This window comes from Microtus oregoni, unplaced genomic scaffold (assembly GCF_018167655.1).
Source record: "Microtus oregoni isolate MIOR12 unplaced genomic scaffold, Mior012 000011F_ref0000422, whole genome shotgun sequence".
Lineage (NCBI taxonomy): Eukaryota > Metazoa > Chordata > Mammalia > Rodentia > Cricetidae > Microtus > Microtus oregoni.
Window position 1 is genome coordinate 43,844,413 of NW_024543070.1, and position 66,843 is coordinate 43,911,255.

At 44.0% G+C, this 66,843-nt stretch overlaps 2 protein-coding genes, 1 long non-coding RNA gene and 1 other non-coding gene across 5 annotated transcripts; 3 read left to right on the forward strand and 1 right to left on the reverse strand.

Moving 5' to 3' along the window:
* Positions 1–17,795: 17,795 nt before the first annotated feature.
* On the reverse strand, positions 17,796–22,860 carry LOC121453610. 2 transcript variants are annotated; one of them, XR_005975033.1, is made up of 4 exons: positions 22,588–22,860; positions 18,973–19,292; positions 18,208–18,571; positions 17,796–17,997 (listed from the first exon to the last, which is right to left on the reverse strand). It is a non-coding gene; the product is annotated as an uncharacterized LOC121453610 (long non-coding RNA). The 2 variants fall into 2 exon arrangements; XR_005975032.1 differs by lacking the exon at positions 18,208–18,571.
* Positions 22,861–40,824: 17,964 nt separating this feature from the next.
* Positions 40,825–42,855, forward strand: LOC121453204 (protein SPT2 homolog). Its single transcript, XM_041659729.1, has one exon. The coding sequence runs from the start codon at positions 40,825–40,827 to the stop codon at positions 42,853–42,855; it is 2,031 nt and encodes a 676-aa protein (XP_041515663.1).
* A 1,315-nt stretch (positions 42,856–44,170) lies between these two features.
* On the forward strand, positions 44,171–60,568 carry LOC121453359 (peroxiredoxin-like 2C). Its single transcript, XM_041660084.1, has 6 exons — positions 44,171–44,379; positions 44,538–44,606; positions 47,880–47,933; positions 48,087–48,192; positions 55,436–55,567; positions 59,536–60,568. Exons 1-6 carry the CDS (start codon positions 44,188–44,190, stop codon positions 59,661–59,663), a joined length of 681 nt encoding a protein of 226 aa, XP_041516018.1. The 5' UTR covers positions 44,171–44,187; the 3' UTR covers positions 59,664–60,568.
* A 1,247-nt stretch (positions 60,569–61,815) lies between these two features.
* LOC121453728 lies at positions 61,816–61,922 on the forward strand. The gene has a single exon (XR_005975049.1). It is a non-coding gene; the product is annotated as a U6 spliceosomal RNA (small nuclear RNA).
* The last annotated feature ends 4,921 nt before the right edge of the window (positions 61,923–66,843 follow it).

Genomic DNA, 66,843 nt, shown 5'->3' on the forward strand with positions numbered 1-66,843 from the left:
ACCACATGGTGGCTCACAATCATCTGTAATGAGATCTGGTGCTCTCTTCTGGCCTGTAGGCATACACGTAGAAAGAATATTGTATACATAATAAGTAAATAAACCTTTAAAAAAAAAGAAAAAAATCAAGTCAGAAGCACAAACCTACAGTAGAGTTTTCTAGCATCTAAGTATCATAATGTGTATTTAACTCTTGACTTTTGGGGGCACTCACCACCCAGTTCCCCCCCAAAAAAAATCATACACGGAGGCTTATTCATTATGAATGCCTAGCCTTCGCTTGGCTTGTTTCTTGCCAGCTTATCTTAAATTAACCCATTTACCTTTTATCTCTGGTCCTTTATCTGTGTATCTTTACTTCTTCCTCCGTGGGTATCTAGGTGACTGGCCCCTGACATCCTCCTCTGCTCCTAGTTCTCTCTTCTCCCAGATTTCTCCTATTTATACTCTCTGCCTGCCAGCCCCGCCTGTCCTTGCTGCTACTGCCTTGGTATTGGCCATTCAACTCTTTATTAGGATCATCAGGTGTTTTAGACAGGCAAAGAATCACAGCTTCACAGTTAATCAAATGCAGCATAACAAAAGTCACATACCTTAAAATAATATTCCCCAACAGTTAAATTGCAATGGAAATCTAGAAAGGTGGAAAATGATTGCATGTCAAGATAACCAGGTCAGGTCACAGGGAAAGTTATGACACAGGCCTGTAATCCCAGCACTTGGGAGGCAGAGACAGGCGGATTTCTGTGAGTTCGAGGCCAGCCTAGTCTACCAAGGGAGTTCCAGGACAGGCTCCAAAGCTACAGAGAAACCCTGTCTCGAAAAACCAAAAAAAAAAAAAGCTTTAAAATATAGGAAGTAGGGTCAGTTCTGATAATGCCTTAATTTAAAAATGGAGAATAAGGAACATTTATATATTTCAATGTTTACTTCTTAGTTATTTTTATTGCCATGATAAAACATAAATAAGGCAAGTTATAAAAGCAGTTAATTAGAGGCTTGCTTATAATTTCAGGTTAGTCCAGGACCACCATGGCAGGAAGCATGGCAGCAGGCAGGCAGGTATGGCACAGGAGCACTAGATAAAAGCTTATGTGTTGAGCTAACTAGGAGGAATAAAGAGCTAACTGGATGGGCATAGGCTTCAGAAGCCCCTCAGTCCCCTTGACACACCTCCAACAAGGCCACACCTCCTAATCCTTCCCAAACTTTCCCCAATTGCAGACCAAGCAAGCATTCAAATGTAAGAGATAGAGAGTCAAACTACAACATGCATGCTCCACCTCCAGTAAATAAATATAATAAAGGATTACTTTTATTTTTATTTATTTATTTTATTCGAGACAGGGTTTCTCTGTGTAGCTTTGGAGCCTGTCCTGGAACTTGCTCTTGTAGACCAGGCTGGCCTTGAACTCAGAGATCTGTGTGGCCACCGGGGAAGGCCAGCAGGCACCTATAATCAGAAACCCTCTCCTGTGATGTCACCTTCCTCCCACCCATTTGTTTTTCTTCTGCTCCTTCCAAGTTTCTGAGCAGTCAAACCCTCAGCCACAGACCATGAAATCAGTATATAGATTTGTCTAGTCATTTCCTTCTGAGCAAAATGAATTATCAGGGCTCCCCTCACCCTGTCCTGTGGGAACATTCCAGACAAGCAATGTAGGACCGCCACTGTCACTCTGGTGCTGTACGCATAGTGCTACAAACCCACTGGATCCAAGTTTTCTCTTAATTATCGAGAGCTTTCCATGATACCCTGCTTGTAGCTAAAGTGACAGGACCAAGGGCCATCAGCCTTTAAAACATATTCCTGCATTACTTATCGGTATTTCATCAAGCTCAACCATATGTTTCACTTCCATCGATCAAATTTTAGGTCATGGTGGATCACACAATACTGAATTTATGGCAAACAACTTGCTTCACAGGGTAACTAGATGTCATATGAACTGACCTGGAGAGATAGCATGGTGGGTAAAACCACTTGCCATGGAAGGGCAAGAAGTTGAGTCCAGATTCCCTAAAGCATATACAAAACCAGGTAAAGTAGCACGTGCCTCTAATTCCAGAGCCTCTACAGTCAGATAGACCAGAATCCCCAGTAGCTCCCAGGTATCATAGGTATGCACCCACACACACCCCGCTTTTAATGAGATACTAGAGACCAACCTAGGGACTTCGTGTGTGCTAGGCAAGTCCTCTCTACCAACTGAGCTATGATTCCAGTTCAGAGGAGTATTTTTACAATTTTTTTTAATCCATAATTTCTGGTTGAAGTGCTCTTTTGATGGTCACCTAAAAACCCTCATCAAATAATTATAATATCTTATCTGTCTTGGCATTGCTGTCTACTGGCATTTCTTCTTATTCTTGTGATGTTGCTGATTCTTAGTGTAGCACATGACTTTGCTGTATCCTACAGACAGAGGCTGTGGATCCTAACTACCTTTAACAGCTACAGCTCAAAGGTCAGGCGTGTGTGTTTGTTCAGCTTCCTGGTTAAGCTTCTCCAAACCATCCAGACGTACAAAAAAACAAAAATGGGGCTCTGACTCACATTGCATAGCTGCAGAGGGTGGGGTGAAAGTTCAAACCCTCCCTCCCCCACAGTCACCTTCCCGGTAAACTGGGGCAGTGACTCAGGCAGTGGCCTTATTGACTCTGAACTAGATTGTGTGATCAGAATATAAGCTCCATTCTACCTCCTTGTGATGCCAAAGAAAATTGGTCAGCTTTGTTAAGAATTTCTCCTAACACGAGCTCCCAATCAAGTCAAATCACAACAAGTCAAATTAAAAATATCCAGGTTTAATGGGATTCCTGTGCTCTCTCGGGTGTCCCAGAGGGGGAATGGGGGGAGGGGGAACCACGCATTTCTCTTCTGGGAGCTCACTTAAACACCCTGTGAGAGTGGTACTGCTCCTTCCCAGGGAGGGGTCAGGACCTGGCATGCTGGGATTTAGAATCCAGACCGATACAACTCCCAGACACCCAGACACGGGGGCTGGGGGCTGGGGGCTATGCTCCCAATTTAGCAAGCTTCCCAGATGGTCTTGACAGCCGGAGTTGGAGGAGAGAAGCCTAATTTGAAGCTAGCTTTGCCTTATACTGCCTATCAGTATAAATTAATGTTGGGTGGGGACAGAGGCTCGGCTGCCTACTAACACTGCCCTGGTGGAGAATCCAAGTCCTGCCTGCTTCAGGTAGGGAACAGAACCTCAGCTCCTTCAACACTACCTTGCAAATTCAGATTCTGTGTTCACTTCTTCCAAAGTGGAAAGAAGATTAGCGCCACTCGGCTTTGCTAACACCGTTTGACTAGAGAATGGGGGTTGGGTGGTTTGCTTGCTTCTGCCAGGGAAAGGCTTCTGTAGTGCCCTGTCTGTCTCACGTCAAAGGCATGCAGAAACCTGGGCAGTTCAGTCCCTGCTCTCACCTCCATTTTCGTCGATTCAGGAAGTCTTTGGACGGTCCTTCCATGTAGGCTTCATTGTCCTACGTTTATGGTTTAAACATAGAGTCTTTTATTTGTACGAAGCACTGAGGAACGGGGCTACTCTGTCTTTGAAGATCCAGAAGTCTTACTAGCTTTTGTCATTAGAGTTGGATAATAACAATGCCACATTATGAATAGTGGTGAGTGACTGTGTCCAGCTTCCCATGGCCTAAGGCTGTTTCCATTGGGTAAATAGAGTAAAATAGAAATTAAGTCATTTCTATTTTAAAAATTCAAGATCCGTTAACCTTTCTTACAATTTTAGTATTCTTTTCTCCACAGAGACCCATTGAAGGCAAATTGACTGGGGCTGGGATGTAGCTCAGCTGGTAAAATATCTCATCAAGGAATGAGGATGAATTTGATCCCCCAGCACCCACGTTAAAAACAATAAAAACACCCAGGTATAAAGACAGCCAGTGCCTATAATCCCAGAGCCTGGAGGTATGGAGATCAGCAGATCCTTAAAGCCCACTGGCCAACCAGTCTTGTCTTTTAGAAAGTTCTAGGTTCGAGACCCTGTGTCAAAAAATAAGGTGAAGGCTGGCAAGGTATCTCAACAGGCAAAGGCATCTGCTGCCAGATCCAAAGAGCCCTCTTCCATGTTTTGTTCCCTAACCTGCAGATGTGTGAGCCATGACATGCATTCATGCACACAAGTGTGTGTGCACACACACATACACACAAAGATAAAAATCAAAATGTACTGTATATTATTATACCCACAAGACACATTACAACCTGGTATAGTTTATTTCACCAATGCAAAATTGGTTCAATATTTGAAAGTCAACTAATGTTATCTGAAAATTTGATAAAGCAAAAACACATGATTGTGACAGCTGGTGTAGGGAAAACACAAGACTGCATCCGATATCCATTCAGTAATTACTGTCAACAAACTGTAAACAGCAGGACCCCTCCAGCCCGATAAGGAGAAGCTACAAATAAAGCCGAAGGTCTTGGTGCTTTTTCTTTACTATCAAAACTAAGGCAAATGTGTCAGTTCTCCTTTGGATTCATAAAATATTGCAGCCTAAGAGACCAGCTCCCAGGACTGTACCAGGGCTGCAGGAAGGATGCCTTCAGTGTAGCAGGACGTAAAAACTTTTCTATGTATCTGAGGGAAAAGGACTTACACACGCAATCTGCCGGTCATGTGCTTTATTCTTTCCAGCTCTAATTCCCCCTCGATTCTGTTTACACAGCTTATATATGCTTCAACAACAAACTTTAGGCAATAAAAAAAGGTTACAAAAGCTGTTTCTCAGGGTCATAATGCATTCCTTGAGTAAACAATAAGGAACACCTGCAAAATAAACCGATCAGCTTTCTCATTAGCAGGCAGGTGTAAAGGGGAGTTCAGCTATAATCTTAACTCTTTTTTTTACACAAAGTCAATACCGAGTAAAACAGGTGTGGTAGTACAATCGTGTAATTCAAGCACTCAGGTGGCAGAGGCAGGAGGATCATAGATTCAAAGTCATCCTCCACTATGGAGTTCAGGGTTAGCCTGGGATGATCTGTTTGTTTTGTTTGTTTTGGGGGGATGGTGTTTTGAAACAGGGTTTCTCTGTGTAGCTTCGGAGAGCCTCTCAAGGCACTCACTTTGTAGACCAGGCTGACCTTGAACTCACAGAGGTCCACCTGCCTCTGCCTCTCAAGTGCTGCCTGGGATGATCTGTACAAGCCTTTCTCAAAAATAAATTAATTAATGGGTTCTATAATGCTATTCCTGTGTTAAATGTAACAGTTAATAAAATAAACCAAGGACTCAAAGGTACCAGTGAGTTGAATACACAAGTAGTTCATCCACGTGGAATTTACCCATATGCTTCCACGACATAACCATCAGCAGACTTCCCAGATCCACGGAGAGCCACTTTACAGCGGGGAGAAAAAGCATCCGACTAGTTAATAGATAGATTTGAAATGTGTGGAGTGTCACCTAAAAGTGAGCGATTACTGTATCACAACCTGTTCAGGGAAAGAAGACTCTGGGAGACTATGATAATATATATAATATAATTCTCTAGGCAGAAGGAGGCACATTTGGTTGTTTTCTTCATCTGAATATAAACATAACTGATAATCCAGGTCTAGGAGAATATAATGGGAAAGTTTGCAAGGAGCTATTGGTATAACTATGCTGGCCTGCCCCGTCACTTGGGTGCAGTGTCCTTTAAAGGACAGGCTCTGCCCACTCCCAGTCTCCCCCTTCCTGCCAAGGCAAGCCCGATCTCTTGGATCTCCTGCCTCCTCTCTTCATTTCTCTCTCTCTCTGTCGTTCTTCTTCTGAAGAGGCAGCCTCTGCACCCCCTTTCCCCTCTATCTCTTTCTCTATCTCTCTCTTTCTCTCTCTCTCTCTTTCTCTCTCGCCTTCGTGACCTCCCTCTATATAAACTCTAGGACTAAGATCTCTCCACATGGTGTATCTGTCTCCCACCCACCGTGGCCTCTCCCACTCACAGTGGGACCTGCTAGGGTCACCCCACACCATAAATCATAACAGCTAATATGAATTCTAGAGACGATGGCATATAGCTCAGTTGGCTGGATGTCTGCCCTAGCATACATGAAGGCCTGGGTTCGAGCTTCAACACCCCACAAAGCAAGTGTACAGTACACGCCTGTCATCCCAGCTTCAGAGTACAGCAGAATAGGAGAGTATAATAAGTGCTCACAAGGGACAGGGTATCACTGGTAACCCAAACACAAAGTTTGTTCTAATTTATCCCTTCGACAGTCTTATGCTGACCCATGAGCCTGCCGTCACAAGGTTCTTCTTGAGCACATGACTCTGGGGTTGTCTTTGAAACGCCTTAGATGTGGGACTCAAGGGAGATGCTGAGACAGACAGTCTTTTAGGAGTAGGAAGTTTGTTAGAAGACTCATTAATGCCATGAACCGAGAAAAGAAAATATCAGCATAGTGAGACTCAGAGTTCAGCTCCAGCGCCAGAAAGAGACAGCAAGTCAGCAGCTCTAGGGAGAATTCAGGCCCAGAAAGCAAAGCGGGAGTTGCCTCTTGAAAGGCTGTCTCTGATACCCCAGCAGGCAACGAGGAAAGGGTGTATTAAGTTTCTCTTCTCTTGCTGTGATAAAATATCATGTATATCATAAAATACCAAAAACAACTTAAGGAAGAAAGAGTCTATTATGAGTTACAGTTCCAGACGGCTCATGTCCATTGTGGCAGGGAAGGCATATCATAGTGGCAGGAGCATGAAGCTGGCTGATCACATTTTTACCCAAACACAAGAAGCAGTGAGAGCAGGAAGTGGGGTGAGACTACAGACGCTCAAATCTCAACCCTACTGGTGTACTTCCTACAGTAAGACTATTCTCCTGGAGGTTCCATAACCTCCTCCAAACAGCCACCAACTGGGGACCAAGTGTTTAAGTATGTGATCGTAGAGGGGCGTTTCTCATCAAAACCACCACAGGTCCATCAGTAGCCCCCTTTTCTGTGTCTGGTGTGTCCTGCATGTTTGCACACTCACTTGGAAAAGTAAGAAATCTGGGTGCCTGGGTGCTAGAGAGTCAAGGCAGACTCTGAGACTGGTGCTTGCTGGGATCCGTGAGACCAGGAGGAGGGGGAAAGGCTGCTGCCATGGTTGTTGACTGAGCAGCAGTCTGGTCTGAATTCAGCACATTCTGGTAATTTTCTATTTCTCTTTGAAGAATGCCTGGTAGTGACAAAAGCTCCCTCTGCCAGTAGGGCCGGGAGCCTCTCTGAGACAACCGTGTTCAAGCTCTTTGTCAAAGTCTCTTTCATCACAAGCCCTTAAGTATCCCATTGTTTCTCAACAATGGACCATACCAGAGTGGGCCATTTTATCTCTTTCTTCCTTGTTAGTATGACATCAGTGTTGGAATGATATCTCATCACACAAAAGGTTGGGTGTGTAGACAAATGTGGTGGCCAGAGGAAAGCCTTGAGTGTCAAAGGGTCATCACCAAGTCTGTCAAGATGACTAGCCAGAGAGCCCCAGGGACCACCACCCTAGCACTGGGATTAAAATCAAAGACAAGGTCTCCTGGAGCTCAGGGCATTGTGGAGGATGCCCCCAACTCTGATCCTACCTTCCTAGTGGGGGTTAGCACTGGTAGCACAGCAGCAGGGAGCAGGGTTCACGCAGGGCTGTGAATGGTAACCAGGGCTTCCTGCATGATAGACATGGTAGACACTCTGCCAACTGAGCTTCATCTCTAGTCCGTTTTTAGATAGGTTTCTCTAGGTTTCTCTGTGTAACAGCCCTGCCTGTCCTGGAACTAGCTCTTGTAGACCAGGCTGGCCTGGAACTCACAAAGCTCCGCCTGCCTCTGCCTCCCAAGTGCTGGGATTAAAGACACGCGCCACTACCGCCCAATTTAGCCATAACTTTTTAACTCTACCCCTTCCCCCTCTTCCATACGAGTTAGGATCCAAAATGTAAATTTATTCTTTCATGAAAGAAATGACTAGTGTTAATATCAGCTAATGGGTTTTCCGTACCCAATAATAGATTTCTCTGCCAATGCAGCAAGCCAAATCAAGCCTAATTGAAAAAGTATAGCAAGCCGGGCGATGGTGGCACACGCCTTTAATCCCAGCACTCTGGAGGCAGAAGCAGGCGGATCTCTGTGAGTTCGAGACCAGCCTGGTCTACAGAGCTAGTTCCAGGACAGCCACAGAGAAACCCTGTCTCGAAAAACCAAAAAAAAAAAAAAGAAAAAGTATAGCAAGAGGTTTGTTTGAATAAAGCAACTCCTGGACAGGTCCGCCAGTCCCAGAGATGGAGGCCAGAGAAGCTTCGCACCCGAACTAAAGCAGGGAAATACAGCTTGTAGGCGAGGGGTGTGTCATAAGCTGGGTTTATGGGGTCTGGGCTACTGCAACTTTAGGGGAAGGGCAGCCTTAGCCACCGAGAATGCGGAACTGGGCTTTTAGGTTCCAGAGTTTGGAGAGAAAGACAGAAATGGGACTTTCCGGCTCATGCAGGGGTGGGACGAGCTGAAGGTTCCAACAGAACATTAGCCAAACACATGTTTCACATATCTGATTATGCCCATGTGCCCCTAATTTAAGAAAACAAAAAATAAAAAACACAAGGATGCTTCCTTAAGGTCTAAGGTTTAAATGTGGCAGCTCTGACAGATGCATTCTCTATTATTTATTTATTTATTTATTTATTATGTATACAGCGTTCTGTCTGCATTTTTGCCTGCAATCCAGAAGAGGGCACCAGACCTCATTATAGATTGTGAGCCACCATGTGGTTGCTGGGAATTGAACTCAGGACCTCTGGAAGAACAGTCAGTGTTCTTAGTCCTCTGAGCCATCTTCCCACCTCTTTTTTTTTTTTAAGATTTTTCTTTTTTTAATATTTATTTATTATGCATACAATATTCTGTCTGTATGCCTGAAGGCCAGAAGAGGGTGCCAGACCTCTTTACAGATGGTTGTGAGCCACCATGTGGTTGCTGGGAATTGAACTCAGGACCTTTGGAAGAGCAGGCAATGCTCTTAACCACTGAGCCATCTCTCCAGCCCTCCAATTTTTTTTTTTTTTTTTTTTTTTGGATTTTTTCGAGACAGGGTTTCTCCGTAGCTTTTTGGTTCCTGTCCTGGAACTAGCTCTTGTAGACCAGGCTGGCCTCGAGCTCACAGAGATCCTCCTGCCTCTGCCTCCCAAGTGCTGGGATTAAAGGCGTGCACCACCACCGCCCGGCCCGCATTCTCTACTTAGTAACTATCACTATTGTATTTTTCCATTTTATTTAATTTTAATAGTTTTTTTAATGGAGGTAGAGGGTGTTCCTGAAATAAATTCTGTTAGTCCCAGATTTTATAGTGCTGTTGTACTTCATGTGTAAAGAACTTTAACTTTCCCGTGAGATATTTATTTTGGTTTCCCTTTGAGTTTAAAGGGCATCTTAATGGAGACAGAATCCTTACCACATTTTGCCTTTAAATTGCAAAAATTTCAGGGACACAAAAGGTAAAAACTGACAAAGTGGATAATCATCTGTAGCTATACCCTTGGTTTAAGAAAATGTACTCTTTGTACTCTTTTTTATGAGTTTCTTTGAATATTTTTTGTGAAAATAAGTTGTAAAGTGAATTAGCAAAGAATTCTAAAGTCAAGTACTTTGCCATGTATTCCTTTGTAAGGATTAATATTGTTCAATATTATTCCATTTAAAATAAGTGTAATATTTGTTAAAATTGCTTTATTTTATTTTATGAGGCAGAGTCTCACTCTGTAGCCCGGGCTAGTCTGGAACTCGCTGTGTAAGCGGATTGGACTAGACTTTGTGGCAACCCTCTTGTTTCAGTCTTCCAGAAGAACGTTGGAATTAAAATGTATATGCCATCACCGCTAGCTGATTCTGTAAATTTCTCATTCCTAGCCCACATTCAAATTTCTCAAATTGTCCCCAATGTCTTTGATAGCTGTTTTCAATCGGGATTTTGTGATGGACCACGCGTTGTATTGGGCTGCAGAATTGAAGTTTAGTACACAAATAAAGTCTGGGGTGGGCGGTACACACTTGGAGAACCCTCCAACCAGAGGTGAAGGATTAAAGTCTGCAATGTCACCTCCTCAAGGCTAGGAGATTTGTGGGAAGTGTAGTCTGGAATGAGCCTAGTTTAACTCCACCCCGAACTCCCAAAGCTGCCTTGCTGGACTAGGTTTCCAGGCTTCCATCAACTCAGTCCAAAGCTGTAACAGGTTGTGAGCTACACAGAGGATACACAGATGGAGTGGGATGGAGTCCGGGGACAGTTTCCTTGAAACCTGGCAAAAAAAAAAAAAAAAAAAAAAAAGTCCAGATGTCCTACAGCGTAGGAGAGGGAAGCTTGGGGGTCCAAGATCCAGCCCCCTCGTGTGGGAGCGCTGGGGTGCTGGTGGGTGTGAGTGCTCCTGGCCGTCGCTGCAGCCAGGAGTGCAGGACCCAAAGCCTGCCCGACTTCGTGCTAGGGCTTGCGGGCGCGGGTCGGCTGGGAGACCCCGAGCTCCAGAACCACAAAATCCCAGCAAATTCCATCTCATTGCCCAGCTGGACATGAGGATTTTAATCATTATTGGTCACATGGTCTTGTTTCGAAACAGATCACCTGCATAGAGAGACAAACAACCTTGTGCAGGTTCCTAAGTCCTGATTGACAGCTTCTGTTCTGTTTAGAAAAGACGTTGTTTGCATTGGGAGTCTTACATAAACTTCATAGCACGATGAGGTCAGCATAGCTGTGCTCATTAAGGATAACAAGCTAGGCTCAGGTGGGTGGAAGGATGTGTGTGCAGCCTACAAGCTAATGTTGAGGAAGCGCTGATTCAAGAGTAGGCATGACTGACTTCCTGTCTCTGGCACGAATTCTGTACCTGCCCCAAGTCAGCATCTGGGCCTTCACAGTAACCTGTCAGCATGTAGGTCCGTGGTGGAAAATGAACCTCATATCTGATGTTAGATTCTAAGAATTCTGGTGTGTCCTGTCGGGTTCTTAGCTGAGGCAGGTTCCTTCTTTGCAAGGCTGCGTTTTCAGTCTGATACAGAAAATTACAGAGGGTCAGGTTTGTGTTATAAAATTGGTTTTCTAGTCCCAGGTTTTAGCTTCTGGTAACCATAGTTGTTTGAGAGTAGTGAGCTGTGAACTAGGAAGCGGGGAACCACAGGGATTGAACTTTACTCCAGAAGAAAGAGCCGTCTTCTGACCTCCCTGACAAACAGGAGCAAGTGGCAGTTGCCAGAGTTAGGGGTCTTGCTATGCATTCCAGGCTGGCCTCAAGCTTGTAATCCTACTACCTCAACCTCCAAGTGCTTAGATTACAGGTATGTGCCATCACACCTGGCTTCCATGGTCATTACTTCTGATTCATTTCCAACGTTGCTGAAACTGGATCTTTGTCCAGAGCAACATCATTTGTGAATGCCCCAGAAATCAAGGGCTCGTTCCACCAAGTCTGCCACAGGCATGATGTTCATATTTTAGTTCATTGTTTCTGATGAGAGGTGATCATGACATGGCTAAGCCACAATTTATTCATATATGTGAGTGATTTCCACATAAACATTGAATGTCTCCGTTCTCTAAGGTTTACAACAAGAATTAAGCAGAAATTCTGGGTCAGTGCACAACACTGTAAGAACCTGTCAGGGGCCACTGTCAGGGCAGGTGAGATGGCGCTGCTGGAAAAGGGCTTTACCACCCAAGCCTGGAAAGAAGAACCCACATGCTGGAACAAGAGACCTACCTCTGAAAGTTGTTCTCTGATCTCTTCACCCCGCCACACACAATAATAATAAAAATGCCAGGTGTGGTGTGGTACTGCAGGACTTTAATTCCAACACACAGGAGGCAGAACTAGGCAGATCTCTGTGAGCTCAAGCCTGGCCTGTTCTAAATATTGAGTTCCAGGAAAGCCAGAGCTACAGAATAGAGACCCTGCTTTTAAAAATTATTATTATTTAATACTTCAATAAGTTATTTATTAAATTTAATAATAAAATAGAAACCAGTCTGGATGGTTTTTTAAATATATTACAAAGTAGCATTCTATCAGCACTGAAGATTCTAGGGATGCTAAGACTCTGCATGTTTATTGCTGTATGTCTGTCTGTCTGTCTGTTTTAAGACAGGTTTCACATTTTTTTTTTTTTTGGTTTTTTTTCGAGACAAGGTTTCTCTGTGGTTTTGGAGCCTGTCCTGGAACTAGCTCTTGTAGACCAGGCTGGTCTCGAACTCACAGAGATCCGCCAGCCTCTACCTCCCGAGTGCTGGGATTACAGGCGTGCGCCACCACCGCCCGGCAGGTTTCACATTTATCATAGCCAGAACCCGGAAACAACTGAAATGCCCCTCGCTCGAAGAATGGATAAGGAAAATGTGGTACATTTACACAATGGAGTACTACACAGCAGAAAAAAATAACGACAGCTTGAATTTTGCAGGAAAATGGATGGAGCTAGAAAACATTATTTTGAGTGAGGTAACCCAGACACAGAAAGACAATTATCACATGTACTCACTCATAGATGGTTTTTAAACATAAAGCAAAGAAAGCCATCCTACAAACCACAGTCCCAGAAAACCTAGACAATAATGCGGACACTAAGAGAGACTTACATAGATCTAATCTACATGGGAAGTAGAAAGTAGAAAAAGACAAGATCTCCTGAGTAAATTGGGAGCATAGAGACCTTGGGGGAGAATTGAAGGGGGAAGGGGAGAGATGGAGAGGGGAGCAGAGAAAAATGTAGAGCTCAATAAATATCAATAATATATATGTATACATATATATATATATATATGAGACATTAGTTACAAAAGAGTAAACCTAAAAAAAAAAAAGAAGAAGAAGAAGACAGGTTTTACATAATCCAAACTGGTACTGAACTCTTGATCTTCCTGTCTCTATCTCTCAAGAGGTGCAATTATAGGCATGTGCTGGAATACCCAGCCAAACTCTGCATCTTTTTTGTTAACTTAATTTTATTTATTTTTATTTATCATTATTACGATTATTGTGTGTGTGCACACTTGTAGAGCTCAGGAAACAACTCTTAGGAGTTTGTTCTCCCCACCATGGGCTCCAGGGGTTGAACTCAGGTTGTACAGCAAGCACCTCTTGCTGATCCAAGCCCCACATCTTTACTAGCATTCAACAGCATCCTTGTTACTTCCTTTTACATTTGCTCCATTACATTAGGTTTGTAACAGTTTTTCAATTTGGTTTAAATTTGCCTTCTCCTAATGTTTAATAATGAGCTTTTGACCCGCCCAGCAGGTCCTAAGTTATTCCAGGGTCTGAAGAGGCACTATCTGAAAGACATGGGCGGGGAGAGAAACGGACGCCAAGCAGTATTCCTTGTCAAGGGATCCCGTTTATTGAAGCAAGTTTTATGTCTTATATACTCCTCAGTGAGGAGCTCGGGAAGGGGGAACTGAGGAAGGGGGAAAAGAGGGAAGGAAAGGAGGGGCTCGGTAGCTAGGCAGCAAAGTGGGGCAGTTGCAAGGTCAGTGGCTAGAGCACCTGCTGTTAGTGATAAGCAGCAAACAAAGAAGACACTCTGAGGTGCCTTCTGGAAGCTTGAATCTCCAAGGTCAGTGTAAAACGTCTCAGTTAACTTTAAGTTTTTCTGTCTGAAGATTTCCACCTCAAGGCCCTGTGAGACTTGAGAAAGGAGAAGCCTGAAATGGCTCCTGACAAGCTTTTTTTTTTTTTTTTTTTTTTTTGCTTGGGAGAAGTGCCCATTCAACTCTTTTCCCCCATATTTATTACTGAGGTAAAGAGTACTGTATTCTATAAAATATTCACTTGGGATTTGTGACTGTTTTCTCACATCGTTTTTGAAGGGACTCCAGCCAGCTCGAGCACACAGGACTCTGGCAGGCCTTGCCCTTCTGCCCCATTCCCTCTGTCTTGCTAAAAACAAAAAACTGTTAGATTGCATTCCTAAAGCTAGCTGCCAGGATCTATTCCCTTATTTGTCCACTTCCTCCTCCTCAGGCTGACTACCAAGGTCCAGATATCAAAGTATTAAAGTCTGGCAATAAAAAGTCCCTTTTGATTTACCTAATTAACATTCCTAGTCAAAATATACCACTGCATCTTATTATAGCCCTTTCTAACACAGACTTTTTTCTTTTAAAAATTACACCTACAGGGCTGGAGAGATGGCTCAGAGGTTAAGAGCACCGGCTGCTCTTCCAGAGGTCCTGAGTTCAATTCTCAGCAACCACATGGTGGCTCACAACCATCTGTAATGAGATCTGGCACTGTATCCTGGAAAGTGTATATATAATAAATTAATTTAAAAAAATTACACCTGCAAGGTTATTTGCTGTTGTTTTCTTCCTCAGTCAGAAAGCAGACACTTTAACTTTTCTCCCTGACCCCCACCCTCAATAAAGGCTCTCTCTGTGAAAACAGGAGTTTGGATGTGGTTTGTGCCTAATCTGGGGTCCAGGAGGGAGCCTCCAATGTGTGATGATGGAGGGTCTCCTTTATTTTTCTTCATAGACTTCCTTTCTTTCTTAGATAGGACCTCACTATGTTCCCCATATCAAACTTTCTGTCTTCCCACTTCAGTCCCCTGAGTCCAAAGCATTATCGTATCCAGCTTTTTCTAGGTTTGTTTGTTTGTGTTTGTCTTGAGACAGCCCTGGCTGGCCTGGAACTCACTAAGTAGACCAGTTTGGCTTTGAACACATAGAAATATGCCTGCCTCTGCCTCCAAGGTACTGGGATTAAAGGCGTGTACCACCAAGCTGGATACCTTTTCTAATCTTAATAGTAATTTCCTCAGAGCAAGAGGCTTTGTGTGAATTAATTTTTCTTAAATTTTTTCTCTTATGAATATGTTAGTCTGCTCAGGTCACCATAAAAACATACCACAGACAGATGAGTTAAACAGCAGAAATTTAAGTTCTTAGTGTTGGTGGCTGGAAATCCGGAATTAAGTTTTGCAAGATTGGTTTCTGGAGCCTCTCCTGGCTTTCAGACAGCTGTGGGCTCCCTGTGTCCTCACATGACCCTTCCTTTGTACTCATGGGGAGGGAGGAGGGGAAGACAGAGGGAAAGAGACACTAGTCCCTTCAGCTACTCTGTGGCTTCATTAGCCTTAATTACTCACAAACCGATCTATAGATGGAGTCACACAAGGGATTAGGGTTTCAAAATATAAGTTTATGAACACCTATGATAACAACCCATTCAAAAATAGGCAAGAGTTTTGTCATTTCTGCAAAGACACACAAATGATTAATCAGCTCATTAGAAATGCCCAGAGCTGCTGGCCCTTAAAGGACTATAACCCAAGTCACATTGAGGTGTCACCTCGTATCCAATAGGATTGCTTGTATGAGGAAGCAAAACAGAAACTGAAGCACTGTGGGAATGAGAAGAAATGGAAACCTCTCTGCACTGTTGGTACAGAACAGCAGCTGCTGTCAGAGGCAGGAGGCCACGCCTGTGTTAAGGAAACATTCAGATACAGTAAAGAGCAGCTCCGCTCCGAAGTACAGATGGCCTCCATCTCAGAGGTTCAAATTACATTTTTAAATCTTTTATAATGCTTTGAAGCGAAGCACATTCAATAGGAACTTCACTTTGTATGCAGTGGTGGTAGTGTGTGTATATGTACGTGGTAGTGTGTGTATATGTACATGTTTGTGTGGTATGTGTATATGTACGTGGTAGTGTGTGTATATGTACGTGGTAGTATGTGTATATGTACATGTTTGTGTGGGTGTGTGCACATGGTAGCCAGAGTTGGCATCAGGCACTTACCTTTTTTTTTTACACACAAATGCTGGGGATCCAAAGTTAGTTCTTCATACTTGCGTGGTGTGCCAACTTCTCAGTCCCAGAAACTATACTTTGACTTTGAAATTTGGTTCTTGTCCTGGGCTAAATGTATGTGGGATAATACTCTCTTGTTTTATGGGAAGAAGGCAGAAAGCTGTGTTCCCTATTAAGCCACAGAAATATGAAGATAAACACCTCTATACTGAAACCCAGTGGTGGTGGCATACATCTTTAATCCCAGCACTCTGGAGGCAGAGGTAAGGGATCTCTGTGAGTTTGAGGCCAGTCCGGTCTACAGAGTGACTTCCAGGATAACTAGAGCTACACAGAGAAACCCTGTCTTGAAAACCAAACAAAAAATCACTATACTACAGGGGAGAGTATCTAATATGAGATACTTGTCACCTTATTATATTGCTTATGTTTGATTATTTTAGTCCTCTGTCAGCTAACATATGTATTCTGAAGCATATTTTGAGTAGGCTAGGGCCAGTGAGTTGGTTCAGTAGATGAGGGCACTTTCTGCCAAGAATAATTATCTGAGCTCTGTCCCCAGGACCCATTTGGTAGAGACAAGAACCAACTCCTGCAAGTTGGCCTCTAACCTCCAAACGCATGCTGTGGTGTCCACATGCCCACACAAATACATAGATACACACAGTAAATAAACGTAACTTGTTTGTTAATAATGTCAACTAGACTAAGTTATGATGTTTGGCGGGTTACAAGTATTAAATTTGATCCTGACATATAGTATTTCAACTTATGATGGGTTTTTTAGGACATAACCACAAATCAATGAACATCTGTATGAACCCAAAGGAACTGAAAGCAAGGGCAAAAATAGTTACTTCTGTGCCACGCCCAGAACAGCACTGCTTACAGAATAGGTATGGTGGGCACAACACAAATGATCATCAACACGTAAATGGATTGTTTCGTTGTTATTGTTTCAAGACAGGGTTTCTTTGTGTAGCTCTGGCTGTCCTGGAGCTCACTCTGTAGACAGGGCTGGCCTCGAACTCACAGACATCCACCTGCCTCTGCCTCCTAAATGCTGGGATTAAAGCCATGAGCCACCATCGCCTGGTTTATAAATAGATTTTTAAAAGTGACACACTTTTTTTTTTTTTTTTTAGTTTTTCGAGACAGGGTTTCTCTGTAGTTTTGGAGCCTGTCCTGGAACTAGCTCTTGTAGACCAGGCTGGCCTCGAACTCACAGAGATCCTCCTGCCTCTGCCTCCCGAGTGCTGGGATTAAAGGCATGCGCCACCACCGCCCGGCTGACACACATATTTCATAGCGTGTCATTGACCCTTAAAAGGAATTAAATTCTGACACATTCTACAATCCTGAAAACATGCTAAGTAAAATAAGCCAGACATAAACAGACAATCATTGCTATGCAAATACAGTCAGAAAGGAATAGACAGGTCCCAGAGACTGGAGGATGAGGTCATGGGGGATTATTGTGTGGTATAATGTTCCTGTTCTGGGAGAACGCCTTTAATCCCGGGACGTGGGAGGCAGAGGTTCTCTCCGTGTGCTGTAAGAGAGGGATGGAGAGCCCAGGTTGCAGAGTTGAGATAAGGTTTGAAGGTGATCTGTCTGTGACATGTCACCCCATTGATTGCCAGACTGGCTAGGCGGGTATCCTCATGAGTCTCCCTCCAGAAGCTACACTCAGTGGGAGAGAACTGTCTTTCACTAAGAGAGAAGGACCAGCTGGACGGTGGTGGCGCACGTCTTTAATCTCAGCATTCCATTCAGGAGGCAGAGGCAGACAGATCTCAGTGAGTTCAAAGCCAGCTTGGTGTACAAAGCAGTTCCAAGCCAGTTAGGACTGTCACACAGAGAAATCCTGTCTCGAAAAACCAGAAAGAGAGAGAGACACACACACACACCTGTCTTCAGCCAAAGTAATTACTTTCCCCTGTGCCAAACATGCTCTCAAGTAAATAAACAGATAGATGTTTAAAAAAGCAAAACAAAACAACAACAAAAACCGTTTTTATGTAACTTCACTTTTCACATACTTCCCAATACAATAGTAATTTCCCCAGTTGTTTCCCAAGTCCTGTGTCAGAAAATGCTGTTATTTCATTCGGGATCCAGCAAGACACTCCTTTGCTTTTGGTAACAGTGCAGTCTTTCAGTTTCTTCCATCTCCTTCACAGCCTTTCGGGAACTTTATCCTGAAGCAATCCTAAAAGCAGAAAGTGGTAAAAGGGCCAGAAATTTAGGGGAAATGTAGTTTTGAAATGTTGGAGGTTTTTGTTGTTGTTTTGTGCAACTCCCCCCCTCCCCCGCCATCCCTGCTTCCTAGCTTCTCCTTAGCCTTTTCCTCTGGCTTTTGTACTGGGCAGAAGTGGCGTGGCAATCTCTTCAGATGCATGCTGAAGGAGAGGGCCGGCACCTGGGTTGAGTGTGTGGAACTGCCCCTGGAAAGGAGATGAGAAAATTCCTGGACCTCCTCTCTGCACCGCCAACATTCTTAAACACTGGTGGGCTCTAGGCGGTAGAAGGCTAGTGGAGAGGCTTCCGGGTTGTGTGGGATGCAAGGACTCTGAGCCAGGACCAGGATGCACTAGACGGGTTTGTAACCTTAACAAGTAAAGCGCAGGCAGGAGCTAGGTCTCCCGGAGCTCTGGAGTCAGAAAGAGCCGCTTTAGTCCCGGCTGTCACCAGCAAGCCAAGTGACCTGAGTAAGATTTCTGGTTTCTCATCTGTCAGCTGATGCCTCTTACAAGGTGTGTATAAATTTCTAGACAAACCAGCATCTGTAAGATCAAGAGCAAAGTACAGGTTGGTGAGCCCCGAGTAAGAGACAGTCGGCTACCGTGTTTAGAAGATGCCGGCTTGTTTTTAAAACTGGATGCAAACCTGACATCATTCTGAAGAAGTCAGTGGAACCATTGACATTAAAAATAACCGAGGCACTGGGACTGTAGCTCAGTGGGTAGGGTAGCATGATAGGTGGATCATGCTAAAGGCCCTGGGTTTGATCCCCACCCCCATCTTCTAACCTGGGCACTGGCATACAACCCCACAGAGGATCAGCCAGCTTCTGGTCTCCCTGGGCTACCTAAGCATCTGCCTCAAATCAATCACTCAACAGAAAAGTTAGATCTTTCCTCATTCATCTTGTACGAGTATGAAGATGTTAAAGAAGAATACAAACACTGAGGTTCAGGTTCTTGGAGATGTAATCTCTTTCTTGTCAGCTGATGTAACACCTCCCTATGCCAGCATCACAGTGGCTGCCCCCAGTATGGAGGAGCTTGCCTGTGTCGGGTATGTTCTGGGGTTTCTGATGTTCTTCTTTCATGTCCACCAGCCCTTTCTTCAGTGTTTATCTCCCTCCTGTGGGACGGAAGTTCTAGTGAATTCCAACAGTCAGATACTTGTCCCTAAAATGAATTAGTTTTGTAGATCCATGTCTTCGAAACAACAGCTCCTGGGGAGTGGGAAGCAGAGGGCCTCTGTGTACAGGCTGTTCACCTGGAAGAGAAAAGTCAGGATTCCTCTCCGACTCCTCTCAGAGCAGAAAAACAAGAGCCCAGAGAGAACCACTTCTTAGATAGGAAGCCATTCTTGGTCGTACAGCCGCATAAGACCCAGGCATGACGACAATGCCGCTCTCAGAGCTACCGCAGTCTATTTGATAATAGATGCAGGCCAGCTTTGAGAATAGCAGGTGAGACAAGGAGGTCCAGCCTAGGCTACCAGGGAAAAGCCACGTCATGGCAGAGCTGGTGTGGCGAGGTCTGCAGAAGCAGATATGGGCAAACAGTCAAAGCAGAGGTTTTTCCCGCTGTGCCCGGACAGCCCCAGTCCCTTCTCCGCTCTATAGGGTCTTCACTGACCTCACACAACATCACAGTATTTGACACTCGTGATTTTACCCTGGTGTCAGAGAATCCCAAAACAATGTTACAGTTCACACTTTCCAAAGTTGCCTGTTTTGACTCTGGGAAACTTAAAGAAATAAAATAAAATAAAAACACAGGAAACCAAACCAAACAAAAAGACCTTAGATGTAAAAAGTTTGCTGACTTTGCAAGGGTTTCTCAGTTGACAATAACAGGAAAACAGGGCAGCTCAGTAGTTCATGGTCTTCCTGGGTGAGTCACTGAAGGGATCTTATCTAAAAGTTTTACACGACATTCATCCTGTGAAACAAAAAGTTAAAAGTCCTTGAAATGTTTTAACATTTCATCTCTCTCTGTGTGTATATGGGTGTATTGTTGGGAGCTGTGAACCCCCAGATCCTGAATTTCTTGTAAACAACTTGTTTTCCTCTACTTGAGACAGCCTGCAGCTGCTCTGAGCACCAGAACCTCAGAAGTTCCTGAAGGCAGGAGAGTGGGTCTGGTGGGTTTGGCTGGGGCGTGGCTGTTAGTTATGGATCCCTATATAAGGGGCTCTGGTACACAGTAAAGGGGGCATTCCTGTTTCAAGGATGATCCGTGTCTCTGTCTCTGTGTCTTTGTGTGTTTCAATCTCCAGCCCCTTGCCTGGTTCACGAACTATGGTGGTGCATAGAGCATAGACAGGCGTGGTGCACTGCAGTGTATGTGTGACTGTATACGTATGTGTGTGAAAATCGGGGAAAAAAGGCATTTCATCTCTGCCAGCAAGGTAACTCAGTGGACAGAGGTACTTGTTGCCAATCCTGACAAACTGACTTTAGTTCCCAGGTGGGAGAGACCTGACTTTCACAGGTTACACTGTATACACACACATACACACATAACATGTAATACACAAACAAATGAAAACTTGGGTTTTTTGTTTGTTTTTTTCGTTTTTTCAAGTCAAGGTTTCTCTGTAGCTCTGGATGTCCTGGAACTGTCTGTAACCCATGCTGGCCTCAAACTCAGAGATCTGCCTGCCTCTGCCCCCCAAGTGCTGGGATTTAAGGTATGCGCCACCACTGCCTGGCTTTAGTAAATGTAATTTTTTTGAAAAACCATTAGGAGCCAGGCTGATCCAAGGCTTTCCCTGAAGCTCTGATGCACGGAGAAGGAGCATGCTGCATTCCCCACTAAAGGGCTATAAGTTCCAAGGCTGCTGGGTCTGTGACTCACTTGAGATGCCCTGTGTTCCTTTGTGCAACATTGCTTGACTAGCTTCCTGCTGGCATTGCAATCCCTGGCAAAGCTGAAGCATGTATGGGCAGCCCATGTATGGTGGTTCTGTTGAATTTGATTTGTCCATATTAGGTTTCATGGTCTAAGTTGGTGAGGACGACTCACCAGTCTCTTCCTCAAGATGGCACCAGACCAGACCTCATTACAGATGGTTATGAGGCACCAGATGGTTGTTGGGAATTGACTCAGGACCTCTGAAAACCTTGTCTTGGAAAAAAAAAAAAGCTTTTATTATTTTTTCAGACAGAATCGCAGGTGTTATTCTTGCACAATAAAAGTGAACTCGGAGCCGGGCGGTGGTGGCACACGCCTTTAACCCTGTCTCGAAAAAAAAAAAAAAGTGAACTCGGTTTTCTAAATTTTGTTTCAATGTACACTTTTGTTCACACTAGCTGTTCGTATATGTCTTCTCTTGGTCACTCTAAATTTAAGAACACTTAGGAACTGTGTTACATGACTTCCTGGGGAGACATGAACAAATATCTCTTCCCCTAGACAGGGCATCAACCACAGGCCAAAAAAGAATTCAAGTCTAGTTTGACGAGTCAGTAGATCTATTGGGGTTACTTGCAGGAGCAAAAGTGACTGGCCAGTATCTGCGCCACTGAAGAACCCCACACACCAACATGGGTGGCAGCTTTCAAAAGCTGACGTTTCCTGGGGTAACATGCAAACAGATATGGATTAACCTTCCTTCTTCAAACAGTTTTGCTGTGGAGTTTTGTAGATCTCTTGAGTCTGGATGCCTTTCTCCTGGCAAGAGAAAATATTTCTGTCTGTAGGGAAGAGCTATGCAGCTAAATGGACAGTTCAGATTTTCCCTGGATAAGCTTCATACTAAATTTTTTTTTTTTTCGAGACAGGGTTTCTCTGTGGCTTTGGAGCCTGTCCTGGAGCTAGCTCAGTAGACCAGGCTGGTCTCGAACTCACAGAGATCCGCCTGCCTCTGCCTCCCGACATACTAAAATATTTTGTCCAAGGCTAGCAAGATAGGGCAAGATGGCTCAGACGGTAAATTTATTTAATTTTGTTTTATGTGCATTGGTGTGAGGTTGTCAGATCCCCTGAAACTGGAGTTACAGACAGTTGTGAGCTGCCATGTAGGTGCTGGGCATTGAACCTGGGACCTCTGGAAGAGCAACCAGTGCTCTTAACTACTGAGCCATTTCTGTAGCCCCGGGTAAAGGTATTTGCTGCCAACTTTGACATCCTCAGTTGAATCCCAGGACCGACATAGTGGAAGGAGAGGACACTATTTCAGCCCTCCACCGGCACATGCACACACATGCACACACGCACGCATGCACTTTTCCTCACGTAAAATGTGGGAAACAAAAAAACATGCCTAAACTGGGCGTTGGTAGCGCATGCCTTTAATCCCAGCACTCGGGAGGCAAAGACAGGGAGATCTCTATGAGTTCTACAGCGTGGTCTACAGAACAAGTTCCAGGACAGCTTCCAAAGTTACAGAGAAACCCTGTCTCAAAAGAAAGAAAGGAAGAAAGAAAAGAAGAAAGGGAGAGAGAGAGAGAGACCTAGATTCAATAAGCGAACATATACAATATCTCTAGCCCAAAAGTACACATGGCATGCTTGAAATAAATTTGAAATGCATCGCTAAGAAGTGACCCCCAATTACCTACCTAATCCCAATGCAGTTACAAGAACAGAAGTCACGGTAACTTTCTTAACAGAAGTGTAATATCCAGTCCATAGACAAGCTTCCCTTACTGACCCTTGATGCATTTTGCAGCTTGGGCCCCCTGCAAACAAGATGTTGTACAGGACACACGTTGCATTTGCTCCTGAGTTATAAAATCTAACTCATAGTCTCTGAAGCGCGGTAGAACTTGCGCTCCAGGCATCAAAATAGACTTTCCATAGTATGTTACTATTCCCTAAACCTTCCAAACACACCCGGATGAGCCAACTGAGCAGACGCGGAGCATTCTGGGAGATGTAGTCTTAATTAGCTAGGGTTACTGCGCAGCCTTCTGGGAATCCATCGCAAGCTCACTTAGCCCTCGCCTAGCTTTGCACGCGAGTGCAGGCTTCACAAGGCTTCGCTGGACTTCTCTGTCTTTTTGCTGCCTAGGTGAGAGCAGAGCCTCGCTGTGGACTCCAAGGCTTTGAGGGTTGCAAGGAGAACCACTCCTATGGTTGGGGCCGTCCAGAAGACTGATCCTGAGGGAAGAAGCTCCCTGAGGATGGAAAACAGAAATCGCCGCGGGACTGGAGCGCACAGTGTGGTCAGGTAGAGGACAGTATAGTTGTAGCCTTGACCCGCAAACCTGCCACGATTGCGAGTGGGTCCCTTAAAGGCCCAGGCTCAGGATTTTTTTTTTTTGTCTTGCAGCATATTTTAGGATTTTTTTTTTTATAGCTGTTTCATCACTAAAGAATGAGTGTTGGATGAGGTTCCAAAGGGCGATGGATTCAATATCAGAGACACTTCACTCTCCGTGAAATTTCTAAACTCATACTCGTCAGGAAGCAAAGCAGCCAGCCCTCACAACACTAGACTGATTGTGAAGTAGGTGTGGGCAGACTCACTGAAAAACTGGGCTTTCTGGAATAGCCCCAGGGCCTGCGCTCTATGTCAAAGAACTTTTCCATTCAAAAATAATTACACTATGGAGAACACTCCTATCAGTTTGATTCCCAGGCCTGAATCATCTTCTCCTGGTCAAACGGACTGTGTGTGGCAGAAGGAAGGAGCCTCAGGGTAGGGGTTCCACCCAAAAGAGAAGTCTTTCCCCTATTAGAGGCAATAAGTTCCCTTGCCCAGAGAGGGAACAGCCTAGAGCAATAGGTACTATGATGGTAAAGGCTGTAGATGAACCTATAGAAGGAAGTTGTTGCCCAACTGCAACAACCACCCAGCTGCAACAAGCATTCTTAATTGCTGAACTGTTTTTCCAACCTCATCAAAGCTAACTTGGGTTTTTTTGTTTGTTTGTTTGTTTTTTCGAGACAGGGTTTCTCTGTAGCTTTTGAGTGTGTTCTGGAACTTGCTCTGTAGACCAGACTGGCCTCAAACTCATAGAAATCTGCCTAACTCTGCCTCTCGAGTGCTGGGATTAAAGGCATGCGCCACCACTGCCTAGCCAAAGCTAATCTTTAAATAAATGTTGTGACCAAACTTGGTGGTACACACATAAAATCCTAGCGCTCATGAAACAAACATAGGATCACAGCAAGATTGCAGCAAGCTTGGTTTTATCAAGTTCAAGGCCAGCCAGGTTTACACAGCAAGATGCTGTCTAAACTTAGCAAAAATCAAATTGCTAGTGTCTCTGCCCCGGGTGTAAGAGAAACAGGAATGACAGCAGTGACTCCAGCTTGCCACATGTTGGCCCCATGAAGGCTAAGGCAGAACATGAGGTCTGTCTGGGGTCCACAAGGAAACCCCACCTCCAACAGACAAACCAAACAACAGAAGGGGCGGGGTGTTAATGATAATCTTCCTGAGGCATGTCCATCACTTGCTGCTCTCGGAAGGGAGTGGAGCTCAGGGAAGTATCAGCTGTAGGTACAGATAAGGTCGTAAGTCTGGTGAACTTCTGACCTACTTCATACTTCACCACATCCCATAGGACAAATGTTTTCTGGGAACTGAGACCAGCAACAAGCTCCAAAGACAGTAACTCTCAGATTTGTTTATCTCTCTCTGTTTCTTGCTGGGCGGTGGTGGCGCACACCTTTGATCCCAGCACTCAGAAGGCAGAGGCAGGTGAGCTAGTTCCAGGACAGGCTCCAGAGCTACAGAGGAACCCTGTCTCAAAACAACAACAACAACAACAACAACAACGAAGAATGCTTATTGCCCTTCTAGAAGACCTGAGTTCAATTTCTAGAACTGGCAGCTCACGAGTGTTATAACTCCAGCTCCAGGGAATCCACCTCCTGGGACTTCAGCTCCCTCTTCTGGCCTTCACTGGTACTACACTCACTTGTACAAACCCCTCACACATGCACCTACACACAGGTAAATAAAAATGAATACGTATTTTTTAAAGATTTGTTTGATGCAAAGCAACCACATTTAGATGCCCAATGGAACCTAAAGCATTGAAATCAGGGAAGAGATCTTAGTTGGCCTTTGTATAAGGGACAATGCAGTCATCCCAATAACAACTTTGAAAGACAAGCTATGTCTCTTCTCCTTCAGTGCACACAGAGGATGTAGTATCCAAGTGGGGCTTTCAACTCCATTTTCAGGGGAAAATAAAACAGATTGAGGTAGACAGTTTGTCTCATTCTCAACCTTTCAGATTAAACTGTTACAGGGCCTCTGTGTCATCTGAGGATGTGACTGCGGAACTCGGCTGAGAGGTGTGACAGCCATGGGCCTTTCTCAGAGGACCCTGTACAGAAATGTGATGGGGAGAACCACGGCCATCTTCTTGCCGTGGGTGAGTGGTTAAGTGCACAGCTCACATATGTGCCAACGTGAATACTTGTAACACAAACACCTGGTCTCATTCTTACTTTTGTTATAGTTTAGTCCAAGCTGGTCTCAAAATCAGTCCTACTACTTGGGTGGTCACAGGTGCCGCCATGCCAAATATTACTCAAAAGGTTTGATTCAGGAATCCAGAGTAACTAAGCCCTTGGAAGACAACAAAGAACGTGTGTGTCATCAATACCCGGGGATAGATTCTACTGAACACCCTCAGGAACCCACTCCCCAATCTGTATCTCCCCCACTTTGGAAGATCAGAGATCTCATAGTTTGGGCTGGACTTCGGCCCTCACTGCCAATAGCGTCTTTACCTCCAAACTGATCTTCAAGTTGCAACAAGGAGAAGCACCTTGAATTTCAGAGGAGAAATTTTCAAACTGCAGTCACCCAGGTGAGCTGCTGAACACTGATAAATAGAACTAGCAGTGGTTGTTAAACCCAGGAGACTCAGTTTAGGGGCAAATACCTTTGCTTTGCAAGGCTTGTGTGAGAAGGCTAAAAACACAAAAAGTCAAAATAGTGAAAAATTATCGATAAACTTGACTCTATCAAAAATTTAAACCTTCTGCCAGGCGGTGGTGGTGCACTCCTTTAATCCCTGTACTCGGGAGGCAGAAGCAGGCAGATCTCTCTGAGTTCAAGGCCAGCCTGGTCTACAAAGTGAGTTCCAGGACAGCCAGAGCTGTTACACAGAAAAACCCTCTACACACACACACACACACACACACACACACCCCTTTCTAATGCTGGGTGTGGCAGTACTCTTGAGGTCTCAACTACTTGGAATACTAAGCTGGGAGAATTGTTTAAGTCCAAGAGTTTAAGGGCAGCCTGAGCAGCATAGCAAGACCCTGGCTCAAAAAGAAAAAAAATTTTAATTAATTTTGAGAGGGGTCTCACTATGTAACTTTGACTGGCCTGGGGCTCACTATGTTGACCAGTCTGTTTGGAACTCACAGAGATTCACTTGCCTCTGCCTCTCCAGGCTAGGATTAAAGGCATGCTCTACCACACCTGGTCAAATAATTTTAAAACTTTGTTTCTAGCTGTGCAGTGGTGGTGCACACCTTTAATCCCAGAATTTGGGAGGCAGAGACGGGTGAATATCTGTGAATTCAAGGCCAGCCTGGTCTACAGAACAAGTTCCAGGACAGGTTCCAAAGCTACAGAGAAACTCTATCTTGAAAAATTAAAACAAACAAAAACCAAGTTGTTTATATTAGGTAACATTATGGCTCTGTCTTGGTTAAGGTTTCTATTGCTGCAATGAAAAACCATGACCAAAAGCAAGTTGGAGAGGAAAGGGTTTATATGGCTCACATTTCCACGTTGTAGTCTATCATCGAAGGAAACCAGAATAAACACTAAAACAGGCAGGAACCTAGAGGCAGAAACTGATGCAGAAGCAATGGAAGGGAGCTGCTTACTGACTTGCTCCCCATGGCGTGCTCAGCCTATAGAGGACCCCCAGCCAAGGGATGGCACCAACTACAATAGGCTGGGACCTCCCCCATCAATCACCAAAGTTCCTCCTCTCAGATGACTCTAGCTTGTGTCAAATTGACATAAAACTATCCAGCACAGGCTTGAGAAATGGCTCCATAGAGTGTTTGTCATACACGCATGAGGATCTGAATTAGAATCCTCAGCAACCACATTAAATATATAGTCATGGTCACATGTGGCTGTAACCCTAATATTAGGAGACACGCAGATTCTAGGAGGCCAGCCATCCTAGACAAGACGATTAGTTTTAGACTCAATAAGAGACCCTGTCTCAAATAAAATGAGACAGGAAGACACTGATATATATATATATATATATATATAATATACTTCTGACCTCAGCGTGAATAGGTACAATACCTTAAACAAAAGTAAAAAAAAAAAAACAAACCTTACATTTGTATCAGTATGTGAAAAATACCTTAAACAAGAGTAGAAACATTTGTTTTAGTTAAGGTTTTTATTATTGTGAAGAGACACTCTGACCACAGCAACTTTATTGTTGTTTTGTTTTTGTTTTTAGAGGCAGGGTTTCTCTATGTAACAGCACTGGCTGTCCTGGAACTCACTCTGTAGACTAGGCTGGCCTTGAACTCACAGAGATCTGCCTGCCTCTGTGTCCCAAATGCTGGGATTAAAGGCGTGCCCCACCACCCCCTGGTGACCATAGCAACTTTTATAAAGAAAACATTTAATTGCGGAAAGTTGCTTACAGTTCAGAAGTTTAATCCACTACTATGATGGGGAGCATGTAGGCATGCAGGCAGGGGTGGTGCTGGAGTTACAGCTGAGATTCCTATATCTTGTAGGCAACAGAAGTCGACTGAGACACTCAGTGGTATCCTAAGCATGGGAATCCTCAAAGCCCACCCCTGCAGTGACACATTTCCTCCAGCAAGGGCACACAAATTCCAACAAAGACATATCTGCTAATAGTCTATTTCCTATGAGATTATGAGGACCAATTACATTCAAACCACTACAATAATACAACAAAATAACTTTAAATTTGTATCGGTATACAAAAATACCTCAAACAAGAGTGGAAACATATATACAGTATAACACCTTAAACTCATCACACAATGTGACTAGAATCCATTATTCTGCCTCTTGTTATATTATTGCAACTAAGCCATCCAAACCTGTTTACTAAGATGAGCAAGTGTTGCCTCTAATATTTGAAATTGTTATTAATAGTTTCACAGCTACTCAAGAATGAATATTTGATAATAGATTTTGGGATGAGTGCTATAGGAAAGCGGGTTTGTTCATGGAAAGCTGTAAACTGTGTTTGCCATCTGAAGCTGATATTGCAATGGATGTATTTTGCCTAGGTAACTGACTGTGATCTCACTGACTTGACATTTTCAAATAAAGTTAAGAAGTGACTGACTTTAAGGGACTGGAGAGATGGCTCAAAGGTTCACAGCACTAACTGCTCTTCCAGAGGCCCTGAACTCAATTCCCGGCAACTACGTGGTTGCTCACGGCTTATCACTCTCTGTATTGAGATCTGGTGCCCTCTTCTGGCTGCAAGCATATATGCAGGCAGAACAGTGCATACATAATAAAGTCTTGAAAAGAACGATGACTTTGATATAGACTCATAACAATACTCAACTCTGCCTCGTCTTTCCTATGAACTACACCACACAGCAAAATCTACTTTAGCTCTCAGATAGCAGATGCTACCACTGTATGAAAACTTGATGTTAGCTACTTAAGCTTCTCTATAAAGACTTTTTTCAAAAAATATTTTATTTATTATGTATACAGTGTTCTGCCTGCATGTATGCCTGCATGCCACCAGATCTCATTATAGATGACTGTGAGCCCCATATGGTTGCTGGGAATTGAACTCAGGACCTCTGGGAGAGCAGCCAATGCTCTTAACTGCTAAGCCATCCCTCCAGTCTCTTTTATAAAGACTTAAGAGGCAAAATGATATGCTTGTTTACTATAGTAAATTGTCTGACTTGACTTCTCTCTAAAATATTTTATCCTATTTTATAATACTGTTATGAAAATTCAAAAAGCATGGCTTAAGGGCTGGAGAGATGGCTCAGTGGTTAAGAGCATTGCCTGCTCTTCCAAAGGTCATGAGTTCAATTCCCGGCAACCACATGGTGGCTCACAACCATCTGTAATGAGGTCTGCTGTCTTCTTCTGGTCTGCAAATACACACATATTGAATATTGTATACATAATAAATAAATATTTTTTTTTTAAAAAAAAGCATGGCTTAAGACAGAGGCTCTCAATTTGTGGGCTGTGATGTCATTGGCAGGGGTGGTTGATGCCATTGGAGGGGGATGGTGGGGTGCAAGGACAATTTCACATAGGTCGAATATCAGATACCGTGTATATCAGATTATGATTCTCTTCCTTATCCATTTAGAGAAAGGCAGAATGGCAGTACCTCCCTTACAGTTCACAAAAACTTGTACAACCAACTTCCTAAAATTCCCCTTTAAGTCCTGTTTGAAACGGTGTGGCCTCCTCTTGGATGTTGATTCTGATTTTAATCAAGGACAAATCAAAGACATTGATGTGTATACTCACTTATTTCCACATATACAATCTTATATCACTTTACTGACACAATACTAATTTCAATAGATGTACAACACAGATTGTTTATACTGTCTCTGTTACTATGTGCACATGCTATGCTTAAGAACTAAAAATACTAATATTGTGATCCTATTATCACTTTTGTCCGAGAACCACAAATTCAAAGCCCTGACTTTGAACCCCAAGTATCCATATGAACACACGAGCTATTTTATCTTATTTATGTATAGAAAAATCTCAAATGTAATAACATACTGCACGATTTTAAAATGTTCCAAGTTCAAATGTCTGATGTCAATAAAAGGTTTAAATATTTGAAAAAATAACCTTAAATTTGTATCAATATACTGTACTGTCCGTGCTACTATGTGTACTACGGTACTACACGTGGGGTGTACTGCCTGCACTATGGGGCAGTTCGCAAACCAGGCAAGGGGCTAAACATTAGAACACACATATACACAGACAGACTTAGGTCATCCATGAATTCCCCAAGAATGCCCCCTTTATCGTGTTCCAGGGCAGCTTATATAGGGATCCTTAACTGATAGCCATGCCCCAGCCAAACCCACCAGAAACCACTCCCCTGCCATCAGGAACTCCTGAGGGTCTCATGCTCAGAGCAGCTGCAAACACAGGAAAACAAGTTGTTTTGCTCAGAGCAGCTGCAAGTATAACAAGTTGTTACAGAAAATTCAGGGTCTGGGGGTCCACAGCCCCCAACAATATACGAAAATCCAGATGAATGTAAAACATTTAAGACTAGTTGCCTTTTAGTTGAAAAGTAGATTCGATAATCTACCCTTTTTATCCTATCATTCCTGCCCCTGGGCCTGGAGTTCAGGTGACGTGAGGTGCCTGGATAGGTGCTGGGAAACACGCATGGTCCCTCTGCAAGAGCAGCAAGACCTTCCTTAACTGTGTCATATTTACACAAGGCCTCCATGATGCCCCATTTAAAACTACACCTCAGAAGTCGGGCGGTGGTGGTGCACGCCTTCAATCCCAGCACTCGGGAGGCAGAGGCAGGCGGATCTCTGTGAGTTCGAGACCAGCCTGGTCTACAAGAGCTAGTTCCAGGACAGGCTCCAAAACCACAGAGAAACCCTGTCTCAAAAAACCAAAAATAAATAAATAAAAAATAAAAAATAAATAAAACTACACCTCTCCTGTCACATCAGATGGGGACTCTGAGGACAGTATGGCCGGACGCATCTCCTTTTGAGTTCTTCTAGAATAAATCAGTGATGACAGAATGGAACTATAGATCACATGGAGTTACGGGATGGGCTTTCTTTTCATCAGATTATACAGTACTTGTGAATCACAGCTCAAGGATAAGTGGGAGGTTAAGCAATAACTCCCTCATATCGACATAGGAAAGTTGTTGCTGTCGGGTATTATTAGGTATTATCACTGAAGAGTCCGTGCTAATGAAATACATCGTATTGGAAGATTGTGAAGGATCCAGTGTAGCAGAAAAGGCGTTTCAAGAAAACGCCTTCAAGGGGCTGGAGAGATGGCCCAGTGGTTAAGAGCACTGACTGCTCTTCCAGAGGACCCGGGTTCGATTCCCAGCACCCACATGGCAGCTCACAACTGTCTGAAAATGCAGTTCCATGAGATCTGACACCTTCACACCAACAAACATAATAAAGTTAAGTAAATAAATAAATAAAAAAGTTTAAAAAAAAAAAGAAAACCCTTCAGTATTCAGGCCACTCCTATTTGTTCGGGTTTCCTGTGACTCATAGGGCGTGAGCTGGCCAAGCTCTTCTGAATCTGTCATTAACAATACAAACTATTCAACAGAAAACATCAGGTTACCATAAGAGATGTGAGAAACTGCCTTTCACAATTAGGTTTGATAGGACTCCAACAGGAGAGAGCTATTATGAATGTAATAAAAGGATGAAAACCCTCAGCTATACGGAGAATCTTCCTGAGCACCTGAAGTGTCAAACATCAAAACAAGATTTCAATGGTAACAATTGGAAAATCTACATGTGTTCAGGTTGACTGTGTTGTACTTAAGAGTTCTCATGCAGAAGAGAAACCCTGCAAAGAAGATGAATATAGGAAGCACTATGGTAAGACAACTGTCTCTGACCACAGAAGAAGGAGCACAGAGAAACACTCTTGTCCTTACTAGTGTGGGAAATCCTCTAAAAAGTCAACTCTGAAGGGAGACAATTAATTGAATCTGAGTCTGAAACACCATGAACGCATTGCGTGTGGGAATAACTGTAGGCATTCACACGTCATTCGACCCCAGGAAACTTTCACAGGAGGAGAGTGCGTTAGAACCTAATGACTGGACTCAAACTGAGGATAAGTCCTCTAGCTGCTATGAAAATATGCCCTTCTGGGCATTACACTAAATTCGCCAAAGGATTCATGGTGAGATAAATCCAGACAAATGCAACAGATGTGGAAAATCCTTCTGTCAGGAAGGACATCTCATGCAAAATCATAGAATTCACAGAGGCAGGAAACCATTTGCATGTAATGAATGTGGAAAGGCTTTCTCCCAGAAGTCACACCACAGTAGATAAACCATATAAATGTAACGAATGTGAGAAAACATTTGTCCAGAAGTCAGCTCTCAGGGACATTAGAGAATCCACACAGGAGCGAAACCATATAGATGTAGTAGGTGTGGGAAAACATTTGTCCAGAAATCAGCCTCAGAGATCATCATAGAATTCACATAGGAGAGACATCCTTTCAATGTAATGTATGTGGAAATCTTTTAGCCAGAAATCAAACATCAAAATAAATCAAAGAATTCATGGTGGATTAAAAACAGCACTGTAATGGCAGGGAAAAACCCTTCTGGCAAACGTATCATCTTCTTCAACATCAAAGGATTTACACAGGAAAGGAACTGTTTAAATGTCAGACTATGGGAAAAATTTGCCTGGATATCAACCCTCAGAGCACCAAAGAATCCACACTGGAGAGAAACCATTCAAGCGTAATGAATGTGGGGAAAGGCAATCCTTAGTGTCCACCAGAGAATTCACACAGTGTAAGGAATGTGTGAAAACTTTTGGCCAGAAATCAAACCTAAGAATACGTAGTGGGAAGAACTCTTATGAATGCAATTGTATAAGTCAGCTTTAAATGTATACCAGAGAATTCAGCAAGAGAGGATATCCTGGTTATATAATGACTGGAAAGCCTTTCTGACAAAAGAAACATCCACTGACCTAAGAAGATTTTGACAGGAAAAACCACTTGAAAGTCTGTTTGTAAGAAAACAGTTCCTGCCGGGTGGTGGTGACGCACACTCGGGAGGCAGAGGCAGGTGGATCCCTGTGAGTTTGAGGCTAACCTGGTCTACAGAGCAAGTTCTAGGATAGCCAAGGCTACACAGAGAAACCATCCCCCCAAACAAACAAAAGCAAACAGTTCTTGTTGTCGACACACAGAGAAACAGGATTCCTACAGGAGAACCCATATTGAACATGAATGCACAAAACGCTTTGTTCAAAAGCTGCCAGCCGGATATATCAAAGAATCCACAGAGCTTCCTGGTTCTTTCAGAAGACTATGGAAACCCCTTCTAGATGGAATGTTTGTTTTGTTTGTTTGTTTGTTTCTAGGCAGTGTTTCTCTGTGAAGCTCTTGCTGTCCTGGAACTCGCTTTGTAACCGAGTTGGTCTCTCTGGGTACTGGGAATGAAGGCATGTGCCACCATGCCTGGAGAAATCATTTCTTGTTAGATGATTCTCACAAATAATGGAGTCATTATTCTGTTTGTAAGTGATAATTTTATTTTTCCTCCATGCATGTAGCCACTCTAATATTTCCAATCTCCACTTCATGTAGGTCTCACTTACAGACCAACCCACATGACCCACTCACGTGACCGACTCACGTGACTGACTCACGTGACTGTCGGTATTAGTATTTAGGCATCTGCACTAGCCTGCCCTTAGGTCCTAACCGGATACTTTTCAGCTGTAGCCACTAAGAGCACTTCTGTGCACACTCACTATGTTCCCTTTTAAAAGGTGGGCCTTGCCCACCTCCCATCTCTTTCTCTTATTCTCTCTTCCTCTTCGGCCGCTCTTGTCCCCAGGGACTGGTCTCTGACCCCCTCTATGTCCCCTTCTCTAACCCTTCTCTCTGCTCTTCCAATAAACCTCCCATGGAAACCCTGTTGCATGGTGTGATTTCTCTTGGCGGTGTTTTTTTAAGTTACAACAGCTGGAACTGGGATGCCTGTGATGTATGCCACAACCAGGTCTGACAAATACAAGATCCCCCTTCAGAATAAAATGAGGACCGAAGAGATGGCTTAGTCATGGTTACGCAATAGGTCAGCTGACATGTAGATTTACACATCAGATGGAGATTAAATTCACACAGGCACGGCCTGTGAAAAATACTCCTTTTGGCTGTCTCTAACTGCAAATTCTCCTGTGTGTTAACATGCCCCCTTTTAGCTCAACTTCGGGACTCTGAAGCAGTGTATTCCTCATTTGCCAGGCATAATTTTCCTGTGTTGTGTTAGTAGGATGACTTTTCCCCCAAACTGTGTAAGTCTAGCAAGTAAGACAGTCAAACTTTTTGCCCCTCACTGCAATAAACAAACAAACAAACAAACACTTAGAAGCTTGTTCTCTACAATTAACTTCCTGACCTGACAGTATGCTTTGGCCGGACACGAGTCCTTGTGGAGTGATCACAACAGCAAGTTTCACAGAGTGGAGTTGCAGATGTCTGGCCTTGCTAGGTTTACGTCCTTCAAAGATTATGACAAGTTAGAGAGGTATTACAGGTGTCTGTCCTTATTGTACAGCAGTCCTTGGGGAGATCAATGGCACCTAAGTTGCCCTAAGTTTCCTGCATGGACACCTCCCTGATCTGAGCGATTAACACTTTGTACCAACTTTTGATGCACTAGAATAACTGTTTTTGTTTAGGTCCTGAAATTCAGGTGATTAAAAAAAAAAAGACTGTTTAACTGATGACAATTTATGCTGGAGAGATTGTGGTGGAAAGGGAACACTTTTGCATTGCTGGTGGGAATACACGCTGGTACAACCCCTTTGGATGTCAGTGTGGTGATTTCTCAGAAAACTAGGAAACAACCTTCCTCAAGACCCAGTGATATATCCACTTTTGGGTATATATCCAAAGGATGCTCAATCGTGCCACAAGGACATGTGCTCAACTATGTTCATAGCAGCTTTGTTTGTCATAGCCAGAACCTGGAAACAACCTAAATGCCCCTCAACTAAAGAATGGATAAGGAAAATGTGGTATATTTACACAACGGAGTACTACACAGCAGAAAAAAATAACGACAGCTTGAATTTGCAGGAAAATGATTGAAGCTAGAAGACATTATTTTGAGTGAGGTACTCATACACAGAAAGACAATTATCACATGTACTCACTCATAGGTGGTTTTTAAACATAAAGCAAAAAGAAAGCCATCCTACAAACCACAATCCCAGAGAACTTAAACAACAATGAGGACACTAAGAGAGACTTACATAGATCTAATCTACATGGGAAGTAGAAAGTAGAAAAAGACAAGATCCCCTGAGTAAATTGAGAGCATGGGGAGCATTGGGAGTGTGGGGAGCGTGGGGATCTTAGAGGAAGATTGAAGGAGGGAGGGGGAGGCAGGAAGGGGAGCAGAGAAAAATGTAGTGCTCAATAAATATCAATTTAAAAAAAAACAGAGAAAAAAAGACTGTTTATTGACTCACCATGTCCAGATACTATTAATCACACTTAAGGAATGTATAATAAAGCATGTATTCTTTGCCTTTTTCTTAAATCTCTTAATGGTTTAGTTTTCTCCCTTTGTAAACTGTAGCAGCCCCTTTAAGAGAGGGCTGGAGGGGCTGGAGAGATGGCTCAGTGGTTAAGAGCATTGCCTGCTCTTCCAAAGGTTCTGAGTTCAATTAACAGCAACCACATGATGGCTCACAACCATCTGTAATGAGGTTTGGTGTCCTCTTCTGGCCTGCAGACATACACACAGACAGAATATTGTATACATAATAAATAAATAAATATTTTTTTAAAAAAGAGAGGGCTGGAATAGCTGCGGCTGTGGTTAGCTACAAACTAGCTGATTAAGTTTTGCTACATATCTTCAAAGGATGCCTGTATCCCTGAGAATTTTCCTTGTAGTTTTTTATTACTAACAAGTTACTAGTGAATATATATGCTTGGGAATTTGTAACAGCAGAAGAAATAAGATTGGAAGAGTAAAGAATGTAGAAAGATAAAGAATGTAGGAAAAGGAAGAAGAAGGAAAACGTAAATAATTGGAACAAAAACAAATTAGAAAAGAGATTTGTAACTGGAATTAGAATTGAGACAGATAATTAGAGCAAAGAAATTATAGACAACTAGGGCAAGAAAACCAGAATTAAAGCAGAACAAGAAAGAGACCTGACTGGAAGGGCAAGCCTGTGAGTCCTTTCCCTCAGATTAGAGCTATCCTGAGATCCCTTTCGCCACGCTGAGGCAACCTGGCCGAACCCTGGGCAGAAGTCAGCAGAACTGGACTTTGACGGCTTAACTAGCAAAAACACTTGCCACACAATGCTTATAACCCGAGTTACATTCTGGAAACACCTTAAAATGAAGGATATGGTGGCAAGGATCTGTAATCCCAGCTGTGAGATGGGAGCTGGATAAAAGGAAATCAGCTGAAATTTCATGAGTCAACTACCGTTGAGTAGATGCAGGGGAGGAAACAAACAAAACTCTACTTCAAAACAATCTGAAAGGAGAGAGTTGTTCTCTGACCTCCAAATGTGAGCAGAGGACACTTCCAACTCCACCCCTAAAACTCCAAATAAATTGAAAAATAATAAAATAAATCTGGCTTATAAGTCTCACCTTGGATATCATGCTTTAATGCCATTTTTAAAGAAGGATGCCTGAATAATTATTAGGAGTAAAACTCTCCACATCTTTAGTAGTTGAAGTTAAACCTTAATTATATTTCTCTCTCTCTCTCTCTCTCTCTCTCTCTTTCTCTCTCTCCCTCTCTCTTTCTCTCTGTTTGTGTGGGGTTGGTTTCTCCAGACAGGGTTTCTCTGTGTAATTCCTGGCTGTCCTGGAATTCACTTGTAGACCAGGCTAGCCTTGAACTCACAGGGATCCACCTGCTCAACCAGGGATGACCTTCACACTCATGACCTGGAACTCACTTGTAGACCAGGCTAGCCTTGAACTGTCAACCAGGGATGACCTTCACACTCATGTGCATTTGCACACATGTGTACACACACACAAAGAAAAAAATAAATTTTGACATCAAGTCTGTTTTGTAGATAGTTTTATTCCTTGTGGTTCATTGTCCCAATACTGTCCCTAACCTTACTTCTTAAGTCAAAGGAAGGAATAAGGTGTTTGTTTTATTTGCCATCTGTTTAACAAGAGCCCACTGATTGCCCATTATGTACCAAGGGGTATTTTAGTTGTGGTGGGAGGCAGAGTAGTGACCGAGACAGATCCGCTCAGGAAAGTGTCATGTTTTAGTAGATACAAAAGTGAGTGGATGGATTACACAGCACTTTAGATCGTGATGGGTGCTAATGTGGTGACTGAAGAAGACAGCAGTGCTTGGGTGACCCCATGGGATTCGCTGAGAAATAACTAGTCGACGTGAATTTTTGTAGTATGAGTTGTCTTCCCACAGCCCGGCTCCTGGCCGCCTGGCTAGCTTATACCCCGAAATAACAACACACAAACTGTATTCATTTAAACACTGCCTGGCCCATTTCTATTAATGTGTGTAGCACCGAGGTGAGCTTACCGGGAAGATTCTAGCCTACGTCCATCCTGGGTTGGAGCTTCATCGCGTCTGCCCCAGAGAGGAGAGGAGAGGAGATGGCATCTGTCTGAGGCATCTTACCTCACTTCCTCTTCCTTCCAGCATTCTGTTCTGTTTACTCCACACACCTAAGGCTTTATTTTAACTCTATTTTGTTTATTTTTACTTTTTGAGACAGGTTTTCTGTATATCTTTGACCTGGAATAACTCTGAAGACCAAGATGTCCTTGAACTCTCAGAGATCCGTCTGTCTCTGCCTCCCAGGAGTTGGGATTAAAGGTGTGTGCTACCACACCTTGAAGTCACAGAGGTCAATCTCCCTCTGCCTTCCAAGTGTTGGGATTAAAGGTGTGTCCTACCACACCCAACTACTCTCTTTCTTCCTTTTTTTTTTGTTTTTTACTTTAAGAACTTTAACTTTTAGTCTGCAAATATTTTTAACACACTGTAAATCATTTAGAGGTTTTCTTTGTTTTTGAATCTCTCTTTACTATATCTCTCTCTCTTTTTCTGAACACATGAGCCTTTAAATTACGGAGCAATATGGGTAGGATTAAAGCCGTGGCTTTGGCGGCTAGATCCAGCCTCATGGCAGAGGTACAGGTTGTAGCCATGTTTACTGCCACAACTCTTTGGCGTTTTAAGGTCCCTGCCAGCAAGCAAACTGCAGCATTCTGCTCACAGACCACATTCAGTCAGACTACCTGCTTGAGTCTGAGTCAGAGTTTGCCCTGGCAGGACGGCCCAGAAAACTGGCATTTTAAAACAGCACAACTTTTTTCCTGCTACAGCTGAAAACAAACAAGCATTCAGTCGGCTTTTATCAACACCATTTAAGTATTTCGTGGCAGGACCTCTTAAGAGCTGCAGGGTTTTGCAGCTAAAGCTGAGTCAGGAAGCCTCTCTTAGATGAGAGCGCTTGCTTGCCTCTAGCAAGCAGAGCAGACCCGAGAAATTGCTGCTACCACATCGGGCGCCATTCTGTAGTATGAGCTGAGGGCCTCTTCCTACAGCCCGGCTCCTGGCCGCCTGGCTAGCTTATACCCCGAAATAACAACACACAAACTGTATTCATTTAAATACTGCCTGGCCCATTTCTATTAATGTGTGTAGCACCGAGGTGAGCTTACCGTGAAGATTCTAGCCTACGTCCATCCTAGGTTGGAGCTTCATTGTGCCTGCCCCGGTGATGAGCTACATGGCGTCTGTCTGAGGTGTCTTACCTCACTTCCTCTTCCTCCCAGCATTTTGTTCTGTTTACTCCACCCACCTATGTTCTAATCTATTAGGGCCAAGCAATTTCTTTATTAATTAACCAACGACCTTCCTCCATCAAATTTTTTTTTTTTTTGGTTTTTCGAGACAGGGTTTCTCTGTAGCTTTGGTGCCCGTCCTGGAACCAGCTCTTGTAGACCAGGCTGGCCTCGAACTCGCAGAGATCCACCTGCCTCTGCCTCCCGAGTGCTGGGATTAAAGGCATGTGCCACCACTGCCCAGCTGACGTGAATATTTTTGACAATACGTTTTCCACAATGAGTGTGATTGACAAATAAGGAAGTAAGTCCCCAGAGACCATTTTTAGTTAAGGGCTTCACAAAGCAAAATGTACGTGAACAAATGTGCATCTATAAGTCTTCCATGTACAAATATAAACAGTGTCACCTACTGGATGTCTCTGGTAAGAAGAGTTGTCTGTCTAACAGTCATTTATAAAGCATTGCTTATACACACCTCCGCCACAGCACCTGTGTAGAGGTCAAAGGTCAGCAGTTCTGGGAGTATTTTCTCCTCCCATCTGACCTCGATCAGCTCAGACATCTTACCAGACCCTATGACAAACATTAAATATTGTATATGGCAGTTGTACGTAAAAACTGGTTTTCAACAAGAGGTGGTTGGTGGGGGCTGGAGAGATGGCTCAGTGGTTAAGAGCATTGCCTGCTCTTCCAAAGGTCCTGAGTTCAATTCCCGGCAACCAAGTGATGGCTCACAACCATCTGTACCGAGATCTGGCGCCCTCTTCTGGCCTGCAGACATACACACAGACAGAATATTGTATACATAATAAATAAATATTTAAAAAAAAAGAGGTGGTTGGTGCACACCTTTAATTCCAGCAAGTGGGAGGCAGAGGCAGGTGGGTCTCTGTGAGTTAGAGGCCAGCCTGGGCTATGGAGTGAGTTCTAGAACAGCCACGGCTACACAAAGACAATCCTGTCTCAAAACAAAACTGGTTCTTGGGGGCTAGAGAGACGGCGGTTAAGAGCATTGCTTGCTCTTCCAAAGGTCCTGAGTTCAATTCTCAGCAACCACATGGTGGCTCACAACCAACTGTAATGAGGTCTGGTGCCCTCCTCTGGCCTGCAGGCATACACACAGACAGAATACTGTATACATAATAAATAAATAAAAATTTTAAAAAAAACCTGGTTCTTCATACCATGTTGGTTTTTATCTTTTTATTTAGTGAATCACCCCATATGTGAAATATAACAGGAATTCTGGTTCATGTTTTCTACCATGCTGGATCAATTCATAGACTGTTATATTTTATTTGACTTCTGAACGGTGAGTTGTGATTTTCCTTTGTTCTAACCTGTCAACAATCCTCAGAAAGAACTTGACTTCAGGGACTGGGGTTATGGAGAACACATACAGGTCAAGGCCTTCTTCAGAGTTGTGCCCCAAAGTCACCAGCACTCAGAATCCAATCTTTATAGTTAAAGTGTTTTTTTAAAAAGGCCATTGAGGGCTGGAGAGATGGCTCAGTGGTTAAGAGCATTGCCTGCTCTTCCAAAGGTCCTGAGTTCAATTCCCAGCAACCACATGGTGGCTCACAACCATCTGTAATGAGATCTGGTGCCCTCTTCTGGCCTGCAGACATACACACAGACAGAATATTGTATACATAATAAATAAAAAAAAAGGCCATTGAAACAGCTCAACGGATAATAGCTATCAGGAGATGTGGTGATGTTTTAACAAATAAAGCTTGCCTGAAGATCAGAGTGCAGAGCTAGCCACTAGTTAGCCATAGAGGCCAGGTAGCGCTGGAACACACGTTTAATCGCCACACTCTGAGATCTCTGAGAGCCCAAGGCCATCCTAGGCTATGCGAGTTGGAATCCACCTAAAAGAAAGTACTGCCGGCAGCTCACACCTTTAATCCCAGCACTTGGGAGGTGGAGTCAGGAGGTGGTGGTACGGTGGGCGGGGCTTAGAGAGGATATAAATTCGGAGGGGAGACAGGGGCTTGTGTTTCAGTCTGAAGTTTCATAGAGGCAGCATTCAGTCTGAGCACTTGTAGAGAGAAGATACCGTATTCGGTCTGAAGATTTGTGGAGATAAGAACTAGTGGCCTGCTCTATTTCTCTGATCTTTCAGCTTTCACGCCCTAATATCTGACTCCGGGTTTTTACTATTAAAACCAATTAGAATTCGCACTGCCAGCGACAAGACTCGCGTCCCCTGCGACCCGAGGCCCGGGCCCAGCCGGATTTTTCTCTTCTGGCAGACATGGACTTCAGAGAGATCCTCCTGATTGCTTCCAAGGGACAAGGTGTCAACCATGTTCCGAAAAGATACAGTTTGGCAGTGGGGCCTCCTAAGAAAGATCCAAAGGTGAAAGGTGTCCAGCCGGCAGCTGTGCAAGCTTTCCTGCGGAGGAAAGAAGAGGAGCTTAGGCGGACCGCCTTAGAGGAGAAAAGGAGGCGAGAAGAACTAGTCAGAAAACGAATTGAGCTCAAACATGACAGGAGAGCCAGAGCTATGGCCAGAAGGACAAAGGACAATTTTTATGGCTACGACGGGATTCCTGTTAAGGAAAAGACAAAGAAGAGCCAGAGAGCAGAAAGCCGCCCAAACCAGGGCACTGACCCAGAGTATGAGGTGGAGACAGGAGAGTTCCCAGACTACAGTCAGGGTGAGTTGGAGCAGGAATTCAAGGAGGACCAAGAGCCTCTCAAAGCTGAAAGCCAACCAAAGGCCCCCCTTAAAAGGACCCCTCCCCCCATGACCTTCACTGAATTAATGAGGTTAGCTGAGAAGAAGCAGTTCGAACCAGTGGAGGTCAAGGCAGTAAGAAAAGCAGAAGAGAGGCCCTTGACTGCAAAGGAACTCAGGGAGCAAGAGTTTCTTGGACGAATGCATAAGAACAAGAAACCTGAGACAGAAGCCAAATTCCCTCTGCCTGTGTCTCCCTCTCATAGAGACAGTGTGGGCACAAAACCCAGCAAGGGTTCTGGGGACAAGCAGCCTTTTTCCAAAGGATTGCTGTTTCCTCGTGCTGAGAAGACATCCAAACCCAGCACAGGCAATGAGAAGCAAGTAGCTTTGTCTCCATGCAAATCCACTCCAGGAGAGAGGATTAAGGCCGAATCTGGCAGTAGCTCCCAGGCCTCACACAATAGACCTGTCTCCCATGGGGCTGGAAAGCCCCAGCCCAGCACCTGTTCCTCAAGTGTCCCAAAGACTTCAGCTAGTGGGACTCAGAAGTCTGCTTCTGAGCAGAAAGCCAGAAAACCTCTTCCTTCTCATCCAAGTCATTCCAAACCTGGGCCCACAGTCTTCCCACACAACGAAGCTAAGAGTCCAGGTATCAGACAGCCAGGCAGCAACACCAACTCAGCTTCTGGACGACCTAGCCCAGGGACAGCTTGGCCCACAGTTAGTTCTGGCGCCATGCCCAGGCGCCAGAACAGCAGCTCCAACTCAGGACCCGAGCAATCCATCAGTGGGATCAGAAAGCTGGCCAGCAATCCGCATCCCTCTGGACGAACAGTCAATGGCACAAATGGTACTGGACTACCTGCCAGCAGCTCCACTGGCCCTGGGCAACCCATCAGTAGCCCTGGTGGTTCTGGAAGATCTTCGAGCAGTTCTGGAGGTCCTAGGGGGCCTGTAAACAGTCCACATGACATCCGACGACCAGTGAGCAGCCTAGGTCCCCCTGGACGGTCAGTCAGTGGCCCTGGGAAGTCTATAAGTGGTTCCGTTCCAGCTAGAAGGACTGTCAGTTCAGGCCCTGGAAGACCAGTGAGCAGCTTGGGACCTGGACGCACAGTTAGTAGCCCAGGCCTCCCCATAAAACCCAAGTGCACTGTTGTCTCAGAAACAATTTCTTTAAAGAATATTATTAGTCGGTCAAGCAATGGACAGATAAATGGAATGAAGCCTCTGCCGTCTGGCTACAGATCTGTCCCAGGTCCTCAAAGGCTCCCCTTCCCTACTGGCTACAAAAGGCTTCGAGAGTGTAAAGAAGAAAGTGATGATGAATATGACCCAGACATGGATGATTTCATCGAAGATGAAGGAGACCCTCAGGAAGAAATCTCCAAGCACATTCGGGAAATCTTTGGCTATGACCGACGAAAGTATAAAGATGAAAGTGACTATGCTTTACGTGACATGGAGAGCAGCTGGCAGGAGCAGCAGAAGGAGGAAGCCAAGAGTTTAAGACTAGGAAAGCAAGAGGACCTCCAGGAGATGAGACGTGAGGAGGAAGAAAGGAAACGCCAAAAGGCCAAGAAGCTGAAGCTTCTGAAGTGAGCTCCTGCTAACTTTGTGAATCTAGGACACTGGTGCAAGGATTTCTGCCTTCAACTGAACAAGCCCCTTACCAGTTTAGATGGACACCTGGGCACTCAGGGGGAAGGAATGAGGGAATGCAGACTGTCCTGTCATTGCGGGCTATCATTTGAGTGTACTGCGTTATCAGTGTTCTCAAAGAGACCAGGGTGGAATCTATAATGCATGTGATACGATGTGTGCTCTGAGCTCTGGTGAAGTTATCTCTTCACTGGTGCCGGCTTAGATCCTGAGGAGCTGTGCACGCTCATGTCGGGGACAACTACCAGTCAGCTGGTCTTTTATTGTTCCTTTGCTACTTTCGAATGGAGACAAAGATTGATGTGTGAGTGGGGTACTACCCAGAACTCAGTCGTACTTGTCCTTAGGAACGGCCTAGCCCTTCTTTGAATGCTGCAAGCAAATAAATAAAAGCTCATACCCACACAGGACAACACATACATGAATACAAAATAAAGAAAATGTAACTTAAATTTTGTTGGTTTGTTTGTTTATTCAAGACTGGGTTTTTCTATGTAGTTCTGGCTGTCCTGGAACTTGCTCTGCAGACCAGGCTGGCTTATAACACAGAGATTTGCCTCCTGAATGATGAGATTAAAGGAGTGTGCCACCACCTCCTGGCCATTAACTTAAATTTTTAAATGAATTGCTCTATTTTTAATCCCTCCCCTTTCCCTTCCTTCCATTCTGTGAGGGCAGATGCCTGAGTCCCCAAGGAGGCAGTCAGAAGTTACAGGCGGTTGTGAAGGTCTGATGTGGGACCTGAGAATCTAACGTGGGTCCTCTGCAGGAGCAGTAGACACTCCTCTGAGCGGTGCCTATGGAGGCTGGGATAGAGTATCAGATACCCTGGAACTGAAGTTACAATCGAGCTACTATGTGGATGCTGGAAACAGAATCCTGGTTCTCTACAAGAGAAGCCAGCGCTCTTAACCAGTGATCTTTCCAGCCCCGTTTTTAACTGGGAGGTTCAGTAGGCAGTAGAAAGAGGTACTACCACAACTTCACCTATCATAGCATGCTCCTCTCCATTGGCACTAAAACTGAAAGATGGGTTTAGAGCTTAGTCCTTCGCCCCGCCCCTCGTGGCCACGCCCCCTAAGGATCCATCCTGTCTCGCGTGGCTCAGCTCCCTGAGAACTAGCCCCTGTCCACTCTCGCGACTCCGCATCCTCCGGTGTGGATCGGCTTCCGAGCCTCAGCCCCACCCCATCCCGCTGCGCCCCGCCCCATCCCGCTGGGCCACGCCTCCCCCGGCCCCGGGCGGATCCCAGCGGTCGCCCTACCCCCGCTATGGCCGCGCCGGTGACGCGGCAGGTCAGCGGCTGCGCGGGTCCAGTCCTGACCCCAACCGGCTCGGACACAGAACCCGGGCAGCCCCTAGCAGCTGCCGTGGCTGATCTGCCGGTGCTGGATGCATCCGGGAGACGGGTGTCGTTCGGCGCGCTTTTCCGGGAGCGTCGGGCCGTGGTGGTGTTCGTGAGGGTGAGCAGGGTAGAGCGGGACGGGAAGGGCCTCCCGGAGGCCGCCCCGCTGCTGGGTCCGTGTGGGTACCGCCCTTCACCCGGAATCTAGAGCCTGAACCTTCCAGACCCGGCTGCTGCCTTGCTGACGTGCTCTTCCGCATTGTTGTTGCCTTTCAGCATTTCTTGTGTTACGTCTGTAAAGAATATGTCGAGGATCTGGCCAAAATCCCCAAGAGCTTCCTCCGAGTAAGTTTCCTGAGTGAGCGGCAATGACCTGTGCGATGGGGGAACCGTGTGTGGCTGTCACCTCTTCTTCCGTCTTCTAGTGAAGCAGAGACCTAATGAGCTCCTTTGCGCCCTCTTGACTACGTACTAACCATCATTTTTGTTACCTGTAAGCTGCCTGTGTCAAACCCAGTGTTGCGTAAGAATGCAAAATCAAAACAAGACATAGGCTTCAACTGCCTTATATTTTTGACGCTTTAATTTTATAACTCAAATAGTTATTTGGTGCTCCTCCTTGCAACAGTTATTCATTATATGAAAATGTTGTCATATCTTGGAAGTGCAGGTTTGTATTTGCCAATAAGTTCCAAGTCCCGAGCCGGGCAGTGGTGGCGCACGCCTTTAATCCCAGCACTCGGGAGGCAGAGACAGGCGGATCTCTGTGAGTTCGAGACCAGCCTGGTCTACAAGAGCTAGTTCCAGGACAGGCTCCAAAGCCACAGAGAAACCCTGTCTTGAAAAACCAAAAAAAAAAAAAAAAAAAAAAAAAAATTTAAAAAAAAAAGTTCCAAGTCCCACGTCCCTGTTTTTCTTCGGTCACCAGATGTGGGTGGAAAATGTGAGTGGAAGACATCCAGATGTGAATGTGATGTATGGATAGAAGGTGTAAATGCCCGTCCCCAGATGTGGATGGAAGATCTGAGTGGAAGACATTTGTAGAAATAAAGCCTATTTTCAGCACACATGTATCAGTTAGGGTGTATGAGGGAAAAAATGGCCTCTCTTCCTTTTGTTTGCATGTTAATATTCTGAAGCCTCTTTCCAATGTAAAGGTATTACATCTACCTAATATTTTTAATATTATTGACATTGTTGGTTTACTGAACATACAAATGGGTCTTCTTATATTTTCATGTGTGAATACTTTGTTCTTATTTGCTGCTTCTCCCTTCCTCCAGAGCCACACTGACTTTGCTGTCTTCATACATATCTTCATATTCCTTTACCCTCTCATGCCCTTCTACCGCAGACCTCATCCTCTCAGCCTCCTTTCTACTTTAATATCCTACGTAAATGCATGCATAGAAATTTAAACCTAGATCCTGCATGTGAGAGAAAACAAACATATATGTCTTGCGTGGCTTCTTTGACTTGGCACGCCGATGTCCACTTCCGCCCATTTCCTGCACTTATCATGACCTCATTCTTTATGGCTGATTGCATTTCCATGTGTGTCTGTGATGTTTTTGTTGGTACTGATTTTTTATTTGTTTGTTTTTGTTTTTTGTTTTTCAAGATAGGTTTTCTCTGTGTAGCTCTGGCTGTCCTGGAACTCACTCTGTTGTCCAGGCTGGCCTCAAACTCACAGAGATCCACCTGCCTCTGCCTCCCAGGTGCTGGGATTAAAGGTGTGTGCTACCACACCAGGCTATCAAAATACAAAGAACTTTTAAAGGGGATGGATTTTTGGTGATTTTGAAATAGACAGCATGTTGCTAGTCACTATGTCAGTATGCTGGGCAGTAGATTTCTGAAATGATCGTCTTCCTCATATACAACTGAAACTGTACCCTTTGAATGATTTTCTCCCAGACTGTGGTAACCAGACACTGTTTTTTTTCCTCTACATCCATGAGTTAGACTGTTTGAATCCATATGTATTATAAGTAGAATCGTCTAGTTTTTGTCTTTCTGTTCCTGGCTTATTTCACTTAGCATAATGTCCTCCCTGTTTTCACAGTTGACAAGAAAACAAACCTCCTTTTCCACGAAATGCTACTTCATAGGGATTTATCCTATTTGACCGCTGATAGACACTTGGGTCGCATCCTTGTCTTAGCTGCTGTTGATCGTGCTGCAGTGAACATGGAAGTGTGGGGTCTCTTTGCACGCCATTTCATTTACTTTTAGTGCATAACCAATTAGTGGCATTTCTGGATCATGTGGTAGCTCTGCCTTTAATTTTTTGAATAGCCTGTGTACTGTTTTCATAAAGTCTATCCTAATTTATTCTCATTAATGCCACAGAAGGGTTCTCTTTGTTCTATGTCCTCACTGATAGTTACCTTTTTTTAAAATATGTATTTATTTATTTATTTATTTATTATGTATACAATGTTCTGTCTGTGTATATGCCTGCAGGCCAGAAGAGGGCACCAGACCTCATTACAGATGGTTGTGAGCCACCATGTGGTTGCTGGGAATTGAACTCAGGACCTTTGGAAGAGCAGGCAATGCTCTTAACCGCTGAGCCATCTCTCCAGCCCCCTAGTTACCTTTTTTTGGTTAGTAACATCGCTCCTGGGGTGAAGAGATACTTAATTGCTGTTTTCATTTCCATGTCTCTAATGACTAGTGATGATCATTATTTTTGTGTCGAGAGTGTACAAATTCTTATGCACAGAGGTCAGCCACAGGTGTTGTTTCTCAGGTGCCATTCACCTTGTTTTTTATGTAACGTCTCTCGTTGGCCTGGAGCTTGCTGATTTAAACGGGCTGGCTGAATTGGGACCCCCAGGATCCACCTGTCTCCAACCCATTGCTGGGATCACAGCACTCGCTGCTGCACTGGAATGGATTCTGGGAAAGAACTCAAATCATCATGCAAGCACTTCACCCACTGAGCCATCTCCGCAGCCCAAGAATTTTTCATATAGCTACTAACTATTTGCATGTCTACTGTCTTTTGAGAACTGTCTAAGTTTTAACCCCCTCATTGCTGGAGATCAAATCCAGATCCTATGCATACTAGACAGGCCCTGATCCCTAGCCCATTAAGTCTCTTGACAAGTGCATAATTTGCATAGTTTTTCTTAGTCCAGTCAGTGGCCTCTGTCTTTGTTGTTTCCTTTGCTATATAGAATAACACAACTTCTTGTGTGTTTACTTTCATTGTTCTGCTTTATTGATTTATATGTGCATGTGTGGAGGTCAGACAGCCTGCAGGAGTCAGTTCTCTCCTACCTGTGGGTCTCTGAGATGGGAACTCAGGTGATCAGGGACAGCAGCACCTTTACTCGCTGAACCAAATCATTGTTATACTGAATTTCCCCCTGTGTTTTCTTCTGGTAGTTTGATGTTTAATGTTTAAGTCTTGAAATTCTTACATAGAGAAAACAAATTATCTGAATTACTCAAATATTGTGCCATATATATCCTTCTACTCATGGAGTTTTGTTTTCTATTCTCCTAGAAGCCTATAGGTGGCATCAGAACAAAACGAAAGAGCTGCTCGAGGGACAGTTCTTAAGGCATGCTTTCTAATAATATGCACTTGTCCCTCTTTTCCCAAAGGAAGCGGATGTCACCCTCATAGTGATTGGGCAATCATCGTACCATCATATTGAGGTAACTAACAAGACAAGAAGCCCCATTTAAATGTGTTTCAGATATAAAAACTGCATTTGCTGAGCCCCTGTATAGTCTCAGTTGGCAGAAAAATTTTAGATTGCCATTACTTTTTAGTTGTTCTAATAGGAAGTCTAATTACTCTCGTTTTAGCCTTTCTGCAAACTGACTGGATATTCTCATGAAATCTATGTTGATCCTGAGAGAGAAATTTATAAAAGATTGGGAATGAAAAGAGGTGAAGAAATTTCCTCTTCAGGTAAGACATTGCACATACAGTGTAGTTCTCTCAAGCACGTGTGTCTTCTCACACTAGAGCATATATGCATAGCAAAGCTGTGTTTGATCCTTTTCCTGTTGTTGTGACAAAATAGATATCAAAGGGGCTGGTGAGATAGCTCAGTGATTAAGGGCACCTGCTGCTTTTGCGGAGGACCTAGGTTCAGGTCCCAGCACCAACATAGTAACTCACAACAACTTTTAACTCCAGTTCCGAGGAATCTGACACCCTCTTCTGACATCCAAGGGCTCCTGCACACACATACTTAAATATTATTTTTTAGATAATAACAATAAAAATACATCTTAAAAAATTTTGGAGCCGGGCAGTGGTGGCGCACGCCTTTAATCCCAGCACTCGGGAGGCAGAGGCAGGCAGATCTCTGTGAGTTCGAAACCAGCCTGGTCTACAAGAGCTAGTTCCAGGACAGGCTCCAAAACCACAGAGAAACCCTGTCTCGAAAAACCAAAAAAAAAAAAAATTTGGCAAAGGGAATTGTAGGCAGAAGTTTCTGTCCCACAGCAACTCCCAAATACCCAGCAGCTGCTTCTGAAATTACAACAGAGAAGCTTATATTATAAATGCTCGGTCGGTAGCTCAAGCTTATTACTAACTAGCTCTTACGCTTAAATTAACCCACACTTCTTATCTATGTTTAGCCACATGGCTTGGTACCTTTTCTCAGTACAGCTTTCTCATCTGGCTTCCTCTGCATCTGCCCTTCCTCTTCCCAGCATTCTTAGTTTGGTTCCCCAGCCTATCCTTCCTGCCTGGCTACTTCTAATCAGCGTATTATTAAACCAATTCAAGTGACAAATCTTTACAGTTTACAAAGGGATTATTCCACAGCAGAGAATTTAAGGTATCAACACTGTTCAGAAGTTCAAAGGCTCCCCTGAGATTCAGGCTTTTAACTGTGAGCTCTCAAAAAAAAGAAGACAAGATCTCCGGAGTAAATTGGAAGCATGGGGGGGGGGGGGAGTAGTAGGGGGAAAGGTCAAAGGGGAGAGGGGAGGAGGGAAGGGAAGTGGGAGAAAATGTACAGCTGTTGGGGCCCATGCTTCAACAAGGATACCACTTACCAGGGTCGGGGCATGGGGATTAGGAAAATAGTAAAGAAAATGAAGACGTTAATGGAAATAATAAAACAGAAAACATAGGATAGAATTGGGAGGGTGTTCCAGTGAATCCTGAAATTCACCTACATTTAATTTTCCATACACTTTTATACCCCAGTCCCACAGGGGTAAGAAGACAAAAGACCATGTGATACAAAGGAGAACTCAAATAGTTACTTGCTTCAATACTTTGAGACATCAAGTCAACATTTTGTTGTTTAGGCAGTGAACCCGCCGTAGACCAAGTATCCTGAATGCAGCCACTCCCAGGGTCAAACCTCCTATTTTCCTGCACTGGGAGGGAGGGAAGAGGTAGCTGGATCTCTGTGAGTTCGAGGCTCTGCCTGTTCTACAGAGTGAGTTCCAGGACAAGCTCCAAAGCTACAGAGAAACCCTGTCTTGAAAAACCAAAACCAAACAAAAAAATCAAAAGAAGGAGCAGCAGAAGCATGCTTGAATTTCCTGACCCTTGGTCAGGGGATAGTGAATGTACCATCTTAATGTCAAAAGGACCAAGTAAGCCTGGTGGTGGTGGCGCACGCCTAATCCCAGCACTTGGGAGGCAGAGGCAGGCGGATCTCTGTGAGTTCGAGACCAGCCTGGTCTACAAGAGCTAGTTCCAGGACAGGCTCCAAAACCACAGAGAAACCCTGTCTCGAAAAACCAAAAAAAAAAAAAAAAGGACCAAGTAACCACACCCTCGGTCAGGACGTGTCAACAATTTTGAGCAACCTCTAACTCTCTGACCTTCAGACAAGGTGGAAATCGTCTCACATTTTTGGGCCTCCACGTAATAGCACATTCTTATCTAAACAATTAAAATAAGAAGGATTTTAAAAATAAATAAATAATATCTTAAAAATTTTACATATTATAGCTGGGCGGGGGTGGCACACACCTTTAATCCCAGCACTCAGGGAGGCAGAGGCAGGCAAATCTCAGTGAGTTTGAGGCCAGCCAGGTCTACAGAGTGAATTCCAGGACAACCAGAGATACACAGAGAAAGAAACCCTGTGTCAAAAACCAAAAAGGAAAAAGAAAGACTTATTTTAAATTTACATATTTTATTAATTTTATAAAATACAATGGTGCACAGTAAACACTCCCATTCCAGAAAAAAAGAAAGGAAAGCTAATTGGTGTCTTAGTAAGGATTTCTGCTGTGGTGATGAAACACCATCACCAGAACTAACCTAGGGGAGGAAAGGGCTCATTTCGTCTTATACATCCACGTCACAGTTGTCGTTGAAGGATGCCAGGGCAGGAATCAAGGCTGGGACCTGGAGGCCTGAAGTGAAGCAGAAGTCTACTTATTGGCTTGTTCCCCATGCCTTGTCAGTCTGCTTTCTTATACACCCTAGGATCACCTGCCCAGGGGTGGTACCACCCACAGTGAGATGGACCCTCCCACATCAATCATTAATTAAGGAAATGCCCCACAGATTGCCTACAGGCCAGTCTCATGGAGGCATTTTTCTCAATTAAGATTATCTCTTCCTAGATGTTTCTAAGTTTGTGTCAAAAACTAACCAGGGCAGCAAGGAAAGACCAAACACTGCAGGACTAGCACCAAATCCTGCAACTCCAGGTCCCAAATCTGGAACTCCTGGTGGAATCCTCAGTGTCCCTACAAGCTTAAGCACCTCACCCATCCGGTTCTACCGTCTGCAGCACGGGTTGCCTTTCTGTTGATCTGGCTCCACTTCATGCCTGAGGCTTGCTTCCTTAAAATTTATTTATTTATTTACTTGTGTTAATTAAATTTAATCATTTATTGCCTGAGGCTTTCTTTAGCAGATGTCCCACAGCCCTGGCATTTTTAGCATCGTGGTATTCCCAGAGCAGCCTAAGTTTCACCTTCACACCTCTGTGCCATCCCTGCCAAGCTGCTTGCCAAGAATGTGACCCTGCCACACACTGCCTGGCCCCAGTGGCTCTGTGGGACATGGGTGCAAGCTGTCATGACCTCACAACTTTGCATTTCTTGTGTCCACAAAACCACACAGGCAACGCTTCCTAGCTCTGCCAGCTCAAGTAGCAGAGGGGCCCCTTCTACAACAGTGTTGATGACCTGAGTCTTGGCTATTGAACCTGGGCAAACACTTCCTTGAGCAGTTGTCTTGGACGGAGAGCCCCTCTGACGGACAGAGTACTGTCAGTTCATGCTCTTCTTGGGTGGATTTACATTCGCACAAGTCTGAGGCTCCAGTCTTGGGGTCCTGCCCTCAAAGCAGCTCTCCTGTCTGTGAAGAGCTTTCATACGTTCTGTGGGGGCATTTACTTCCATGATTAATATAAAAATATGATGAGTTTACATGCTTTTGCCCTGTCTCTGCCTCCCAAATACTGGGATTAAAGGAGTTCACCACCACTGTTTGGCAAATACACACATTTTAAATGAAAAATACTAGATTCTATAAAGCAATTTTTTTTTTTGAGACAGGGTTTATCTGTGTAGCCCTAGCTATCCTGGAATTCACTCTGTAGACCAGGTTGGCCTTAAACTCACAGAGATCCACCTGCCTCTGCCTCTGAGTGCTGGGATTAAAGGTGTTCATGTGTACCATCTGGAAAGATTTTATAAAGTGATTTTTAAAGTTTTATTTTTATTTTATATGTGTGAGTATTTTGCCTGTATGTACCATGTGCAGTGTCCATGGAGACCTGAAGAGGGAATTGGATCCCTTGGGGCTGAAGTTTCAGACTGTGAACTACTTGGGGTGCTGGGAACTGAGCCGTCCCTTTACTTCATAAAATGCTTTGAAAGGTTCTTCACAGTTCTGAGAGTCATTCCTAGGATATTCAAAAGCTAAATCACTAAGGGTGGGGAAATGGCTTAGTGGTTAAGATATTGGTTGCTCTTTCAAAGGACACAGGTTCATTCCCAGCACCCACATGGTATCTCACAACCATCTGTAATTCTGATTCTAGGGGACCTGATGCCCTCTTCTGGCCTCTGTGGGCACTGCATGTACATGGTGCACAGCTCTATGTGCAGGCAAAATGCCCATGCAAGTAAAATAAAAATTTAAATAATAAATCTGCTAAGTTTATATTTTATGCTAAATGTTAAGTGATTATGTCATAGTTTCATTTCTGCGGCTGTGATAAAACATCCTGCCAAATGCAACGTGAGGGAGAGAAGGTGTACTTGGCTCATGATCCTAGACTATAGGCCTTCAGTACAGAAAGTCAAGGTTGCAGGGACTTGCCACAACCAGTCACATTACATCACAGTCAAGGCGAGAGCCTTGAATGAACGCGTGCTTGCTTGTGCTCAGCCTCCTTTCTACTCATACGTAATCTAGGATCCCCTAACCAGAGAGAGAATGGTGCCACCCACAGTGGATACACTAACCATAATTTCCCACAAACCTGTCATCTAGACAGTTCTTCACTGAGATTCCCTTCCCAGATGATTCTAGACCATCTCAAACTAACATTAGCATTAACCACCATAGACTGTTTGCTTGAATCTGTGAGTCAGTCAAGAAAACTCATTGCATTCCAAAAGGGCTTGTAGGAATCCCACTATAACCAGTCACAGTCTTCTGGTGTGCAGACATATATAACACCCATATACATAAAATAAATACAATTTTTTTTAAAAAAATTGTTTTTCGAGACAGGTTTCTCTGTGTAGCTTTGGAGCCTGTCCTGGCACTCACGTAGATCAGGCTGACCTCCAACTCACAGAGATCCACCTGCCTCTGCCTTCCAAGTGATGGGATTAAAGGCGTGTGCCTGGCTCAGTTTTGAAAAATTAAACGACTTAGGCTTGTGGTTACTGTCTGTATTAGATAGGGACTTATCTTGAAACCTAGCCTTCCACCTGTCTGATCTGACATTATCTTCAGGTAGATTTTTGTCACCACCAAGTTACTGCTTGCTTGGCTTGTAGATAAAGGTGCCTTCATGTAGCTGGAGCCAAACTGATCTGAGTCAGAAGAATGCAGTAGAGGAAGGTAAGTTTAGTCTGAGTGGTTTTTTTTTTTTTTCTGTATAGTCATCAAACTTTAAAAGTCAGACATAAACAAGGCAAGAATAAGAGAAAAATAGTTATAAGATACAGCAGAGACTGAGTTTCTCAGCTCAAAAGGAGCAGGAATGTTAGTCACAGAGCAGAAACTGTGAAAAAAAAATCAGTCACTGTGAAAAGAGAAGTAGATGACAGGCATCAAGCCTTCTGAGACCCAGGCCTTGCCCTCCTGTGACTCTGTCATTTCCCATCCAAGGTTTCCAAGATTTGGAGAGAGGTTTTGGGAGCTTGCTCCAGAAGCAACCCCTTCACTCAGTAACTAGAACATTACCACAGCTAATGTGAGGGAAACCGGAAAGGGCAGCCTAGTCATGGGCCCAGGAAGGCAAGGTGTTGACCGTCACTGAACAGCCTGTGCAGACTGTGTTCTGGGGAGGAGGCAAGGAACCAAGCAAGTGTACACGGGAGACTAAGAAGCAAGACAAATGAGAAGTTTGCAGTGATGTTCTCTGTGGCAGATTGTAGTAATAAGAGCGGCGGGGCTGCATTCCCAGCACCCCGGCCGCCTGCTTAGCTTATGCCCGAAATAACAACACACAAACTGTCTTCATTTAATCACTGCTTGGCCCTTTAGCTCTAGCCCTTACAGGCTAATTCTGATATCCCGATCAACCCATCTCTAATAATCTGTGAGCACCGGTCTTACCGGGAAAGGTTCAGCATGTCTAACCTGGCGGCTTGCTTCATCGCGTGCGTCTGCCCGGGAGAGGGGAGCATGGCATCTCTCTGAGGCATCTGCTCCCGAGAGGAGAGCTGTGGAGTCTGAGCTCACTTCCTCTTCCTCCCAGCGTTCTGTTCTGTTTACTCCTCCCACCTATCTTCTAACCAATGAGGGCCAAGCAGTTTCTTTTTATTTAACCAATGACCTTCCTCCACCAGCAGATGGCCCAGGTCCATCCCTTCTTCCTTTAAGACAGTGTCCTCAGCAGACATTACCCTCCTGGCATGTTTGTCCTTCACTGGAGATAGTTTTCGGTTGTCCAACTCAGTGACCAGTGTTATGGACATTTAGCAGTTGTAGAAAGCAAGGATGTTGTTGCCAAATGTCTTACACTATACTAGAAAAGGACTGCCTCTGCCGGTGCAGCGGCAGGGTAAGCCGTTGTTAAAGTTCAGTACTGTGCTTTCTGCTGCAGAGTCAGGAAAGGATGATGGCCCCAATACAGAGTGCTTCCAGACTGGAGAGATGATGGCTCAGCCACTGGGAGCTCTCACTGCTCTTGTGAAGGACCCAAGTTCAGTTACCAGTGCTCACAACCACCTATAACTCCATCTGCAGGGGATTCAGCACCTTCTTCTGCCCTCCAGTGGGCACAGCATGCACATGTACAATCACACACGGATACAGACATACATACATACAGACAGACAGACAGACATAATTTAAAGTAAGTCTTTTTTTAAAGAATGTTTTATACAAGAACTGACGTGTTTTTTAAATTTATTGTACATGCTGACCACAATTAATCATCCCTCTTCTTCTCTTCCCTCTCTCCATCCCCATGCACTCCTCCTCTGTCTCCATTCAGAAAGGGGCAGGCCTCCCATGAGAGTCAACAAAGCATGCACATCAAGTTGAGGCCGGACCTCTAAGGCAACCCAGCATGGGGAATGGGTTCCCAAAAGCTAGCTCAAGTACCTGGAACAGGTCCTAATCCCACTGCTAGGAGCCCCACAAACAGAGCAAGCTACATAACTGTCACACACATGCAGAACGCCTAGGTCAGTTCCAGGCAAGCTCCCTAGCTGATGGTCTAGAGTCGGTGAGCTCCCATGAGCTCAGGTCAACTGTCTCTCTGGGGTCCCCTGTCATGACCCTGACCCCCTCCCCCTGGCTCATACAATCCTTCCTCCCTCTCTCTCTTCAACAGAACTCCCAGAGCTTGGCCAGTGCTTGGCTGTGGATCTTTGCATCTAACACTTACTTGCTGAATGTTCTCTAATGCAATTAGGATAGTCACCAGCCTGATAACAGGAGGAGGTCAGTTCAGGCCCCCTCTCCACTATTGCTAGGACTGACATCTTATTGGAATACAAACACCTAAAGACAATTTTCAATATTTCAGGACAGAGCCCCCACATAAAATCCAACCTGCTTTCGGGAAGCCTTCAGAGCCTGTGGCGGGCAGTCACTGGCCCGCTTTTTGATTTCCAAGGAGACCCAGCTCAGCAAGGCGGAACCTTCATTTTAGGTCCAGGTGAGCATCAAGGACAGGTTATGTCTCAGTGCCCTCGGCAGTCTAAGAGCCATCCACCTTCCTTATGTGATAGATACTGGTCTAATGAGAGGGCGTGCTCTGATAAGGAGCATCTTTCATTTTCAGAGACTTCTGGGTATTGATGTCTGTGTTTGATGAGGGTCCTCATCACTATAGAGTGAGGGCAGGGACTTGGGACACAGAGAGTAAGCTATGAGTTGCTGATTAAAAGTTCAACGGGGCTTAAAGAAATTGCTCAGCGTTTATGAGCACTGTGTGCTCTTGCGATGGACCTAATTCAGTTCCCAGCACCTATATCAGGTGACTCACAACCACCTATAACTTTAGCTCCTAGGGATCTGATGCCCTCTTCTGGCCTCCTTGGGGACCTACACTCATGTGTACAACCTCCCCCTCCCCACATACTTATAAATATACATAATTAAAAATAAAATAAATCTTAAAGGAGTTCAGTGCTCACTTTGGCAGCACATATCCTAAAATTGGGACAATGCAAAGACGAGCATGGTCGCTGCACAAAGGACAACATTCGGATTTGCATCCTAGTCCACATTGTTCCTTCGGCACTCAGAAGAAATCTGGAAATTTCCATGAACAAAGTGGGGGATCCAGATGTGCACAGTGATACCAGGCTGGTCAGAGCCATCTGGCCCAAAGGAATAGGAATGCTCCAGAGTGGGCCCCTGTCCATTTGTCCAGAAAACGAATTGAGGCTGAGGAGTCACCAGTCTCTACACTTTGATAACCTGTGTCCTTATCACACATTAAAAAAAATCTCCAGACAGAAAAACAGACACAGTTGGGAGGTAGAGGCAGGTAGATTTTTGATTTCAAGGCTATCCTGGTTTATAGACTGAGTTCCAGGACAGCCAGGGCTTAAAAGGAAAAAAAAAAAAAAAAGCAAAAAACCAAAACAAACAAAAAACCTACAGTTAGTGCGAATGAGAATATGGAATAAAGTTACAGAACTGTCAAAATATAAGTTCAATAGGGGCCTGACCAGATAGCTTCCCAGATAAAAACACTTGCTATTCAAGCTTGGAGAGGTGAGTTCCTTTTGTAAATGAAAGAATCTTTACTTTTGCTGACTGAAGTAAGAAACCCACACAGTGTTGGAAAGCGAGCCAGTACCAGGGTTAGCTCGTTCTGAAGTGAGGACTGCCATAAGGCACGGCTTCAACAACCGCATTGACCGTGTCTGGGCCAGCAGTGTGGAAAGCAGACTTTCTCCACATTCACGGTCTGCAGTAACAGACCAAACAGCCACTGGCGTAGGCAGATTTTTCTTCATTCTCTGCCTCTTTAAAATTGTACCTCCTGGTGAATTATTAACACGTCTACCAGTCCCAGACTCTTCAAAGGCCTGCTTTTGACTAAGTGTTTTGTTTTTTGTAGCAGGCACACTTGTACCCATCTCTTACAAATTTAGATCATTTAAAAAAATAAAGAAAAAGAAAAAGCTCTTTGGAGCTGGAGTTGTAACTCAGTGGAAGGTGCATTGTCTCCTAGGCTCATCATCGATAAATGACTAAGTAAATACGTGAGCCCATTTTGAGCTCAGCTCAGAGCTCGCTCCTTTCCATCCTCCCCCTTTTTTTCTTTTTTTGAGACAGCGTCTCCTGACGTACCTGTGGCTGTTCTAGACCTCCCTCTGTAGTCCAGGCTGGCCTTCAACTCACAGAGATCGGCCTGTCTCTGCCTCCTGAGTGCTGGGATTCTTTAATCCACTACCTCCCAGCCTCCATATTCTTTTCTTTCTCCATGGTGTCGGATATTTCACCCAGGATCTTGTGTACTGTACCGGTGCTTCCATCACTGAGCTACACCCCAATCTTCCAGACCCATATTTTTGCATAACTAATTTGCATCCCCAGACCTGGAAGGTGTTGTTGGAGGCTGTTCGTTTGTTCCCAGACATTCAGACCCAAAATAATTACACAGAAACTATATTATTTAAAACACTGCTTGGCGCCGGGCGGTGGTGGTGCAGGCCTGCCTTTAATCCCAGCACTCAGGAGGCAGAGGCAGGCGGATCTCTGTGAGTTCGAGACCAGCCTGGTCTACAAGAGCTAGTTCCAGGACAGGAACCAAAACCACAGAGAAACCCTGTCTCGAAAAACAAACAAACAAAAAAAAAAGAGTAAAACACTGCTTGGCCAATAGCTTAAGCGTATTGCTAGCTAGCTCTTATATCTTAAATTAACCCATTTTCATGATTTTATATTTTACCACAAGGCTTGTGGTTTACTGGTAAAGTTCCCAGGCATCTGTCTCCTTCCGTGGCAGCTACATGGCATCTCACTGACTCTGCCTACCTTCTCTGTACATCTATGTTTGGATTTCCCGCCTGGCTTTACTCTGTTAAGCCACTGGCCAAAAGCAGCTTTATTCATTAACCAATAAAAGCAACACATATACAGAAGGCCCTCCCACACCAGGAAAGGGTTGTTGATTTTTACCCCATTCCTCATCTCATGTCACTGAGTCATTTGACCATTGTCTTAGTATTTCTACTGCTGTAGAGACATCAACAGCAACTGTTGGTGATGGTGATGATGATGATGATGATATACAGTGTTCTGCTTGTGTGTATGTCTGTACTCCAGAAGAGGGCACCAGATCTCATTACAAATGGTTGTGAGCCACTGCGTAGTTCCTGGGAATTGAACTCAGGACCTCTGGAAGAGCTGTGACTGCTCTTAACCTCTGAGCTATCTCTCCAGACAGGGTTTCATCAACTGTTATATAGGAAAACATTTAATTGGGGCTGGCTTGCAGTTTAGAGGTTGAATTCATTATCATCATGACAGGAAGCATGGCAGCATGCAGGCAGACATGGTACTGTAGAGGTAGCTGAAAGTGCTACATCTGATTTGTCAGGCAGCAAGAAGAGAAAGTGCCACATGGGGCCTAGCTTGAGCTTCTGAAACTTCAAAGTGGTCCTGTTGACATAGTTCCAATAAGACCTTACCTACTCCAACAAGGCCACATGTCCTAATCCTTTCAAATAATGCCTTATAAGCCACACCATATCCACAGGGGATGAAGAATTAAACCTGTTACTATAGATGTGGCCAGTGGACATGATGCCAAAAAGCATGTTCTTTGAGCTAATGTTTCAAGTTAAATTCTGGTTTTGGCTGCATGGTGGCACATACCTTTAATCCCAGCATTTTGGAGTCAGAGGCAGGAGGATCTCTGTGAGTTCAATCTACATAGTATTTCCAGGCCAACCAGTGCTATATAATAGAGAGATCCTGACTCAAAACAAACAAAAATTCTGGTTTTGAGTTGCAGGTGGAACTAACAGGATTTAGGCGATAAATTACAACTTGAGTGTATAGGATTGTGGGTGTCTAGGTTTACTGTAGCTAGCTGGCTTCCTGCCTTCACTCCTAACCTCTTTGGTTAGTTATAAAGCATTCTATGAAATCAGTGTTTTTCTTTCCTTCTCGCTCTCTCTCTCTCTCTTTTTTTTTTTTTTTTGGCAGTGCTAGGGATGACCCAGAGCCTCATGAGTACTGCACCCCCTAGCCCCCAGGAGTGAATTTTTTGAAGCAAATGATTTATTTTATTAATGCATATGCTAAGGAAATAGATCTTAATTTCCCAGCTGATACCTATGTTAGTTCCAAATTCTGCCTGTCTGGTTGGATGTTTTATTTAATTATACTTGAAACTGAATAGAAGGGTATAATTTAGGATGCTGTTCCCTCAGAGCTCATAATGTGTTAAGAAACACTCTTATTCAACCATTGCCTTGTCATGGTTAATTGCCATGATGCAGAATTATGGTGGCATTACATAGGAAGTATAATGGACTCCAGGTAATTAATTTTTCCCTTTGGACTAATTAGCAATTGCAATACTTCCTTGATCCCGGTAAGCAGTAAATCTAAAGACTAGCACGGCATTTGCCCTCAGCATTTGTCCTTGTTCTCTTCTAGGTAACAGCATCCACTTTGTGCACCGAGACAGAAATAGGTTGGATCACAAGCCCATAAACTCTGTTTTACAGCTTGTGGGAGTTCAGCCTGTGAACTTCATGAGCAGACCTACAGTTATCCATGTATGAATGGGCCCTTGAAACGTGAGACAAAATACCAGGCTTCATGAGATTATGAAAATAAAACTCATGTGCCTGTAGAATTATATTGAGAGGCATCAGGAAAAAGCATTTTAAATTTTATAGCCTCTATAATTATTCATTCAATGAAAGATTTTTGGCAACTAAAATATAAGAAGGGGGCTGGAAAGATCACTTCGTGATTAAGAGCACTTGCTTCTCTTGCAGAGGACCTAGGTTTGGCTCACAATCGTCTGTAGCCCCAGTTCTAAGGTATCCAACACCTTCTTCTGGCCTTGGGGACCAGGTGCACATGTGGTAAACATGCATAAATGTAGGCAAGCACATGAAAGAAGGATAAATAAATCCTATAAAACTACATACATATGTGCATACATGCATGCATGTATGAAGGAAGGGAAGAATGGGCCAGGTATGATGGCACAGGTTTGTAATCCTAACACTGAGAAATGGGACAAGAATTCAGCCTGCCCAAGCAATGGGTGGTACACACCTTTAAACCCAGTGCTTGGGAGGCAGAGGCAGGAGGATCTCTTGTGAGTTCGAGGCCAGCCTGGTCTACAGAGCTAGTTCCAGGACAGAATCTAAAAGCTACAGGGAAACCCTGTCTCTAAAAACCAAATAAATAAATAAAATAACAAAAAGCAAATAAATGTACAGCCAGATGTGGTGGTGCGTGGGGAGGAGGCAGGAATTCTAGAACAGACTTACATTTCTAGATACCTGCTTTTCTCACCCCCCAAATCTGTCTTATTTAGAAAACTATTGTCATATTTTACTTTTTAAGAATTTTAGTTTGGCCAGGCAGTGGTGGCACACACCTCTATTCCCAGCACTCAGGAGGCAAAGGCATCTCTTCAAGTTGGAGGTCAGCCTGGTCTACAGAGCAAGCTCCAGGATAACCAAGGCTAAATAGACAAACCCAGTCTCAAAAACCAAAGGAAGCAGGGGAGAATCTTAGTTTTTTTTGTTTGGTGTTTTTGTTGTTGTTGTTGTTGCTGTTGTTGCTTTTTCAATTCTTTGAGACAAGGTTTTTCTGTATAGTCTTAGCTGTTCTGGGACTCCTGCTCTGTAGACCAGGCTGACCTAGAACTCAGAGATCTGCCTGCCTTTGCCTCACAAGTGCTAGGATCAAAGGTGTGTGCCACAACCACCCAGCTAAGAATCTTAGTTTTGTCTCAGAAATTCTCAAGAAAACTATCTCAAAATCAAAATATTGATAATTCTTAGCAACTGTAATACTACTATGACCTTATACTTTTATATAAGCATATTAACTCACAAAACTATTTAATGTATATTCACACAAATATATATGGACAGTCATGGTTTTAAATCAATAAATTTAAAATTAAATTTTTTTGCTATTTTTTGTTTGGAATATTTTGTTTGTTCTGGGGTCCTTTGGGGGTGAGGGAGAACAGTTCCTCATTATGTCGTAGGCTGGCTTAGGCTTCCCTAGCCCATTGAGAGATGGCTCATCCTCCTCTTATAGAGGTCCTGAGTTTGTTTTCCTGCACCCATACCAGGCCTCTCACAAATGCTTATAACTCCAGTTCCAGGGGATCTGGCCTCATCAGCATGTGCATGCAAATGGCGTACATGTCCTCTGATACACACACATACAATGTGTAAGGAATAAATCTTAAAACAACCACAAACCTGTCTATCTTAGGCTGGTCTTGAACTCTCAAGCCTCCTGCCCCAACCTCTCAGTGCCGGAATTAATACAGGTATATGCTGTCACACCCAGCCTGTTCTATTTTGAACATAAAAGAAAGAATAATAGCCAGATCCCCTTTTGCCAGTTTTAACCAAAATTTATATATTTGCAAGTATAAATAAGTGTTATATTTGTGGCTTTAGGGAGGTACAGATCCATAAGGACTGTGCATACGGTTGCCACCCGAATATATGAATACCAAGGCAACAGCTGGGTGTGATGCTGTCTGTGAAGGGGTACCATGATCACGGCGACTCTTTGTTGTTGTTGTCTTCGAGACAGCCTTGGCTGTGAAACTTGCTTTGTAGAGCAGGCTGGTCTTGAACTCACAGAGATCCACCTGCCTCTGCCTCCTGAGTGCTGGGATTAAAGGCGTGCGCCACCACTGCCCAACTCTTTAAAAAAAAAAGCATTTAAGTACTCGCTTTGGCAACATACATACTAAAATCTGAATGATACAGAGAAGATTAGCATAGCCTCTTCACAAGCATAACATATAGATTTGTAAAGCCTTCCATATTTTTGTAGAATTCTGCAGTTTAAAAAAGGCATTTAATTGGGGATGTGTTTACAGTTTCAGAGACTCAAAGCATTAGCATCATGGCAGGAAGCATGGTGGTATGTAGGTGTTGTAAGACCTTTACATCCTGATCTGCAGGCAGAGACAGACAGACAGACAGATAATGCTTATGGGCTTTTGAAACCTCAGAGCCCACCCTCCAGTGGTACACCTCTTCCACCAAGGCCACATCTTCTAACCCTTCTAATCCTTTCAAACAGTCCAATTCCCTGGTGACTAAGCATTCAAATACATGAGCCTCTGGGGACCATTGTAATTTAAACCATCACAGGTAACATGCACCTATAGTCTCACTTACTTGGGAAATGGATCATTCACTGGAGCCCAGGACCAGCCTGGGCATTGTGTGTGTGTTATAAAATTATAATGCACACTGAACTATATAAACATACTCCCACCCAGGTCATGATTATACTAAAATCGAAATCCTGAAACTCTTTCTATGAAAAATGTAGACATTGTAGATAAAACAATAATATTGGACTGGGGAGTGTGGCTCAGTACTTACCTAGCATGTTCAAGGCACTGGGTTCTTACACAATACCACCAAACAAAACAAAACTAAAACATTTTTGTGGTGCTCTGTGTTCACCTATACACTCTTTGCACACCGTGTGGAATTACTATTATAACCATCATCCAGAACACACATTTCACAGAGAAGAACCTTTTTTACAAGAAACTCCAGAGGGGCCACAAACAACCTGAAAGCAGGCTGATGACAATGTGTGAAGTCACGGATCACCTGGGAGGCAGGAACTCATTCCCAGCTTATGAGAAAGCTGTTCTTTGGCCACTTCAAACAACAGATAGAGTTAACTACGACCCTTGCATGAAACCCTCTGAAGACAACACCTGGGGTCCGAGACCCATGGGCTGCACCTTCTCAGAACGGTCAGATTCCCCATGGGCCATGACCCCATGAGGGAATTCACTGGGAACCTTCTGCAGTGAACCTCTGTGCAAACAAAAACCTCGATGACATAACAGCAGATTTTGAAAAGTATGGCTGAAAGCAAGGAACAGTCAACTAAACTGCAGTCACAACTACTCAGGATGCTGAGGCAAGATCTCTTAGCCCACAAGTCGCATAACAGCCCTGGCAACAGCAGCCCCTAGCTAATAAAGGAAAACAAACCAATCAGGCTGGCCTGTAGCTCATTGACAGTATTTGTCTCACGTTATCTTGAGCACTGGGGGGAAATCATGCTCAGATTTTTGTTTTAGGGGAAGGGTATGTAGTTCCATGGTAAAATGCTTGCCCAGCATGTACAAGGTCCCTGAGTTCCATCCCTAGAAACAAAGTAAATCTTAATTTAAAATAGAGAATGAACCCCAAGAGGACTTGGGATAGACGAGAAATCTGCAAACACTTGCTAAAGTTACCTTCTACCATGCAGCCGAGGTGAACTCTGACCATGTAGATGGAGAAACGTCTAAGGATGTGTAGTGTTCTACTTCAAAATCAATAGTCATTTTAAGCAGAGCGTTCTAGGGCTGGGTTGTTACATGGTGGTAGATGCTTGCTTAGCAGCACAGGCAGATGAAAGAATGGATGATGGATGGATGGATCATTTAAGACATGCTCTTGACATGCATACATTTTGTAAAAAAATGGTTTTCAATTTAGCTTAAAAAATTCATTTTAGCTAGGCATGGTTGCATATACTTTTAATCCCAGCATTCAGAAGGCAGAAGGAAGTAGATCACTATGAGTTTGCGCCAGGCTGCTCTACATAGTGAGTTCTAGGCCACCTAGGTATATAGTGATGCTCTGCCCCCCAAAAGAAAAACCTCAACAAACCAAATCCTCCATAATTGTTAGGGGCTAGTGAGATGACTCAGAGAGGAAAAGGTACTTGTCACCAAGCCTGAAAGCTTGTGTTCTGTTCTTGGTAGAAAGGGGGAATCAATTTCTGAAAGTTGTTTTCTAACCGCACATGCACTGTAATGTTTATAAACACATATGTACATACGTGAACACCACCACTGCCTACGTGTTTTTTAAATCACAAAAAACAAAAAAAGTTCCTAGAAAAATATCAATGATATTTTGGATTTAGACAAGATTCAGACAAATAAAATAAAAACAGGCTAAATAATAAAAACATTTAAAGAACATTTGTTGTTCTGGTTTTTTTTTTTGTTTTGTTTTCTTTGTTTTTTTTGTTTTTCGAGACAGGGTTTCTTTGTGGCTTTGGAGCCTGTCCTGGAACTAGCTCTGTAGACATTTATTGTTCTGTTTATTTTATTCTTAGTTAAGAATTATTCAATATTAAGATCACATACTGAACCAGGCAGTGGTGGTGCACATCTTTAATCCCAGGCCTTGGGAGGCAGAAGCCAACTTGGTCGACAGAGCTAGTTCTAGGATGGCAAGGCCAAAGAAACTGTCTTGAAAAGCAAAACAAAACAAAAAACAAGCAACAACCAAAAAAAAAAAAAAACACTGATCTTCAGAGGACCCAAATCCAGGTAGCTCACAACCACAAGTGACTCCAGCTCCAGAGGACCCAACACGCTCTTCAGGACTCCTTGGGCACTGCACACATATGTGCATACACACACACACACACACACACACACACACACAATCAGCCAGGCATGGTAGTACACACCTGTAATCCCAGCACTGTATACATCTCCAGAGTCTGCCTCACATAGAAGCCAGACAAGAGGCTGGAGGATGCCAACTGTAACACTGTCACAGCTATGAACTGGAGATGCCCCAAATGTCCAGCACCAGAAAAATGGTCAAGGACATTGTGTTTATCGTATATACCCGTGAGATACAAACCAAAAGCGTGCATAGCTGAGAGGCGTGTCTTAGTTACTTTTTATTGCTGTGCAGAGATGTCACGACCAAGGGAACTTACAGAGGGAAACATCTAAAGGGACTCAGTTTCAGAGGGGTTAGAACCTGCAACTGTCGTGGCAGGCGTGTACTGTAGCTGAGAGGTCACGTTTAGACAGTGAGACAGAGAGCCAACTGGAATGGTACGGGTTTGTAAACCTCAAAGCCCTCCACTGTGACACACCTCCTCCTTCCCAAACAGGTCTACCCACTGGGGACCAAGTATTTAAATATGTAAGTCTATGGGGATCATTTTCACTTATGTTACCACACAGCATGATCCCAGAAAACAAAGCAGTTACAGAGAAAAAAAATCCTTTATGTAATACACACATTTATATATATACATATATGTGTACTGTATATATATTATACATGCATATGTATACATACATACACATATACATACACACATACATACACACATATTTAGGCTGGGCAGTGGTGGCACACACCTTTAATCCCAGCACTTAGGAGGCGGAAGCAGGCAGATCTCTTTGAGTTCGAGGCCAGCCTGGACAGGCCCCAAAGCTACGAGAAACTCTGTCTCAAAAAAAAAAAAAAAACAAAATAAACAAGCAAATAAACAAAATTTATAAATATATATTTAAATGTGTGTGTAGTTTCTTGCTTTTTTGTTTTATGAGGCAGGATCTCACTATGTAGCCCTGTTTGGCCTCATGCTCACTATGTGGATTAGACTGGTTTAAAATTTACATAGCTTTACCTACTCTGCTTCCCAAATTAAATCCTGATGAACTGAGTTCAATTCCTGGGACCCATTTGGTGGAATGAGAGAACTGAGTAATGTATGTTGTTCTCTGACAGCCTTCTAACATACACACACACACACACACACACACGCACACACACACCTACACACACATGTGCACACACACATGCTGTGGCAAACACGTGAATACATACATATATACTCACACACAAAAACAAATAAATGTAATTTTAAAAAGAAGGCTAGGGAACATAGCTCAGCAAGTAGAGTGGCTGACACCCACGAAGCCCAGATTCCCAGTGCTGCATATGCCCAGACACAGTGCCACATCTCTGCAGCTCAAGCACTTTGGAGATGGAGGCAGAAGGACCAGAAGTTCAGGTCATCCTCAGCTACATAGTGAGTATGAGACCAGCCTGGGCTACTACATAAGACCCTGATTCAAAAACAAAGTACGAAATGAGTGACAAGCATCCCTTTGCATGGGGCAGACTAGTTCACAGGAACTGGAAGGTTGGGGACTGCAGTCAGTAGAAGCTCCAGAGTTCAGAGCAGCTCCCAGCAGCTACGCATCAGCCTTGTTCATCACAGTAAGACACTGGATCAAAGCACTTACAGAAGTCAAACTGGTTTCAAGAAAAGCATTTTGCATGCTATGCTGATCTTCGTACAATGACTTAAAAATGTAGGTAGGAAGTCAGAATGTTTTAAAAGGTTCTTTAGTGAGTCCTACAGCTGGCTGTTATTTAGTCTTATTCAGCTAGCAGTCTGGAATCGGTGAGTCACTGGCATTTCTAGATTTCAACCCTTAAGGCCTTGAAATGTCATACGTGAGCACATTTACTGACTTAATGTAAACGGAACAGCTTTTCATTTCCAGGCATTGTGTGGGAATGGAGGCCTGCACTCTCACCTCCACAGTACAGAATGAGAGACAGGAGGATAGTAGTTTGAGACCAGAGACTCTGTCTCGCAACCCTCTTTGTCAGAGGGCTGGGAGTGTAGCTCGGTGGTTGAGTTCTTGCCTCGCATGCTTGTGGCTATCATTTGCTTCCCAGAACCTTAAATATGTCTACCTACACAAATGATCCATATTTGTTAGGATTTTGGGAAATTAAAATTTAGCCCCAGATACTTCCTGGTATGGAGACATGTCACCACACTTAAACACCATAAGCACTGACACTTTTGGAGGAGAGAAAAAAAGTGTCACTTCCCTACATTGGAAACTAGTGTGTGGATGGAGAACTCCGGGCTGTCAATGACATCACACAAAAT

Excerpts from the sequence above, each read along its gene's own strand:
- LOC121453204 (XM_041659729.1), top strand. The coding sequence starts at position 40,825 with ATGGACTTCAGAGAGATCCTCCTGATTGCTTCCAAGGGACAAGGTGTC.
- LOC121453359 (XM_041660084.1), top strand. The coding sequence starts at position 44,188 with ATGGCCGCGCCGGTGACGCGGCAGGTCAGCGGCTGCGCGGGTCCAGTC. Across the intron at positions 44,380-44,537 it reads CCGTGGTGGTGTTCGTGAGG|CATTTCTTGTGTTACGTCTG; the intron begins GTGAGCAGGGTA and ends GTTGCCTTTCAG. Across the intron at positions 47,934-48,086 it reads CATCGTACCATCATATTGAG|CCTTTCTGCAAACTGACTGG; the intron begins GTAACTAACAAG and ends CTCTCGTTTTAG.